The sequence below is a fragment of the Manacus candei genome, unplaced genomic scaffold (assembly GCF_025592945.1).
Source record: "Manacus candei isolate 608988 ecotype Guabito, Panama unplaced genomic scaffold, ASM2559294v1 h1tg000049l, whole genome shotgun sequence".
In the NCBI taxonomy this organism is placed as follows: domain Eukaryota; kingdom Metazoa; phylum Chordata; class Aves; order Passeriformes; family Pipridae; genus Manacus; species Manacus candei.
The window spans coordinates 29,869,735-29,941,340 of NW_026138097.1; the positions used below are offsets into that span (position 1 = coordinate 29,869,735).

Sequence of the window (71,606 nt, forward strand, 5' to 3'; positions counted from 1 at the left end):
CAGAGCTGTGCTGAATGAAAGTACAAGTTCAACTCCAGCACAGCTGCAAGAGTGCTCAGGCTCCAAGTGGCAGAAATATCCCCTGCCATGGCATGGTTTGTGTTGCATGTCCGATCTGGCTTTCTCTGTTCATGTTGTGATGTCCCTGACTCTGGCTGTGGTGTCTCTGCAGCACTCAGCAATGGCCGACAGCTCAGCTGCGACTGCAGCAGTGTCAGGGACAGTGGCACCGACCATGCTGCATGAGCTCCTGGAGATCACTGCTCAGAGCCTGGTGCGCGCTGAGGTGACTGAGCACTATGAGGTTATTCGGGAGCTGGGCAGGGGCAAGTATGGCCATGTGATGCTAGTGACCCACAGGCAGAGAGGTAAGGAAATGACTGCGCCCCGCGAACTACTGTGCTTTGTCTCCTCTCTGCTCATGAGGGCGCGGGGTAGGCTCTGACTCCTTAGGGCCAGGCACCAGGCATGGTGGGGGGATCCCCAGGGAGACCAGCAGGACAAGGACCTCCCCACAGCCAGAAACCATCCAATTACACCCAGCCAGGGAGCAGGCGATGCCTGGTGGCAGCCTAGAAGGTCAGGCAGGTTATGGTGATGAGGCAGGTCCAAGATCAAGCTGGGAAGTCAATGCACAAGTCAGGATCAGTAGAGTTCACAGCTAGGCACCAGCGTGGATGTGATATGGCTGGAAACCAGCAGTCCCACCACAGAGTTCAGGCAGGGAGTGAAGCCCCAAGACTCAGCTGAAGTGGTGCCCTAAGGCCCATGGACAGAGGGTGTGAATGAAGGTCCTGGGTTGGCCATCTGAGTGCCCACAGGGCCCTAACACTGCTCTTCCCCAGTAGTCTCAGCTCAGACTTATGGGCCCAGATACCCTGAATGTCCCTTGCTCTGCCCAGTGCTCCTGTGCATGCCCTGACTGGCTCAAAACTCACACCAGTGGTAATGCCTGCTCCCAAACCTGGTGTCCACAGGGTATACTCACACATAGCTTTGGTCCAGAGCCATCCCTGTGGCTGTGAGTACCTGGACTGATGGCTGCTCAGTGGCCTCTCTGTCTTGTCTTGGTGTGAGTGATTTTCAGAGGAGCCTAACCCACTCTTCTCATTCCCAGGGACTCTAATGGCTCTCAAGCTGCTACCCAAAGCCAGTACCAAGCTGCACACCTTCCTGTATGAGTATTGTGTGGCACTCTCCCTCGCCACCCACCCTGCCATCATCAGCATGTTTGGAATTGCCATTGAGTCCAGCCAGTACTATGGCTTCCTCTATGAACCAGCACTGCACAAAGACCTCATCTCTATCATCAAGCCCCGTGTGAGTGTTGCCACAAGGCTGTGAGGACTGGGGCTGCATGTTTGGCTAGTGTGCAGACTGGCTGGCTCAGAGGGAGGGAGATAAAGGCAATGGGCTATGGGTCTCTCTGGGGTCTGCAGCAGTGAAGCAGCCTTGGGATTGGAAGATGAGAAAGGTAAAGGTCTGTCCCAGTGAAGAGCATGATGGTGAGGGCCCAGCCGGCAGGGCTGCCAAGGTGCCTGACATTTGCCATACTGCCTGTGTCTCTCCCTGTGCAGGATGGGATCCCTGAACCGGCCGCAAAGCACTGTGCCAAGCAGCTGGTGAGCGCACTGGAGTTCATCCACAGCCGGGGGCTGGTGTACCGTGACATCAAGCCTGAAAATGTGCTGCTTTTTGATCCCGACTGTCGGCTCATCAAACTGACTGACTTTGGCCTCACGCGGCCCAGGGGTACCAAGCTCAAGCTGGTGGCGGGGGTGATCCCTTACACCGCCCCCGAGCTGAGCAACACCACTGATGCCCAGGGGGTGCCCATTGACAGCAGCATGGATGCCTGGGCCCTCGGTGTGTTGCTTTTCTGCCTGCTGACCGGATACTTCCCCTGGGAACAGAGCCTGCCAGACGACCCTTTCTTTGAGGACTTCATGCTGTGGCAGGAGACAGGCCTAGAGAAGGACGTTCCCCACCACTGGAAGCGGCTGACAGCCGAGGCTGCCCTAATGCTGCGGAGCCTGCTAGCACTAGATCCTGCCAAGCGTGGCCCTGTCAGCAGGGTGCTGTGCTACATTGACTGCCCTTGGAGGCTGGAGGATGGGCACAGTGAGGAAACCGCTGTGAAGTCCAAGAGCCAGCTCCCCGTGTGGCAGGAGTGAAGGAGGGTCTCACCCTGCAAGGGACTTCGTGGTTTGGGGCACCTCGGTCGCTTGGACGTGAGAGGCCGTGGTGACCCAGAGCAACTTCTCTGCAGCATTGTTGCTGCTGCCACAGAGTCAAACTCCTTCCCTAGCTGATGGTCCTCACCCCATGACTCAGTGCTGCCCAGTGCCACCTCCTTGTGCTCCCTTAGGACTTGAAAACATCTCCTTTCTCTTGGAAATGTGTGAGGCATCCTCTCATTTCCTGGCCACAGGAACTCCAGGGAGTTTTCTAGGCTGCAGCACCTGCCTTGTCTCAAAATAGAGCAAAGTATGTACTTTTGTGTTCTGTATGTGGCTCTTTTTCTCTCATAAAAATGCCTGTTGGGACCCACTTGCTATCGGGGAGCAGGGAGCATGACAGAGAATGCAGCTATCTCAGGACAAACTGCTCAAGGCAGGGGCCATCCCTGAATGCTACCTGGGTCTCCACCAGGATCCTTGAAAGTTGGCTTCAGGCTGGTGGGGTGGAGGTGCTGTGGAGCCCCCAGCATGTGGCTGTGGATGGTAGCTGGGAAATGGTTATGACATTCAGGTTATCTGACGTGAGCCCTAGTACGTCTCCTGCCTTGTACTGCCTTCAGGTCCTAAGACAATGTCCTTCATGGTCTTTTAGATGCCTGGTTACCCCTCTAGAAGACTTTTCTTCTCCCGTTTCCTATCACTACTTCAACCTTTCCCCAGACACACACCTCTCCTAATGTCTTCTTCGGTTCACATTTTAATTCTGGAAAGGAGTAGCAAGGAGAGAATTAGGGGTTAGTACCCTTCTTACTTTTCTACTTCTCTCCAGTCCCCAGGATTATGTTGTTGGTAATCCCTTCCAGCACTTAATCTGGTCCTTTTGCTGGAAACACCCCTGGCTAGGTTTCCAATCTCAGGGGCTTCATAACTTCTAAAAATGCAGTGTTCCAGCACTACACTTTCTAGCATCCCAGATTTTCTTTCATCTCAGGCCTCTTCTTGCACACACTCCTTCTGTGTTTTGCCAACCTCCAGCTCTTTTTTTCCAGCTTCTTCTCATCCACTGGCATTTTGTCATTACTTAACTTCCCAATTAACATTCCATTTCCACTACCTGTCACCTGGTGAACACTTTTTGCTCATTCCTTTCTCAGCAACATCACCTCTGTACTAGTATTTTGTACTATTCCTGCTCCCTACATCACTTATGCCTTGTGCCTTCCTTCCCACTCCCCAACTTACCTTACCAACCAACAGAATGCTCACTGTGTTCAAGATACAAAGTCTACTTCTTCTTACTTCCATCTCTTAGAATCTTTCATTACCCTGAATCATAAAAAATGCTGCTCAACTCTGGCCTGCTGAGATTCGGCTTTAATTATTCTTTGATTACTGTAGTAATAGCAGAGGAATGTTAAGGTGCCAACACAGTTCCTGTATTTAAAGTGGAGGAACCCTTAGACCAATGGATCTATAAGCCAGGTATCTGGCAACTATCCAGTTAAAAATAATGGAAAATCTGATACAGATGCTAGAGAATTATAGCAGTAATGTGGCTTTTTGGAATGCGACACTCAGCGTTCAATTTTATAATAAATTTGTGTTTGATAAACTAAATTCATAGGGTTATGGTACACAGTTTTTGTAAAACCTGACCTATTGATATAAAGAAAATTATGATATGCTGTATTGATTCAGAAAATGCATTGTGCAAGGTACATAGAACATAGATTAAGTGGATTGAGAACTTTCAGTGGATAGAAGAAATAATTGTCAATTTGGAATGCTCTTTGGGTATTTTGATTGTTTTCTGCAGGGATCAGTTGTTGAATGAAAACCATTTAACATTTTCAACCATGATTTTAAGGAAAATAAAAGCCACTGCAGGTAAAACCCTTCAGATGACACAAAAAATGAATAGGATGATAAACAGGAGAAGGAACAGGCCACTCAAAGAGATCTGGATTACTTGGTAAGTTGGGTATATTCAAACAAAATACATTTTCTTGCAGACAGGAGAAACACATTCAAGAGTTCTCCTCGTGTTGTGCTGTCAAAACGTCTACTGGGCTCCTTGCACAGCTAAAGAGGGGCAGACAGCCAGGGTGGTCGAATCTCCAGCAAAGGCAGCTAACTAGAGTCATGTTGGCCTAAATGTGAGCATGGGAAGCAGGAATGAGTGATCAGTATTTGATATCTCATGGGGAGATCCCAGGGAAAGCTGGAAAATTGGAGACAGCTCAGAAAAGAACCCTGATGGGGCTGTGGTATAAGGCTGTAAGAAAGTCTTAAAGAAGGTAACAAGCTAAACTATCTAAAATAGGAAGACTGGATGGGGAATTGGTTATGGTATAGAATACTGAGAAGAAAATACCACCTAATAATGACCTATTTTAATCTGAGAAAGGTCCAAGAGCACCCATGAGGGTGAAGCCAAACACATTCAAGTAAGCCTCAACGCTGCAGCAGTGAGGGTTCTTGTCTAGTGAAGGAAACCATCATATGAAGAGAGGCTGAGAGAGCTGGGGAGTGTTCAGCCTGGAGACGAGAAGGGTCAGGGTGGATCTTACACTTTTGTATACTTCCAGGCACTAGTATAAACTGGGAGAGGAGTGGCTGGAGAGCAGCCCTGCAGGAAGGGACCTGTGGGGGCTGGTCAGCAGCAGCTCAGTGTGAGTTGAACCCAAACCCCATCCTGGGGTGCATCATATACTCCATCACCAACCAGTCAAGAGAGGGGATTATCCTGCTGCATTCAGTATTGGTGCAGCCTCACCTGGAGTGCTGGGTGCAGTACTAGGCCCTACAATTAAGGAAGGATTTGAAGGTCCTTAAATTTGCCCAGAAGAAGGTGATGAAATTGGTGACAGAGCTGGAAGGAATGTCCTGTGAGGAGCAGCTGAGGACTTTGGCTTGCCCAGTTTGGAAGAAAGGAGGCTGAAATGTGACCTCGTTGTTTCTCATAGCTTCCTATAACTCAGCCAGAGTCTTTGCAGTTGTACTGGATGACAGGATAAGAGGCAATGTGCACATACTGAAACACAGATAATTCCATTTAAACATAAGAAAAACAGCTTTATGGTGATGGTGGCCAAACTTTGTAACACTGGTTGTGTATGTCGGTCTTTAGAGATGTTCAAAAGATGATTGGACAAGGCTATGTCTCTGTTTTGAGCAGGAGATCAGTGTAGGCAATCTCCAGAGGTCCTGTGTGGTGTAAGCCACACTTGGATTCTGCAACATTTTTCATCTTGAGGACACTCTATGTTGTAGCTGGAGATGTTTAGGGCTCCCAGATGTCTCTGCTTTGGAAGTTCTCAGCGTGGTCAGCAGAACTGGGCACAGGATGAGAAACTGGCTTGACAAGGAAGGATTAGTAAGACTTCAGGGTTTAATCCAAATTAAAGTGAACATGAGCTGATGGAACACTGACTTCTTTGGGAAAACAGATCAAATTGCCAAATGCCACTAGGACCAGGGCTGTTTTTTTGCAGGACCCAATTATGACAATGGGGATCAGGGATTCAATGCTGCCTGACAAAGTCAGTGCGGCAGAGGTTAATGGCAGTGAGGAGGGGCAATGACCAGGATTGTTTCTCTGTCTCCTTTGTCACAGAGCCTTCAGACTTTGTGTGATGCGTAGTGAAGTGATGAAATCAGCACTGTGACTGCATCATGCATGTGATGGTGGTGCAGGAAGGGCTACAATGAGGCAAGCACAGATTTGAGCACAGTGGCGAAAAGCCCTACCCTGAGCCAAGTCCCTAGCCTGGGCTCCTTTTCTCAGTAGCTTGATCATAATTACAGCTGGATTTCTTAAATCAATCGAAAAACAGACCTGGCAAAGACTATCCCCAGGGGGTCTGAAAAAGGATCTGCTTGTCCCCATCACTCCCAGAGCAGCTGTTGGGAGAGGATGAATGGAACAGAGCTGTGTGCAAACATGCTGGCCCTTTGCACGCGCAGCCGCTGGCTGTGGGAGGGCTGGCCAGGAGCCCAACACCATAAAGGGCAACACTTCAGCTAATGTAGGCACAAGGTATGGGGTGGATCTGGTGTCATGCCCAAAGAGGCATCAAGCGGCTCCAAAGAGGGGAAGATGCAGTACTTCACTCCTCTCTGGGATGGAATGAAGAAATAAATTGGGTAATTACAGAGCTCACTCCACGATGTGAGTTCTGGCTGCAGTGACTCCAAGAAGTGTGAATCCAGGCCCTAGTGCCTTGGTGCCTGCAGCACACTGTACATGCAGCCTGAGAGTGCGGATCCCATAGCTTGGGATGGGATGTGTGGTCTGTCTTTCCAGATCCCCTTGTGCACTTCACTTCAGATTCTGCTCTGTCTTCTGCACTGTGCAGTCCACATGGCTTCTCAATAGTTGCACTCAGCAGTGGCCTGAGGACTGTGGTGCAGATCAGAGACTGCATGGTGTAGGGAAGCACTTTGGTATTGAAGGGGCAGGGCAATGGATTGAGCCTGGGTCTGTTAACTGGACAGATACCTTAATTGTCCCTCTTCTCCCAGATAGGAAGTGTTGGTAGGAAGAAGGGAAAGTGGAAGCTGTTTTCTGGACAGTGATGTGAAAATTCAGACAGATGCCACAAGTTGTGATAATGGTTAAACAGTGCCCCAGCTGAGTCATCTCAGAATTAAAATATTGATTGTTAAAGATAACCTGTAGGCAAATTATTTGGGCTAACCACAGGTCAGCAGTGTCCTCTACATATAGACTGTGTTGTGATGCTGGCTGGACTCAGGACATAAAACTGAGGATAAGACGAAGTTGGATAATGGGGTTGGTGTCATCTCCTCTTTCTACAGGAAGTGGAAAGTCACTCTATTGGACACTGACCCAGTGACCAAAGGCAGGGCAGAGGCCCAGCCTTCAGGACTTCACCAGTAAGGCTTCCAGTGTAATTTCTAGAAGCTTGCAGTATATAACCTTCCTTCTGCCTTGTCAGCTCCATGTTATTTCCATCCCTTCCCACTTAAGACCACTTAAGTATCATTACTAGGACTGTGACTGCAGTTTTTGAGGAAGAGTAGTATTCCACAGCATTCCCCGGTAGCCTTGTCTCCTGAACAAGACCACATACTGATCATCCTGTGTGGCCCTGTCCACTCTGCACTCAGATGTCAGGTCTCAAGACTGCAAAAGAGTTGAGCACCAGTTACCAAAAATGAATGGTGGAAAGCATCTCAGGCCAGACAGTATGATAGGGCAGATGCAGGACTGCATGATGCCTGTGCCTGCCTCTTCCCACACTACTTGTTCTTGAGTTTTGACTTTCACTTCAAAGACAAAGCAGGCCAGAGCTTTGATAAAAAAACATAAAATATGACGCTGTTCTGAGCAACTCACCTTCCATCCTGAGCACAGGGATGGAAAGAGAAAATAGCTGGGGAATAAAGATGGTGGGAATTTGTTACCTTTCATTCTTACTCATGTAGGGACACATAGCCAACAACTGCAACTCAGCTGATGTCTTCTAGAGCTGCCTGTAGCCAAGAAACCCTGAGAAGTCATAAAATGCCATTGTCATTCCAAAGAGATGCAGCATTGAAAGCAAGTGGATCAGAAGATACTTGGTCCCTGACGGGGAAGCGTGAAATGGCTCATGGAGTTTCAGGTGTTAGGCTTTTTTTACCTCTATCCTGCATCCCTGGGTGAAGATGTATAAACCAGAGGGAAATACCTTGGACAGAGAGATGAAATGAACTACCTTGGCATTTTCCACATCTTGTATCTTGGGTTCCGCAGTACTTTGCTACCCATACTATAATTTTAGTTCACCTTATACTGTACTGGGCTATCTGTGTCGGTGCTGACCACAAGAAGAGAATTGACCACTGCTAAATTCCTTAACGTCTAGTATCAGTCCATATCCTAAACTTCCCTGCTTAGGATCCACTGAGGTCTGACGGCCAGCCACACCAGCCAGTAGTCTGGTCTTGCCCATATATAGGTCTGTTGCTGTGGGTGCACTTGTTTTTTTTCCCCTGGGCTGACAGGCAGCTGGGCATGCTCATGCCCCGGGCCTTGGCTCAACTTTGTGCAAGAGAGGGAGGAAGGGGGATTTGGCCTGACCCAGGGTGGTGACAGAAGGTAGTCATGGTTGTCACACAGACTAATTACACTTCTAACCTCTTTGCTGTTTACAAGCTGCCCCCCCACCAAGGACTCGTGTCTCTGTCTGGCTCCTGTCTCAGGGTGGAATCACAAAAGGCTCCAGCTCCCACTCTTGACCTTCTGTGTGCTAACTCTGAGTGCAGCTTCCACCTGAGCTTTGCTGACATATTTCTTAGGGGGTAGTGAGAGAGATGATCTATAACTATACAGATTTATTTAAGTGAGGTGCTTAGGAGGCAATTTATCTTAGAGTGATAAAACAGTAATTTTTTTAGTTTGTATCTGACATCTAGTTATATAGAGCTGGTTTCAGGCAAAGCAGTTATATTACCATGATTAGATGCTGTGGCAATGGATTTGCCATATGTAGGATGGAAGAAGTCCTGTCAGAGATGGACTAGTGAAGAAAAAGAAGAAAACTGCTCAAATGTTATAGAAACAGAAGTTTTCAATGTGGTTTAAACAGATTTTAAAATGGCTTTTGCTTTTTCTGCAAAGTCATTGCTCCGTGTTCCCGACACCCCCTGTGAGGGACTTGTCTCCCATACAGGAGTGGTCCTAGGAAGATGTCCTGAGGTGTTTCTCATTGGTCCTTGTTAACCCCTTCCTATTGGCTGTTAACCTTTTACCTGATTGGTTTTTTCTGTGCCCCTGAACTTGTAATTGGTTCCCCTTTGACCCTCCTAAAAGCCTTATAAACCCCTATCCCCACAATAAACTTCCTCTTTCGTCCGTCCCTCCCTGGTGGTCTGTGTGGCTCCTTACGGAGTTCCCAGGCCACGTGGCAGGGGCAGGGGGGAAGAGCATTCACCTCCAGGTGATGGGCTGGATCCCAGGGCCTGAAGGTCTCCCCCTCCCACTAATCCGTCGAGATGCTGTGCAGATGGTCTGCAAAATGCCATTTGAACAGTCCCCTGTCCTTGTGCTGCCCTGTGCCTTGCTCAGCTGGTTACCTTCACTTCCACTGGTGGAGTAGGAGATGAAAACAGAGCAAGGACAGAAATGTGTGGACGCTGGTTGACATCTGCTGCATCTGCTCTCTTCAAAGCCAGGTAGGGAAAAAGTGACAGCTTTCACATTCCCTGTTCTGCCATTAACAGTTGGTACAGCTGACACTTTTCCTTGAGATATTATTTCATCTTCCCCTTCAGGACAGTAAATCTTGAAGAGATAGACAAATGTAGAGCTAACTCATAATTGTCTTCCCCAGGGGCATCCTGGGCAGGCTTAACTCCTGACAATTCCTTCAGCAGAGCCTCTCTCTGCTTTACCCCGCACTCCTCTCTGCAGCTGCTGCATAACTTCTGGCCGCTCAGCCCTCTTGGAATGAACCAAAACACATTTAATTGCTCGTACCTTTGTGATGGGATAAGCCCTTTGTCACCTACAGGTCAGTTCCCTGAGGTGTGGGTGTGCTTACCAGTCAAAACCCCTGAAACTAAGCAAGATGAGCATATGGTAGACCTCCATACCTTTGAACTGGTCAATACAGATTGACTACAGGAGTTTCATAATACACCAGATTTATGTGATGATCTGACTACAGACAGACACAAGCCTGTTCTAGTCCAGGACTCATAGCATTGTTGCATACAGCCATCCACATATCACCAAGGTATGACAGTAGTAGTTGTGCTATGCTCAAAGGTACAGATTGCCCCAGGTGAGTGGTAAGAGCTGCTGCATATAAATGAGGCTTTGGTAACATTACAGTGTTCATGATGCTATGGACTAACATCCCTTATGCGGAAGAAAGGAACCTACCAGAGACTTCTTTCCTCCTTAGGCTCTGAGGAACTTTCAAGGATTTTCCTTCTGTGGTACTTTTTCTCTTCTCTCTCTTTCTTGCTCTTTGCTCAATCTTTCTCAGTCCTTTAGCCCTGTTTTTGCATCACTTGTCTATCCACTATCTCACCTTAATGAGATCATCCTGCCGTAAAAGAAGTATCCCTCAATACAAAACTCTGTAAGACTTCATGCTCTCAAGAAACAATACAGGGTGCTCAGTGCTGCTTTCTTCCATCTGGCAAAGGTGCTATTCATTTGGATCAGTTAATTTCCTTACACCACTGATCTGGGAGGCTGTAGCAAGAAGCAGCATGCACTTGTGTCATCAGGTTCCCCTCTCTCATACTCATACTGTTCCTAGTTCTTCAGAGAAGACTGCAGTGCCTTTATCCCAACAAGACTGTTTATCACTCAGCTGGAAACATAAGAGAACACTTGCACAAAGAGCAGCTGCTGTTTGGGTACTGCTGGTAGCAGGGTAGAAGGGGACTTCAACAGGCAGGTTGGGCAGCTTCTATTCCCAGTGCTGGAGGAGGTTAGGGCAGAGGGAAGGTGAACCTCCTGGTGATTCTCTGCATGTCTTTGAAGGGGGCCATTGTCAGTCTCTGAGTTTACTGTTGCTGGGCTGCCCCAGGAACTGCTGAACTGATTGGTCTCTTCTGTACTGCTTCCTAATGGAAATATGGGGATGAAGTGGGAGCCATGATAGGCAGTGATTCTGCTCTACCCCTGAGCAGCCTGCCACCCTCCCACTGATTCCTGGCTGCACAAAGGCATGTCAGGAATTGGATAGGGCTGGCAGAGACCTGGCTGTAATAGGATGCCCCTGTCCTTTCCTTTCTTTCCATGACAGAAGAGAGATGAGTTTATGGCATGTGGTATTGGGGGCTGCCAAGTGGCACTGGCCAAAGGAATGATGGGACCTCAAGAAGGGAACTTGCTACCCACCACCAAAAATCAGTTTGGTTCAATAAGTGGAAACCTCACTGATGAGAAGTTTGGACACAAAACAAAGTCTTGAGTTGTAACTCAGCTCATCCAGCAGGCTGGGCCTGGGAACAGTACTCAGTAATCCTGACTTCAGGTCTCCTTAACCAGTAGACATATCACTGTTCTGCCAGAGTGCAAAGAATTGCAAGTCCTGACTCTGACTTCTCATTTTCCTTTCCACTCCTTCCCTTCTTACCTCATGTTAGGGAAAGCAGGGACAATAATGCCTGTATGGGCCCAGGTCCTGTCTCCTGTGTTCCCAGTTTTTGACTTGGCTACTCCTTCTGCCAAGCTCTGATACAAATTTTGTTGTTCTTCAGTGGCTCATGGGACTATTTTCATCTTGCTAGCAGAGGATGGCTGGGTAGCACCCACATGTTAGAATAATCCAGGGGAGAGTAGCAGGTCAGGACCAATGCTCAGGTTGGATTAAATTGGATTTCACATCTCTGCTTCTAAACATTCAGTTTGTTCTTAAGGCTGGAGGAAAATGGCACGGGGAATCTGCTATTTTCCCATTAGCAATCCTAATTGGATGATGGTAAAGGAAAAGAAAGAGAAATGAAAAACTCTTTGCTAGAGGTGAGGAACCTTTCCTTACCAAGAGCAAAACCAGATCATTTCCAATGCAGGGTCACTTAGGATGGATAGTGTTAAGCTCTTTTTTCCTGACTCCTTCCTTTATTCTGGGGTCTCATGAGATGCTGGAAGAATTTCCATGCTATTCACAAGGCTGTTGCTTTGCAAATCTCCCTCATTAGCCTTAGATTCATTGTCTTTGTAATTCTAACATGTATTTATTTACTTCAGAAATAAATCTGCTCACCATTTCATTGGCAGATCATTTTATTGTAATTAAGAACCAAAGACTACTATGTATCAACCTGCAGACAAGGAAAGAGCTCACGTAGACACACTACTTAGATTAAAGGACTAAAACTCACCTCTCTATATAGCTTGTCAGGCAAGCACTATCACACCAGTCATATCTAGGCAGTCACTAAAGCAGATAATTTCTTCCTTGGGTCCTGGGGCTGAAAAGAAGCATTTGAGAATGGAAAATCAGCCAATGCATGTCTTCAGGCAGACTTCTCAGCCTCAGAGATGAGTCATTTATTGATTGTCTTCACACACACACTTATTCTTTCCTTATAGTATTGTATGATTAGGAAATAGCTGAGAATAGTTCCTGAGAAAGGGCTTTGTAACCTTCTTGAACCATCTCACCTTTCCAGGCCTATAGCTTCACTTTGGGATTTATTTATGTTAGTACCAGAGAGGATATGTATATGTTTTCTGTAGGTGAGTAAATCAAACACTAGATAAATTTAACATGCTTAGATTAGGGGCTGGTAAACTCTGGTAAGTATGTAAACTGGGATACGCGTAAATGATTTCAAAAGTTTCACAGAGTATTCTGAGTTATTTCCAGCACACCCTCTCTGTATTTCTCCTCCATGATGGAGCACAGCCTGTGTGTGCACTGTTACTAGTCACTCAGGTCCTGACTTTCACAGAAATCCTGGCACATCAGAGCAGAAGCCAACAGGACCAGGTCTCTGTTGTGGACAATCAGGACATCAGAGGCACTGAATTACCTTCTCTGTGTGCTCAACAATACCTCTGATATCTCATTTGTGGCACTACTTAAACCCTAATAGTAGCTAGCCCGTCTTCCTTTAATGACCTGGAGCAGAGCCTACAGCTCAGGTTTGGAGGTAAGGATTATAATCCCATACTCACTGTCACTGGTGTGTTGTCCTATCCCCATTCTGATTTATCTGCAGAGTAATTTTTTGAAGCAAAGTGGGATCTGGTTTTTGCATTACCTTAAAGAGACTGTTTCACTATAGGTATTCTCATTGCTACATCTTAGTCCCTTGGATGCTCACACTGCTGTGTTGCAGTAGCTGAAGCTTCCAGTGCTGGGAGCGTGCCAAGGATTCAAACACCCATACCCACAATAATCCCTGCCTCAGGAATCCAGATTTGCCTGGGACTTAGTAACATGACCTGTTTTCCACCAGCTCTAAACTACTCCCTCCAGAACTAAGTTTCATCTTCTCCCATGCTTAGTTTCAGCCAAGGAATGAAATCACTTCTGAACAGCCACTGAACTTTGTTGGCTCTGTTAGCTTTTGCACTTCTACTCGAAAACATTCAGTGCCCAGTTTTGGAATAGGTATATTTTCTGTTCTCTACTCTTCCTAAACAATCAGAAGCTGGAGGTTACATAGTTTTTATATTAGCAAAAGAGAAGAAATTGCTGAAAACTTTGTCAAGGAAGAGAAGGCAAGGCTGTGCTCATCTGTCCACCTTGTGGACACTTGCATGATCCTAGCATGAAATAGCAAGAGAGAGAGAGCTTGACCCAGATCCTGAGGAGTCAGAAATGGAGCTTCCATGGGATTTGTAGCAGTAGCTTTTCTTAGGGAGTGAGTCAACATAGCTAAAAAGCAAGGCAGCATGGCAAGTATTAAGAGGATGTACCATTGCAATGTTGTACCAAAGTTACTCAGCTAAGGATGTTTCCTAAGTGGATTTTCAGTCATTTCAGTCACTCTTTCTTCCCCAGCATTGCCATACATTACCTTCTGTCCCTCTGTGCTCATTGCCTGTCACTAGCACTTGCACTCACTTAACCTTAACTATTAGTGCTGCCCATAAATCAAATGCAGTGCTGGAAACTTGCCTTTCCTGGCTTTTGGCCTTCTTTCAATCACAACAGACGTGTTAATGAGAAGACCTCATATCTAAGCGTCTAGTCAAGGCACTTGGAAAATGCCAGCCAGCACAGTAGCTGGATGTGAAAACAAGAAACCCGCTAACGTCAGCTCAGAGCAAGACTCATATTCAAAGAGCAGCAGAGACCACCTGGGACAAGCATGTGAAGAGGTGGCTCAGTGGTCCTTGGAGAAGTGTTATGTTCACTGGAAGACCCAGATGAGTGTGGGGACTATCAGCTCCTGCCAGCGGGTTGCGGGTACACACACCTGGCAGCAGGCAGCTGAGGAGTCAGTGGTGTACACGTGGGAGAAAGGTCAGGAGATTGTACAGGGCTTTTCACTTGAGAGTTGGATGATGAGGATGGTCAGTGAGTGATGAATATGAGCAGCTGGTAGAGAATTTCACCACGAGACAGTTCAGTTAGAGGGTGGGAACTCAGCAATTTTTGTATTGGGCAGGGTTTTTTAATGATACTCTGAGAACTAGGTGTCATAAGGCACGTAAATCAAAGCAGCTTCTTGAAACTGAGATAGTCTGAGGCCCTGATACCCTGAGATCTGAGCAGCTGAGATGACACTAGATAGTCCCCTGAGTACATGGGCTCTGTTTGTGCCAGCAGTGAAACCACTCCTTCCTGATCTGGAGTGAAAAAATAAATGACATTTTTTAGGAATCAGCTTAGTTACTTAGGGGTTTTCACATGGTTTAAAAAGGTATTATACTTTATTAGAAATCACAAAATCTTTAAATTCAAAACAGAGTTTTAAATATTTGTGTTAATTTCAATTTAAATGTGAATTCAAGGAAATCTTTTCAAGACTGTTCATTTGATATCCAACTAATAAAAATATTTAGAGAAGGAAAGCAATGCTGCTTTAGTGTCATCTCTGTAAATTTTATTGAGCTAAAGTTTTTTGCTTATCGAACTGATACAATATTGACCCAAACATAAAACAATTTTATTTATTTTCTGCCAGAACTTAGGGCATAGGAAGAATATACTCTTCCTGTAACTTTGGATTGTGTTCCAAGAAAAGAAGTACATTTAAAGGCCTTTTTAAAAGTCTTAGACAACTACATAATTTTGACAAATGCTTTATGAGAATCAGAATCTATCTACCAGTCCACCAGCGTTAGCCAGTTACTCCTTGTTCTTTACCTCAGCCAGTTTTATCTATATAGCACAAAGTTTGAAGAGCTTGCCTCAACATAGTTATACTTCCTAAATGTTTATACTTACTAAACATCTCGTCTTATCTAATATCCTGTCCCTTAAAAATTAGTTATAAGAACAGGTCAAGTATATGGTGACAACGATGCCCAGTTTTCAGCAGATTTTGACTTAGGAGGAGCCTGCAGATAAATGGAGACCTCAAATGTAGTGGTCCTTGATAGATTTTTCTCCCCCATGGATTTGAGAATGAAACTAAACATTGGAGTGTAGGGAAGGCAATATATAGTCCTTGGCAGTGCAGCCAGTTCACGGAGAGAAGGAAGAAAGAAATCTGCCATCATTTGGATGGAAGCAAAGAAGAAGTGAAGCATCAGTTAAGTAGAATAGGAATCCCTGAGACATGACCACAGTTCAAATGAGTAACTGAGCAGTGAGGAGTTAATGCTTTGCTCTGCCTCAAACACCAGTGAACATTGCAGCTGACAATTAGAACAGGATGTGCCTGGAAGTACTGATGTAGGAGAGCACCCTTCTGGAGCCAACTTCTCTGTTCTGGTCCATGAAGACTGCACAACACAGGACAGCACAAGCGCAGAAGTGGGGTCAAGGAGTGGGCAAGACCAGTAGAGGGGGATCAAGACCACCAAAAGACCCTCAAAGACTCCCAGCTGGTTTCCAGAAAGGTCCAGAAGAATGGACTGCTCATGCTCACTCACTTACACAAAGAGTAAGAAACCCCATCCCAGGGCAGGGAAAAATTACGTATTAGAAGGTGCCTCCACAAAGCTTGGGTGGCTTCCTCAGGACTCTGGACATCTGTCGTCTGGATTGGCTGATGGTCTTCTTTCTTCTCTTTTATGATCTCTCTTTCACTCTCCTCTTCTTCCCTCTTTCCTTTTAGTCTTTTGTTTGTCTTATTATTAGAAAGTAGGGGCAAAACATTTATCAATTTCCATGCTGAGTGTGTTTTGCTAATAAAACTTTGTGAGCTTTCTTCTCTGGATCCTCTTGGCTTTTGCTATTCTTTTTTGACCATATACATCTATGAATCTTGGGTGCTCCCTTCTTTGTAGGAGTGGGACACAACAGTCACCAAGTCTAGCATCGTAGTTCACTCATAGCATTTTAAAGTTCCTCATTGCTGCTCCCTCCTTAAACACTGCACCGGGATAATTCAAAATGAAGCTGAAGCAGTTGTGATCTTTTCTTGTTGGCAGAAAACACTGTATCCCATTATGGGCCCTACTGCAAACATAAAAAGAGTTAGAATACACACTAAGTGTTTATAATCCTGTGTTCACAGCTGCTTGACTTTTTTGAGAGAGCAAGAGAGCTTATAGTAGTACCCCATCCCAGAGAGCTGATGTCTTCAGCAAAGTGATAGCATTACTCATACTGATATCTGTTTTCTAATTCTAATATTTTGTTCTTCTTTACCTGACTAAAGTTCCAAGTGCCCACCATTCACTATAATCAAGTGCTGATTTCCTTGATTCCCCAGCTTTCCTTTGCTCACTCCACTTCTGCTTTCCTAGATCTTGCTTTTACACTGCAGGAGAGCTGCCTGTGCCAAAGAGTAAGGACTCCTTCAATGGCCTCCTGACATTCTCTTTCCAGACAACTTCTAGTCACTTTTCTCTTCCAGAGCTCCTCAACATCACTGCACCCAAGCAAGAAAAGCAGAGCAGGTCCAGCTGCAGTAACCAGGGTCAGAGAAAAGTCAAGATCATCAGGCAAGTCTGACTTGACAAGGCAAGGCTAAGGACAAGCCAGGAAGTCAATCCAGCATCAGTATCAGCAAGGCACAAGCATAGCTGAGACAGTTCAGCCAAGGAGCAAGGGCATGGGCTGAGCTTAAATGCAGCTCTGGAGCAAAAGTGGGAGAGCTTTTCCCCAGCTCTCTTTCACTCCCAGCATTTTCCCCAGAAGTCTGATTAAGGTGACAAGTAGCCAATCCCCTGGTGTGGGAAGCCAGGGGAGCACACTCAGGCCCTGACAGCAGTGTCCCATGTTCAACGAGCACTCAGGCACCAGAGAGCTGGCAGGGACCAGTGCCTGTGCTGCTGCTGTTCAGCACTGCAAGGCAGGAGCCTCACCACAACACAACACAACTACTGGTCCCAAATAGCTCAGGTAGGAATCTCATGAGGATGCAGATTCTAGTGCATGTACATTAGGCAGGAATCACAGAGTCTGTGTTACAGAGAATGTACTAAAGGTTTACTCCATAGTCATTTGAGTTTAGCAAACTGTCTCTCTCGTATCACAGAGATGAGTTGTTTACAAACCAAACACTGTCAGTCCGTTTAATTAGCTCTTTAGCATGGTGAGAACATGCCATGTTCCCTGGCAGAGAGTTCCTGGGAAAACCTCCAAGATGTGAAATGGAGAGGGAGAACATACAAGGCTAGTGTCCCAGACCCAAACCTCACAACTGAATCATCCCTCTTTGGATGATGGTGAACTGAGCCCAGAGAATGTAATAACCATCTTCATGGCCAATGTAACAGTAATTTTTAGCAGTGCAAGGGACACTCATGCCATCTTGCCACAGAGGGGAACTTCCATGGTGCCCTCTTTTCTGTACAGATGTAGCATAAAAACATATAGCCCTGACACGTTCTGGAGCTGCCCAGCTTAGTTTAGGTAGGTCTGGGTCTAGGTATCCTGATATTCAGGTGTCTTGATATTAGCAAGATAGCTAGCAGAGTGTTAGCAAGACTGCTTGACTTGCTCCACTAAAGACTCCATTTGCAAGCTTGTCAGATTGGATCATTCAGACAGGAACTGCTCACATTATGAGGCATCTTTCCCCATGAAGTGTGCAGAAATGGTCAAACAGCAGGTTTTTTTCCTAAACAAAGGAAAAATGTGTTAGTTATAAGAAGTGGCTGTAGAGAAACAACAATTTTGTTTCACAGGTCTGCTTAACCCTATTCCTGAAAAAAAAAAATCCACTCAAACCCGGTTTCTCTGAATCACTGTGGCATGCTCGAAGTCAGAAGTTCAGCTCTAAGCTCAGAAGCATGGCCCTGAGCTCAGAACCACTGCACCCCATAGCTGCTGCAGGCTGGGTGTGAGCAGGAGGGATGGAGAGGAATCTACATGCTGTGCTGTGCACTGTGCTCTTGGCAGCCTTGCCTTGTGTGCTCGCACAGACAAGCACTGAGTCAGCATAGAGATGCGAGAGATCAGAGGAGGAAAGGAGCCAAAGCTTGGGAACACAACAAGAGAGAATAAGAAATGAGGCTGGTAACATAGAGGCAGGGCTTGGTGAGGGTCCTAGGAAGATGTGAAAACTTGGATGTGAGCGAGGACACAGGGCCAGTCATGAAATTAGCTCAAGTCACTGAGCCCTGGAGGGGAATTCAGAAAGATTCAGATCTTGCTGACATATATGTGCCATGTCAGCGATACTGGGAAAGACCAGCTGGCTGCCTCACCTCGCTTTTAAAAAACCTGGATACAGTTTGCTACGGCAGTGATAGGCATATGTTGCCCTCCTGTGGTGAACCTCGCATTTTCCCTGGAGTAAGGAAGTAGTATTTGAAGGGACTGGGGCCCGCAGCTCCAAACACACCACTAGACTAGGCTTTTATTTCCCAATGGTTACAAACGCACCATTATTAATTTGAACATTGACAGTGTTCGTCTCCCACAACCTTGTCGTTATTTAGATACATTTACTGTTTTGTTTGACCAGACTCGCACACAAAGTCCCAACACAGGTATTCCCATTGTTCTGTCAAAACACAAATTTAATTACTCCTGCCACAAAAGTGTACCAGTTTGAGCTGCACTGGTTTCATTAATTTGGTTTAATACTTTCAGTTGCGTGTTGCGTGCTGTGTTGAAAGCCATTTGTCCTGCAATTGCCTCCATGCAGCCATGACTGACAGTGCTAAATGCTATATATGTTGAACTACAAACCTCTGAAAAATTAACCACTTAAATTTCTTACAATTTTGTCAAAGTTCCATTACCAAGCTTCAGACTTCCCATACTAAGATCTATTTAAATGTTAAAAAATATTTATATACAGAGCACAAAATGTTTATTTCCGTAAGTAAGATCAGCAAAGCCACAATTTCAGTTTTCAAAATAAATTGTCCTGTGTTCCTAGAGGCTTCTGAATTAAGCAGTGATTACAGTTAAAATCTGCCCTGGGAAGAAAAAGAAAACCACCCAAGCCCAACATACTACCACCAAGTTCTGACCAGGTCTCAGCTCACACTTTCTTATAGACTACCAGCTCATCCTGCTGATGATCTGTCCAACGCTATAGTCAGCTCCCAGTTGCTGTCAGCCAACCCTAGGTACCATCTGGAGAGCACATCTGCAGAACTTTCCTCCTGGCCACTTGCAGCAGTGCCTGCATGGACCTCTCCCTCCTGTGCCTGCTCTACATCTTCCACTCAGGACATCCAAAAGTGGTGTGCAGTACTGTCCATTTCTTCCTGGCATCTCAGAGGAGTCACAATATCTAAGCCATGCCAAAGGAAAAGTAACTGAAAAAGTTGATAGGTGAAACCGAAATAATTTAGTAATGGGATTCACCCATGTGGACAGACAGGTGTGCTGGCCTTGGGTGTGATGAAATTAATTTTCTTCACATAGCTGGTATGGGGCTGTGCTTTAAGACTTGTGACCAAAACACTGTTGAAACCAATATATTTGCTATTGTTGAACGTTGTCCCTGACCCATGGGAAAGAGGCTGGGGGTGTGCAAGAGGCTGAGAGGAGGCACAACCAGGCAGATGACCTGAATTAGCCCCAGGTGACCTGAATTAGCCCCAGGGATAGCGCATGCCAAAGCTCCCCAAGTCACTGTTACGTGTGATAGAGCTGTTTTCCTGGAGATGGATGAACACCTGCCTAACCCTGGGAACTGGTGAATGAATTCCTTATTTTGCTTTGCTTTGCCTGGCTTTTACTTTCCCTATTAAACTTGTCTTTATGTCAACTCATGAGTTTTCTCACTTTTACTCTGATTTTCTCCCTCACTGCATCAGGGAAGAAGTGATTGAGTGATTCCGTGAGGCTTAGATGCCAGCTTGGGTTAAACCACAACTACAGGGGACAGGAGGTGTAAGAAAAAACTAGTAAAATGGGAATAACTGTTTTCTCACTTCCTCTCTATCACATGTACAACTTCACTGAGTTGAAAGGCGTACATCAGTACAACTACATTACTCCCTTTTAAGTTCTGGCTACACCTGGTGTTTTTTTGTGTTAGTGAACAAAGAGATGGCTCTACATGAGCTCAGGTATTGATGGGTTTTTAGATTCACACTTACAACCCTGAACTGATTCAGAATGCCAGAGTTCAGCAGCAGTAAAACTGAATAACTGTTGCTGTCCAGTGAACTGCATATAAATGAAGCTAAGTTGGGAAAAGGTAAAAGAGTAACAAGGAAACATCCACTACTCACTGACAATAAAGCTTTGCATGATTTTCCTCAAACAGTTCTAGGAATATAACCAGTCCCACAACAACTAAACTTGCTGTTTCTACCCTTCTCCCTCTATCAACACTCATTGCTTGGCACAAGTGAGGTATAGTCACAGCAAAAAACATAGAATCAGACCTGCTAGAAAACAGTAACCAGGAAAAAGTTTCCTTTGTCCTACACTACACTGAAAATTTAAAACTATGCATGTGAAATGTAATACAAGTAATGCTGAATTGATATTTACAATACTTCCCTTGCTTTTGAAATATGCAAAAAAATTTGTACATTAGGTTCTGGTCTACCACTTGTTTCTTGCTGATAGTAAGGTACCTTGCTTGTGAAACTAACAATTTTACTCTACCATTCTAAGATCATACAGGGGAACTTTGAAGTACACGCTCTCAATTGTGGTATTATAGAAATAGTTCTGGGGAAAAAAAACTTAGGTGGATGTGTTTACTCCTGAAAAAAAACCTCCTCACACATAAATCAGGAACAGGGTACCAAAAAGAGAAAAAAAAATAGAAGCAACTGGAATCATGAAATACAGTTCCCTTAAATCTTCAGATTGAACCTTCATACTTGATATACTTAACATATGAGAATTACTGGAGGCTAAAATAATTAGTTAGTAAATAAATAATGAAATGAAAATTTATTTTAATAATTTCTGCTTGCTTCACTGAAGAGTGACAGACCTCTTAAAATGAGACTGTGGGCTTTGCTCATAAGCAGCTAACAGTTAGCTGCAGGAGCAATGGAAAAGGACCCATGGAATTTTACTGCTGCATTATTTATGTTTTTTCCCTATACATTCAGTGTTTTCTATGAATATTCACACTTGTCTAAGAAAAGATGCACCAATACTTCTGAAAGAAGTCTTGAAATCACCAGTGCTAAATTGTGTTTTATTTCCAACAATTAGCCATTACAGTATGTGAAACAAAAAGCGTCCAAAATAAATAGCTGAAGATGAAGCATCAGTATACTACTGTCTTCGCTACTGTTGTGGCCCCTTAATGTTTCTTGCTTTTCAACCTTCATTCTTCAGATTCTCCAGGCCTACGGATATCATCAATCTTCAGGATCATTCTAACAACCTGAGTCGCCAGAGAAATCTGCTGTTTCTTACCAATCAAGGTTTCTATAACATGCTGCTGTTTCATATCTGCCAAAGGAAAGCAGAAGAATTAGACACTCTCCTCAAGTCTAGATATTATATTTAACCTGAAGTAGTAATTTCCATGCAATTTTATAGAACGTTCTGAAATTATTACTCTTGGCCACTGTAGTTTATAAACACCATTTGTACAAGTTTTACATCTGGGTTCTTACCAAAGATCTTGGGACATTAAGATCCAACTCTTTTCCCAACTAGCTCTTCCTTAACTGTAACTTTTCACCATTCTGCATTACTTTTTGAAAAGCACAGTTTCTATACAGATATACTGAAAGCACCTTAAAGGCTGAGCAACTACTAAAAAAATGCAAGTTCAAATGCTATAAAACAGAAACACCTAATCAAAGAAAGGTTATGAATTGACAAATTCTGCACTTTACCCTGTTCTTTTGAAAAGTGTACATCCAGAAGAAAGTAAGTTTTTATACACTGGCTCCTTAGTCTTCACATGCTTGTTACAGGTCTATATATGCAGACCTACTGGTGTGAGCAACACTATACGTAAATATTTTCAGCCTTTTGTTTACCTCACAGTTATTTGCAGAGCTGCAGTGTAAACTGGATCACTAAAACTACGGTATTTAAAACACAGCCAGCTCGTCTCATTATGAGAGTAGCTTCTTTTTTTCCTGTGCCACAATGTCAGCACACATCTTCAACTAATCTTGCCACCAAATAAAGGTTTTCAAGCAATATATATTTTCTTCCTGGTAGACATGTATGTATCTCTCCACCTGCATTCCCATTTATTATGACAAGGTGCAAGAGTCTGAATAACTGAAACTGTTTAAAAAAAACACAGTAAGCATTTTGAGCTTTTGAGAAAGAAAAGCTTATAAGCTACTCCTTCTCCACACTGCAGTTCTTACCATTTGTTCCTTTCTGCAAACAATCAATGCCGAGGGCTGGATTATTTTCTTTCACTTGCCTAGCCCGCACTTCGGTCATAGTCTGTATTGGATTCATACCACTATTCTCCGAGAGTGCCATGGGAATTACCTCCAGGGCATCTGCAAAAGCTCTCACAGCATACTGCTCCAAAGATGGGCACTAGAGGAAAAGAAATTTGAATTCAGAAGCTATTAATGCCAATGTTAGTAAAAGCAGATTTTTTATACTAGCTATAAAATATATACGCACAACATGCAGATTTTATTGGGAATAAATTAACTGAGCTAATACCTCTGGATGATAACTACTTGCAAATTAAAAAAAAAAAAATTAAACTGCTCTTATCATAAAAGGAAAAATAGTATTAGTAATGACTTTTTACAGAGAAGGGAAGGAAAACTTTTAATGCTGGTTATCAGTGAATGTCAAAAAGTTCCACAACATGCATGTTTTGGAAGATCTCTGATATTTTTCTGGAATCTCTAAAGGCAGACTTAATCCCTCATAAATTAAAGACAGTTTTAACTATTCCTTTCTCACCTTATCTGCTGCTTCACTGACTGCCAAGGCACAAGAAATTTCAGCTGCACCACCACCATACACAATACGATTATCACGAACGAGATTCCGGATTACACACAGTGCATCATGAAGAGAACGCTTTGCTTCTTCAATGATCTGGAATTATAAAAAGCATGTACTTTACAATATACACATCTCAAGGCTATGAAGAGGTATTTCCTAATACAGAAATGAAAACTGGAAATAAACTGTAGGATCTTCTCATGGCTCTAATGCAGCTCTACTGCTGCTATATTACTTCAAAATACAGAATGTTAGACATCCAGTGACAAAGAAAGAATAAAAATATATGTATCATTTCAGTGTTATTTGTTAAATCTGTAATTAAGAAGGATAAAAACTTGCGTAGTAGGGTTTTTAATCTGCTATATTTACAAGACACAAAACACCAAGATTTAAATGCCAACATTTTTTTCAACTGCAGTTTCTGTCATCTCCCAACTTCAACAGACGTAGGAGGATTTAACATATATTTAACACATTATATATTTAACAACATACATTTAACAAACATATTTAACAAATAAATATACTGGGCTGAGACAGATGTTCATTCAGCTTGTGAAAGAACTGCATCTCAGTTTGCATCAATGTTGATTCAGAATTTGCCACCAGGACAAGTATGTCAGCATCGAGACAGAATTTGTCAATCCAGCTGTCCAGCTCTGTGGTTACAGAGGAGGAACATAACAAGTTATGCTAACCTTTATAGCAGTATGTTTGCTTCCTTAAAGAACTTTACAGGATATGTTCTTTTTTCCTAAGTTTTTTCACTCAAAGTAGGACTTGACCTACAGTAAATAGAATTTAGTGCTAATAGTACAACCAAATCCCAGGTTAAGTACATAAGCATTTAAAATGGTCTCGTTCTGGGAGGGTGGGGGGTGTAGGGTGTGTTTTGGCTTGGGTTTTTTATTTTTCATTTTTTTAACTGGACTAAATCAGAAGTGTTACAACTAGGTCTACAATAAAACCTAATCTTTCAAAGATGCTAGTATTTACTCATAAAAGTGACCCATGAGAAAAAAAACAGAGAATCCACAGGTAAAATTATTTCTATATTTATGAACTATACGGTCTAATAGAGAGAGAGCAAAGTTTTTATTTAAAAACACAGAATATGAATCTAATAAGTGACTTCTGACACACGGCCATGACTGCCTACAACCCTTTATACCTTCTATTTGTCCACACTGCAAAGAAAACGTAGACAAAATCAAGAGGAGTTTATTAACATGCTTTAGAAAGAAACTACACATTCTGCAACTTATGTATCAAACATTTGTAACAAACCAAGCATCTCACCATTTTGTTTCCTCCTCTGATGAAAATGGTCACAGCTCTGGAATTCTGACACTGTTCAATGAGAAGCATTCTGTCCTTTGTTGTTCCAAAGGAGATCTCTCGGACAACACCCGCAAACCCCAGTTTCTCTGGTGTGAGTTCACAGAAGCGAGGAACAATGCGTCCTCCAGTCGCAATGGCGATTAACTGAAGTTAAACAACCATCAGTTAAGATTTTTCCATTGTGTTTTTCATAACATAAAAATAGTGAAAAAGAATCTGTCAAATGCCTACTACAAAAGCTTATCTTCCCACCACTTGAAAGTATTTCAGGCGATGCTTTGTTTCTGCAAACTGCAAGACCGAAGCAGAAACGTTCCTAGACATCTAAAGTCATATACATAAACTCCAATTATAAACCATAATCCCATTTGCTGTATGTTCCTCCATAGATCCCCAATGATTTTTCTCCAATAGCCACCCATGCACACAATTATGCAATTCTTCCCAGAAAGCCTGAACTTTTAGCTGGTACAGCCTATTATTTAACAAATGTTTGACAACTGGTACAAAGCCTAATTTTACTTACTTCTATTTCAGGTCCACCAACCCAACGAACAGCAGGCAGCTCATTCTGGAGCAGCAAGTGATTTGCCTCATCATCAAAACCCCACTGGCAAATAGCAAGGTTTGCACCAGTGTCTTTTATCTGAAAGCAACAAAAATCATTAATCTTCTGATCAGAACTAACACAGAAATGAAAAACAATCTCTTTGTGGTTTTAATTCTCGTAATTTTCTCAAAATAGAATTCTGAAGAAGAACCCTCTGGCATACATAGAGATCAAAATATATTTTAAACCAATGTGGTATCTCTTTCTTACATAAACTTAAATTTTTATTCATAGCACTACAATTGCTTGTATGTTGCCTCCTATAAGTAGGCATTTCCAGGAATAAGTCAATGCATTATGCTATTTTGCATAAAGGCTACAAAAGACAAAGAAAACAGAAATAATCCTAAAGACTACCTGCTTCACCATCTCTTCAAACTTCTCTTTTTCATATTTCTGCAGTGCCTTGTAGTCATCCACAGATGTGACATCAAGCTTATGTTTGGTTTTAGGCTTAGGTGGTTCGAATGGACAAGTAAGGATTGCAATTTTAACATCTTTTAGCTCCTGTGCAATTAAAAAAAACCCAAAAAGTTGAGTTTCGACCTCATTAGCACCTCATTCTTATATTTGCAAAACTTACACACATATCTTTATAAACGTGGGCATAGGAGGAAATGCGAAGACCATCTAACTTATTCTCAAGTGGAACAAATGATAACTAAATAATTCTGCCAGTAATTTCTGTAACCCTCTTAGAATAAATTAGACACTGTTTAAGCCCTTAACAATCTTTAACAGTGGTGTCTTTTTATAGTTTAAAGTTTAAAAACCAGAAAAAAATTCAATGAAACTGTTATTCGCCCTATCCACAGTGACAACTGAGAATACTAATAATTTTTATAGCAACATTTCAAGTACTACGTGACTGATATTTTTCACTAGTCTTCCTTTTTTTACAGAATAAACAGTGTCAACAGCTAGAAAAATAGTTACGAATAACAGAAATTTTTAATTGCCTCCATTTTTCTTGCAGTACACTGCCCACTGCCTAAAGACTTGGAGACCTTATCTATATTAAATATAATACAAAGACAGTTTTTGGGGTGTTCCAAACAGCACAACATGGAAACTCAAAGATTAAGAAACACTTCTTGATATTAACTTTCATTAAGCATATTAAGCCTATCACACACTATGGATGATTATTTCTGCTTTAATGTAGAACTCTGCAATTGTCCTCACTTAGTAGGACAGCAATTCCTCCCCTTGCCATAATCTCTCAATATTATTGTAAATTCTAAACTTCCAACACGAAGAATTTCACACTGCTCTCCCCTTCCTCTGTTGATACATGCATAAAAAGCCAAGCCAAACCACAAGGTTGTTTAAATATTAAACAAATGCCAGGATAGCATGTGAAGACAATCTTATTTAAGCCATTACACGTGACAGACACACACAGGGACATCACTTACTTTAGGCATCTGTGGATGACTGAAATCTTTATCCACAATCACTCCTTTAACCAACTGTGTATCTTCCAGTCTACCTCCCACTTTGCCTTGTACCTTGATCAGCTCAAAATCAACATCTTTACGTTCCATGTCTGCTACTGTCAGTACGGCGTTCACGGCAATTTCTGCCATTTGTCTGTGACAACGGTTAACTCTGCGTTTAAAAAAAAATACAATTAAGTTGCGTTACATTTCTTCAATTTGGGAAAAAAAAAAGTGATTCTATCAATCTCAAACAGCAGAAAGTATCACTATAGCTAGAAACTTTTGCACTCTACATTAGAAGTAAGGGTCCTGTCTGCTTGTTCACAGAAATAAAAGGTGCTGGATATGGCAGAAAACAGAACACACAACAGGGTTGGTGTAAACAGCCTTTGTGGACATAGTCTCGATACAGTGAGGAGCACTAACTACCAATAAGCATTCAAAGGACAGAAACCACTGTTGAGACAGCCCTGCAAAGGAAGCCCTTCCAATGTCTGAACTACACACAGAATCCATAAAGGAAAATAAACTTATGGAACTATTCTGAGGTAAGATTTTTTTAGGAGAAAAAACCCCACAACAAACGAAACCTCTGAAACATTACACATAATTATTTTTATGAGATTTACATTCCTCTTGGAATTTGCTGTGATGTAGAAATCTGGAACTAACAGGTTAGAATGAAGCTAATTCTCCGCTGTTTAACTTTATGGAATTGACCATTTAGAGACAAAGGATTCACAACATGAGTCCACTGAGAAATTAGCCAAAATGAAACATAAGAGGGCCTTCAGCAGCACTTCAACAACGCAAACAATTTAATAATTCATCAAAACAACAGGATTTCTCCTTTCCACTCAAAGAGTTTTCAAGGGAAGCTTAAATATTCTGAAGTTTTTGCGACTTACACTTTAGAGCCCAGAGTCGTCTTTGCTGTCTGGATCAGAGGCTCAATGTTCTGTGGATCAACTGGAAAGCTGTCACTGATTTTGTCTAGATGCTCAATAGCAATGCGGGCTGCCTGCTCATAACCATCTGCTATTCTGATGGGGTGAATACCTCGATCTAGTAATTGCTCAGCCTGTTCCAATAATGCTCCAGCCAGAACTACAAAAAAAAAAAATTAAAGTAAGTTTCACTCTTGATTGGACCATCATTTTTAATACATTATCAACACATTAAAAAGCATGGTTTCTCATTTTTTCTGTAATATTATAGGAGTTCAAGGTTTCCTAAATAACAAAGTAACTCTAAGCAACCTCCTACTTGCTATGTTTAGAAAGAAAACACCATTAATGTTAAGACCAAAATGAAGCACAGGCACCAAGGCAGGACAGGTAGAAGATTATGGAAGAAAACTATGCAGAAAAATGTTTAAAGTACAAAGAGGGCTCTCAGTATTACCTTAAAATACTTAGAAAAGACACAAAAGTGTCTTTCTGATTTAAGCATTTCTAAGACAAGAACCTAAAAGGACACTGCAGCAATACTCTAAAGAAGTGCTACAGAAAAGCTACTGTTACTTCACACAAAATTTCTCAAAATAGCTGAAGAAACTTGATTTTAAAGCTGGAAAATCTTAGTTAAATTTAAAATACTTTCTTACCAACAACTCCAGTAGTTCCATCCCCAATTTCATCATCTTGAGATTTAGCCAGCTCCACCATAAGTTTGGCTATCTGGTGATCCACATCCATCATATTCAGGATGGTAGCACCATCGTTTGTCACAGTCACCTCACCATCCTTGTCCACCATCATTTTATCCAAGCCTAAAAATACACGTTCAAAGCATGAAGGAAAACCCAGAAAATCCTTCAAAACAATTACTAAGAGAGAACCAGTAGAAGTGTTTCATTATTACCATTGGGCCCCAGGGATGTTCTCAGAGTACTTGCTACAGCCTTTGCTGCCATTATGTGAGACTAAAAAAACAAAGGAAAAAGAAGATAAATCATTACCATGCATTCTGAAATCACAACAATAAGCTAAGAAAGATACAGTAACGCAAATACTGTAATTCAGCTGAGAACAACCAATTATGACTGAAAAAAAGACATCAATATATGTGTACTATCTTTATGCCAGAAACATTTCCTATGGCTTTTCTTGCATTGCTTGTGCTGGCTCTGCTAAAGCATGCAAAGGCAGAGCAGCCAAAGCGACAGCATCCATGTTTAAAGCAAGGCAGCAACAGGAGCAGGCAACTCTACAAGGAGAAGTCAGTGCAATTTTACTCATCATAGAATCAACATATTATGGTTTGGGTTGGAAAAGACCTTGAAGATCAACCAGTTCCAACCCCCTGCCAGGGGCAGGGACACCTTCCACTCAGGTGGATGCCCATCCAACCTGGCCTTGGACGCTGCCAGGGATGTGGTACCCACAGGCCTCCCTGGACAACCTCTGCCAATGCTTACTCCGCTTTTCCCTCGCTATTTGTATCACCCGCACTCTCACACGGTGCCGACTCTCTCAGCCCCGGCCTTCCCGCAGCGGCCGCGCCGGGCGGGGGGCGGCGGTCCCAGGGAGGGGCTGCGGGAGCCGCGGGGAGGGGCGTGCTGCACCACCTGCGGGGTTACGGCCCCAAAAGCCCGCAACTCCGGGGCGGATTCACTGCACGGTGATCGCACGGATGCTGTGCCGCGGATTCCCGGCCCCGAGGGCGATGTCTTTCCTCTCCCTCCATCCCTCCCACGCTTGCGGGCCTACACTGGGCTCCATCCGCCCTGCGCCATCCGCGGGGCTGCCGGAGAGCAGGGCACCGCCTTACCACAGGAGGCTCTGTCCTCCTGCCCCTCTCAGCAGCACATCACAGCACAGCACGGCATGGCATGGCATGGCGCGGCGCGGCCCACCCAGAGTAGGCCCACGGGCGAACCAGCGGCCCTGGCGGCCGCCCCGCCTCGCTCACCTTGAGCGCCTCGAGCCCCATCAGGCGCGTCTTGCGCTCCTGGTCCTTGAGGATGAGGAAGGGGCGCCCATACTCGTCAAACGCCAGAGTCCCCATGGCCGACATGGTTCCCACCCGTGCTACTGCCGCCGCCGCTCGCGCGCTCCTCCCGGAAGCCGCCGCGCCCGCCGTGACGCCGCGCACGGCCCTGCGCCTGCGTAGCCGGCGCCAGCGGGACATATTTCGCGGGCGGAACCTTTGTGGCGCCCCCAGCGGACCCTTCTGGAAGCGTCCGGCGCGGGGGGAGGCGGCATCCCCCAGTTCGCGGGGCGGGGAGGGAGGATCTCCTCCATGGGGGTGGAATATGGGCGCTGAGCGCGGCAGTAGCGGACCGCATTGGGTGGCGTGAATGCGGCGGAGTGAAGATAGACACACGACGAAAAAAGTGTACGCGGCACTTCTCTCCGGAGCGCCTTCAGAAAGGTTTCTGTCCCCCACCCCGCATAGCGAAGTGGTACTGCCCTTCCCTATAAATCCCGTGGGACAAGGGTGACTGTGGGTTGGTTTGTGTGTGTTTGTTCGTGCTTGCGGTGTCCAGCGCCGTCCCCTGGAAAAAAGTTTCTCCTGGGAGGAAGAACAAGAGCTCCTCCGGGACGTTTCCCTGGGCGCAGGCTCCCGGGCGGGCGGTCCCTGGCAGGGACGTCCCTGCCTGCGCCGCCCTTGAGCTGTTCCGAGATGCTCCCGGGTGGGGGGGGCTGTGGGCTTACATGGACACTGCGCTCCTGCCCCGAAACAGTGTAACCGCGTCCCTCGGCCTCTCAGCAACTGTAGCATGTCCCTAGGGTCTGGGAATCAGCTAAAGGAATATAAGGGAGGGGGTTGTTTGGTTGGGGTTTTTTGGTTTTGTTTTGCTTTGTTTCGAATGTCCTCTCTATTTGATATAACACACTGCTTTATCTCAAGTAAGCGTTTAATAAAGCTCTTAGTGAAAATACTCTTTGTCATCCCCCAGGTGCGATGTCCGAGGCGGTAGCGAAGAAGAGCCCGGCGCAGGATGGTGAGGGCAGCTCCAGGAGGAGCAGCTGGGGGCTGCTGGTCACGGCTGGGGTCGGTGGGACTCTGGTGGCCCTCTATGCTGTGGTCACCCCCTTTGTGACCCCAGCCCTGAGGAAGGTGTGCCTGCCCTTTGTTCCTGCAACTGCCACTCAGGTCCAGAATGTGCTGAAAATGTTGGAAAATAGAAGTGGCCCCCTAGTTGACATTGGTAGCGGGGATGGCCGCATTGTAAGTTATGGGCATTGCCTTCTTTTCATACCGTGTCTCAAAAAAGTACCAAATTCTGTAGCTGTGGCTGCCGTTTTCTCATACTTACGAATGTTTTGTCTTTGGCATCCAGTGTTTTTGTTTGAGTCTTATGCAAAGGATCAAAGTTGAGAAAGTTTAGGTGAGTGATAAATACTTTTTGCTCCAGTCTTGCAGCTTGACCAAGGCAGCATACAAAATGATAGCCTGGTCGTGGTGACTGGAGGGAATTGCACTGCATTCACATGAACAGATGCCATGAAAATATTGGTGCTGTGATTCCACATAGGTGTATAGCTGCAGCAAGTGACGCTGTGAGATTAAATAGCGCTGTGCTTTTGGAGCTGCAGTTCAAGCTTAATGTATAAAGGTGACAAGAGAAAAGGAGAATGAGAAATGACTGATAGATTACAAGAATAAAAATTCATAGTTCATCAGAAGTTTCCGGATTAAAACTTGTCAGTAACCTTTTAAATTATGTCTTAAACCTTTATTCTAGAAACTGGTGTCTTTTTGTATTTTTTTTTTTTAAATATAGATCGAGAGATTACTTTCAGACTCTTGCTGTTAGTATGTCATTTTGGCTTTGATTCAGAGGTTGCTCAAGTTCCTACCCCTCACTGCTTTTCAAATAAGTGGCCTAATTTTGAACATTTTTCCTTGTGTGTTTCACTGTTCTCTCCATGGTCAATTTTGGTACTGTTTAATTCCAAGATAGTGTTGTGAATGTGTTTAATTAAACTTTTATGTAAGTCATACGTGTACTACAAGGTCACAGTTTTGCCATATGAATGTTTACAAATTCATTTTGTTTGTCTGAATATACTAATTTCAATTGGATTAGTCATAATAGTAAAATGCAGTTTTGAGTTTCTGCTCACTATACTACACTATACTCTTGGGCATCTAAACCTGAGTGACTTACACAAGTGCTTTCTTTTGATTTATATTTTAAATAAAACTCTGTGCTACTGTTTAGATGAATAGACTTTTATGTTTCTAAGTGAAAATTTGTTTTCTTTCTTGCAGGTGATAGCAGCTGCAAAAAAGGGATTCAAAGCTGTTGGTTATGAATTAAATCCCTGGCTAGTTTGGTACTCCAGATACAGAGCCTGGAGAGATGGAGTACATCAGAATACCAAATTTTATATTTCAGACTTATGGAAGGTAGGTAGTGAAGTATGTAAGAAGGAATCTGCTATGACTGAGAGATTTTCATAGTTTGGAAATATTTTCCTGAAGGAACTGGAATGCTGACTGGCAACAAGGTGCTATACTGGGCTTTGAGCAAAGTACTTGTGCTGGGAGTCAAGTTTCTATGGGCTTACTGTGCTGCTCTGCTGGTTCTGTGCTTTGTTAATGTGCTGCCCTTTATCCATAAAGGCTCCTGGAGCAGGCCTGTGGCTGGTGAATTACGTGGGGCTTTTTTTGTGGGTTTGGAATTTTTTTTTATTTTTTTTTTTCAGAGAGGAACATAGGAAAACTCCATGGCACTGACTGGAAGAACCCAGGCACTAGAATGCCTGGTATGTTTTTATAACTAGCTAACATTTAACAAAAACTTAAACTACACATGATTTTAACATTTACAGAAGCTATGAAAAAACTCCAAACTTAGATATAAATAAAATCATGTAGGTATTTTCTAAATTAATTCTTCCTGTGCTACTAGGATTGGTGCCATGTTCTTGGCCAGACAGTAGAATTTTTTACTGTTCAGCAATATAAAGTTTTCTTTATGTGGAAATTTATGTGATGAAAAGTTGACATGGGATCTCCTTTCATATTTTTGGTCTAAATGCCTACTGGAAGAAGTGCAGCTAGAGGGGTGGGGAGAAAAGAATGGTGAGAACGTCTCCAAATATAAATGCCATTTTCATTAAGACTCGTTCTCAATTTTTATTTTAGGTTTCTTTTTCCCATTATACAAATATTGTTGTTTTTGGCGTACCTCAGATGGTAAGTTTACTATTTTTACACTGTTTAATTATTTTAATACCAAGGCATTCAGTGATAGTACATTTATCTGCAAAATGAACCAACCTGTAGCAGGTCACAGGTAGTCAGTAACAATCACAGAATGATAGAATGTTAAGGGGTTGGAAGAGACCTTGAAGATCATCTAGTCCCATCCTCCCTGCCATGGGGAGGGGCACCTCCCACTAGGTTGCTCAAGGCTTCATCCAACCTGGCCTCGAACAGGGCACCCCCAGCTTCCCTGGGCAACCTGTTCCAAGGTCTCACCACTCTCACAGGAAAGAATTTCTTTCTACTATTTAACCTAAATGTCCCCTCTTTCAATTTGCACTCATTCCTCTTTGTCCTATCACTTCAGTTCCTGCCTAAGAGTCCCTCTCCAGCTTCCCTATAGGCCCCCTTCAGACACTGGGAGGTTGCTATGATGTCTCTACACAACCGTCTCTTCTCCAAGCTGAACAGCCATAACTTTCTCAGCCTGTCTTTGTAGGGGAGATGCTCCAGTCCTTTTATCAATTTCATGGCCTTCCTTTGGACTTGCTCCAACAGTTCCACATCCTTATGTTGGGAGCACCAGAACTGTACACAGTACTCCAGATAGGGTCTCACCACAGCAGAGAGACAGAATCATATCCTTCAACCTGCTGGCCATGCTGCTTTTGTTGCAGCCCGGGATTCTGTTTGGCTTTATGGGCTGGGAGTGCCAGCTCATGTTGAGTTTTTTGTCAACCATCACCCCCAAGTCTTTCTCTGCTGGGCTGTTCCCGATCACTTCTCTACCCAACATGTAGGTGTGTCTGGGTTTTCTGTGACCTGCGTGTAGGGCCTTGCACTTTGGTTTGTTGAATTTCACGAGGTTTGCATCAGCCCACCTCTCAAGCCTGTCAAGGTCCCTCTGGGTGACATCCTTTCCCTCCAGCATGTCAACTGCAGCATACAGCTTGGTGTTGTCACTGAACTTGCTGAGGGTGTGCTTGATCCCAAATAATAATATTTTGCTATTTCATTGTTGCTTCTTAATGTCCATGATAAAGCCTGGTAAAACTTGTGACAGTATGCAGACTGAAGCTCTGAAAATACATCTGGTTTTGAGAAGAATTTTCTGTCCATTCGTTTGGAATCAAATGAAAACTGCTGTGCTAAAGTTGCTTGGAGGGAAGCCAATAAATTGGTTCTTGGAAATTTCAGTTTTGCATTCTGAAAAAAGGAGTTTGCAGGGAGAAGATGAAGTAGGAAATTCACTACAACTGATTTTTGGGAGCCTTGTTAGAGGAGAGTATTAAACTTTGCTTATGTTCTCCAAAAACCAGATCACCTCAAGTAGGCCAGCAGCTGATATATATTGAAATGACCCCTTGTCCACGTGTGGATTGTGAGGGTTTGGGAAGGTACACAAATACTTCAAGTAGCTCTCTAGCCTATGTTCAGTGTGTCCCTGGGGAAAATGCATTCTTTAAAACTGGTGAAGAAATTGAGTTACATGGACTGCTTTAGTGCTCTCCTGCTTGAGTTCCAGCAGGGGGCAGTACAAACGTTTGGATTTGCAGTCAGGAATTCTGCCGTGGCACCGAGGGGGAAAAGTATGGGTGAAGAAAGCAGCTTTGGTGAATTAGAAATTAACAAATGCCCTGGGAAAACGTGGGTAATCCCAGCAGAAATACTGACTTAACTTTAAATGTACTAAAGTGGGATAAATTAGTAGCAGCTGTGATAGAAAGAGTAACTGTAGGGCTCAGGAAAACCTGTAAATCCTAGGCTAAATTCTTTCAGTAGAAATACTGTCATAAATGCAACAGATGCAAGCATACAAACCTGTGTTTCCTGAGCATTCATTTGTTTATGATCCCCTTTAAATTTACTTCAGTCACAGCCCTCTGGAGTGACTGAATTAAGTTTTTTAGAAGCCTTAATACATTTTTTTCTTTTTTTTTACCAAGGACAATAGATTTCTTTAGCTTTTTTAATAATGCTGGTCTGATTTGATGCTGCCACACAGTGCTTTTGTTTCATATGCAAGACTAGCTTACAAAACTTGGATTTATTGATCTTCAGGGAAGACTAAGATCTCTCTTATTCTTGCAAGCATCTGGGGGAAGGTGCATTTGCTTGAGTCATTGTAGAGAGAGAGAGACTTTTACTTGTTCAGGTTGGATGATGGAATTCTTACCAGGTGTTCATGTTCACAGCTTTTGTGTATTTAACTGATTATATACTGTTCAAAAGGTTTACTGAACTATCTATCCCAGCCTTTGCCTGACATAATATACATAAAATACAGTATGATTTAACACCTAAAATAGCTGATTTAGATTTAAAACTATAGATTTAGCTTAAAAAGTATTTTGAGTGGTTCAAGGATGCAATTCTTCCTGTTTGAACTATTAATGATGTTTTCTAATTTAAGGGAACATAGATATGCAGTTTCACTAATTTTCATAATAACTCATTAAAAATTAGGCCATGTCTCTATTTGTAATTTCTGTAACAAATTAGACCTTCTTCTACTGCTGTCTCCCCTTAGTTTTAGGTACCATAGTGGGCTTATTTTTCTAGTTTGTTCAAGGTGAGGTAGCAAAAATGTTTAAAAGCATTTACAGTATGGATGAAATCAGAGCATAGAATGCTTAAAAATATTTGGAGGCAACTCTTTGATATATTGGGTCTATGACTATAATAATGTTCCTAAAATATTCTCTTGTAAGCTTAAATGCAACTATAACAGGATATTACATCAAAGGCACACCCCACATGTATGTGACAGCGTAAGTTTACCTGCACCATTTGGAAAAACATTTTTTTCAGTCAGTCTTGTTTTCTAATAATGTTCTGGTTTTTTGTTTTTGTTTGTTTTGGTTTGTTTGTTTGTTGTTTTTTGTTTTGGTTTGGTTTTTGTTTCTTTTTTTTTCATTTTTGTGAAATTTTTATATATTTTATGTCTTAAGGTGAGCTACATTTGTAAATAATTACTATCCTTTTAACCTTTTGCTATCTAAATGTTGCATCATTATATCAAAGTAAATAGAGTTTTACACATAATAGAAGTAGCCTGTGGAGTTTGCTGTTGTAATTACTCATTCAGATACATACAGTATATAAGAATAAAAGGAACTCCAAATGGATGTGTACTGCTGATCTGCTTAATCGTGCCAATGCCATCAAAATTTCCGAAGGACAAAAATGGCTAAATCTGTTAAATTTCTCTTTTTTTTTTTTCTTTTTTTTTCATCCAGAACCTAATCACTATCTGAGATGAGAAAGAAATATCTTTGTATTCTAGGTGTGTTAATTCATTTCTCACTTAATTCATAGCAAAATTTACGAGGAGAGCATCTGACTGGGAAGGGTGTTGCTCTGTTCTAGAAAAGTAGTGGTATTTCCCTTGACTTTCGTATCCTCTCAGTTTCTGGGAATGGAGAAAAGCTAGACCATAGGTGTTCAACCAAGGAGAGTTACATAGTGGTATGTAGCAACATCCTGTTCTCTAGATTGGAGAGAGATCAGTTTGGTGGATGGACTACTCAATGGATAAGGATTTGACTGGATGACTCTGTCCAGTGGATAATGGTCAGTGGCTCAATGTCCAGATGGAGATCGATCACAAGTGCTATTCCTCAGGGGTCTGCCAGTCCTGCTTAACAACTTCATTAATGACACAAATGGTGGGATTGAGTGCACCCTCAGAAAAATTTGCAGATGACACCAAGCTGAGTTGTGCAGTTAACGTGCCTGAAGAATGGGAGGCCATCCAGAAGGACCTGGACAAGAGGTGGGCCCATGGGAACATCATGCAGTTCAACAAGACCAAGTGCAAGGTGCTGCACCTGGGCCGGGGCAACACTGGTATCAATACATGCTGGGGGATGAACAGACTGAGAGCAGCCCTGCTGAGAAGGACTTGGGGGTGCTGGTGGATAAAAAATATGAACATGAGCCGGCAATGTACACTTGCAGCCCAGAAAGCCAATTGTATCCTGGGCTGCATCCAAAGCAGTGTGGGCATCAGGTCAAGGGAGGGGATTCTGCCCCTCTGCTCTGCTCTGGTGAGACCCCATCTGGTGTACTGCATCTAGCTCTGGGGTCCTCAGTACAAGACAGATATGGATCTGTTGGAGCAGGTTCAGAGGAAGGCTACAAGCATGATCAGAGGGTGTAGCATCGAGGGCTGGAGCTCCTCTCCTATAAAGACAAGTTGAGAGAGTTGGGATTGTTCAGCTTGGAGAAGACTTGACTCTGGGGAGACCTTGTTGCAGCCTTTCAGTACTTAAAGTACTTAGAAGAGATGGGGACAGACTTTTTAGTAGGACCTATAGTGGCAAAAAAAGGGGTAATGGTTTTAAACTAAAAGAGGGTGGATTCAGACTAGATGTAAGAAAATTTTTATGATGGTGGAACACTGGCACAGGTTGCCTAGAGAGGTGGTAGATGCCCCATCACTGTAAATACGCAGTCATGCTGGATGGGGCTCTGAGCAACCTGATCTAGTTGAAGATGTCCCAGCCTGTGGCAGGGGGGTTGAACTAGACGACCTTTAAAGGTCCCTTCCAATCCAAACTATTCTATGATTCTACATTCTGTTTCATGCAGTGCTGCTGCAGGGACTTGCACGTGTTAACAGGCTGTGGATTCATCAAAGCTCAATTTCAATAGCATTTCACATACCAGCACTTCTCCATACAGTGACAGCAGAATGTTTGCTTTTAGTTGTTGTCTGTGTGATGTTTTGGGTGTCCTAGTATCTGTCTTCGGGTTAGACTGTAAATTATGAGCACTGGTGACATTTGAGTTCCACACAATAGCTCATGAACCTAGGGGTGTCAGAAATAGCATAAATTCAGAGAGCCGAGCTTTCATTCTCTACAGAGGAGAATCCCACTGAAGGGAATCATGAATTGGAACATGCAAAGTCTTTTCTTTGTCTTTTTTTTTAATTTAAGGGATAAGTTTTTGATTTAATTTTTAGAACTTAGATGTCACCAATTGGGCACAATAGCCATTTTCTAGTTTTAGATATTCTTTGTCAAGGTATCAAAGCCAAAATATATATCATACTTTTGTAAGAGTTTAAAAAAAATCCTCAAACCTTGGACTTCTCTTGAACACTTGAATTAGATTCTAAAGAGAATTTTTTTTTTTTTTACTGCTTCTGAAAGCTTTTTATTATTACTCAACAGATGCCACAGTTGGAGAAGAAGCTGGAAGAAGAACTTGAATGTAATGCCAGAATCATTGCCTGTCGCTTTCCTTTCCCCTGCTGGATTCCAGATCATACTACTGGAGAGGGAATAGACACTGTGTGGGCCTATGATTTGAAACATTATAGAAGATGTGAAACAAAATACTTGGAAATTACACCAGAGAGAGGATCCTAAACAACTAATTTGTTTTTTATACCGAAATTTTTAACTTTGACTTTACCTGTTGAAGATAAGATAGAGCCCCAGCATATGGAGATATATATATTCACTTAAAGAACTGAAGTGCACTGGTTATCTGAAAGCAAACAAAGGTTACTGAAAGATGTAGTTAAATGGCTTAATGCAGTGTCCTGGTTTAACTCCATCTGGCTATGAAGTACCACACAGGTGTTTGCCCCAGTTCTCACACTCCCCCCTTGTCATGGGAAGGAAAATTGGGGAAAAGATTATACCGTGGGTTGAGATAACAATAGTTTAATAATTGAAATAAATTTAATAATATTAAAATTTGCAATGAAAAGAGAGACAGAAAAAGACAGGAGTAAAACCCAAGAAAGATGAGTGATCCACAATACCATTACTCACCCCTCATTGACTGATGCCCATCCCATCCCAGAGCAGTAATTGGCCCTTCCTTGCCAACTCCCCCCAGTTTATATACTGGGCATGATGGCATGGAATATCCCTTTGGCTAGTTTGGATTGGCTATTCTGGCCATGCACCCTCCCAGCTTCTTGAACGCCTCCTTGTTGTCAGGGCATGGGAAACTGAAAAGTCCTTGGCTTGGGGCAGATGCTGCTCATCATCAACTAAAACACCAATGTTACCAGCATTGTTTTCATCCTAAATTCTAAGCACAGCATTCTACCAGCTACTAGGAAGAAAATTAATTCTATCCCAGATGAAACATGACATGTAGCTAGTAAAAATTATGAGAAAGTTTTACAGAAGTCAAAAGCTTTAATATGGAAAATGGGATAAAAACCATAGACCACTACTGTTAGGGGGAATTTCTATGTGAATAAAATGTTCAAATTGGTGAACTTAATATATTTATTCTTTCTGATGCTACATAGCATTTGGTGTTGGTGTTGGAAGCAGTGTGCAAGTGGCTTCTCAAATGAGCTGTAGTTCCCAAATGTCTTCATTATATGGCAAGTAGGCATAATACTGCATACACAAAACTGATCCAGGTAGACTATGATGGTGATACCAATTGTTCACACCTGAGCCTTGAATGTCTACCTTTAATAGTTGAGTATGATAAAAGAAGCAAATATAAGTTTATTCATTAACATAAGTACAGCCTCTCATTATATTACTGAATTTTAATTTCACTTGTTATGTGAAAACAAACTGCAGAAGTATGCTCTTACTGAACTTTTATTGGTATAAGCCTTTGCAGATGGCCATAATTTTTCCTAACCCCTCTGCTTCAGGAAGGGGTTTCAGAAGTCATTTACTTATCAGCGAAGTGTCAACATTTCTGTGTGCTCAAACTTTGGATAAAGGTATGGATGAGAGTTGCTTACTTGAATGTTTGAAGGCTGTCTATGATTCCAGAGCTAGTTCTTCCGGCTAGCTTGGCTAAATCTAATTGAACATCATTTAATTTATGATGGGAGATGAGACGGAAGGTTTTGAATCAGACTCCTTTTCCCTTCTACTTTTCTATACCATCTGATGAGATCTCAGAAACCCATGGTATCACTGCATGGCTTTTCCTTCTAAGAGAAGTAAGTTCTCCGTGTCCTTTTGCCGATGCTGGTTTGCAGTGGGGCACTGTCACTGCACTGGCATTTTCCTTTTCTACCATGGTTACAGCACTTTTCTGTTTTATAAAACATTATCTGCTTACTTGTTCTTTTTTCTGGTTCCTAAGTAAAGTTTTACTGTTTTCACCCAGTAACAATTGGTTAAAGCCTCTCTTGGCCCCAGTTAACATATAGCCTGTTCGTTAAGCAGTGACTATGTAAGTTTGTCAGACCTTTGCATATATGATAACCATAGAATGAAGTTAAACAAGCTAGGCAATTGTCACCTGACTTCAAGGCAGTCGTTATCACAACTAAAATTATTTCAGACCAAGAGAAGTGCTGAGACTGTATAATTTCAGATAAATACAAAGTCTGTGACATTTTATTATGTGTCAGGAGAGCAAATTTGCTGGACAATAGTATCTGGCTTGAAGAGAAGTTGTGTGCTATTTGGGATGCATAGCCTACAATGATACCAATACCCAGGCTTTTTGGTTTTGGTTGAGGGGAGAGGAAGGAGAATTTAAAATTCAAATCTACATTGAGGACTTGAAATGGAGCAGTGGCATGGTTTTGTCCTGATAAGGTATACGAAACAGGGAAAAAAAGGGGCAAATGTATCTGGAGTCTGCAAAGGAGAGGTAATTTCAGCCTCGCGTGGCAAAGCACAAGTGTAAATGTGGGGACTGTGTACTGAAGTACATTGGTTTCTGGTAAGCAGGCTTTTACAGCCTTTCACTGCAATGTTACATAAAGCATCTTGTAAAACTACACTATATTCTTTCTGTCATGATCTAAATGTTATGATTATTACACAGTGACAGCACAGTGGCTTATCTAAAATGGATGAATTTAATATCCCAAGGCTATAAAACTGGAACCTTAGACAAAGGAAATCTGAAATTATTTCTATTGGAAAAAGACCACACAAAGTGTAAATTAGCTAATTAAGCAGGGTCCTTCCTCAAATGATTATAAAGGAGAAGAGGACGCAACAGATTTTGATCAATTGAGTTGTGACCCATCTGCAGTGCAGTGCTTTGACCCAAGTTTCTGCAGTGCTGTTCACTACAGTTATTTTGTAGGGAATGAAGCAGCTGTTTGCTTTTTCTTCTGTGTTTGACTATATATTTTTCTATTGCCTTAATGTTTACCTGTTAACAGGTAAAAATTAATTTCTCATTTCTACCTGTGGTAATGGTTTTGGGATGTGCACTTCTTAATTGCCACCTACTGCTCCAGAAATACTTGTTAAGAGGGCGAAATAGAATTAATGATGTGATGGTCTGAGCTTTAGGAGAACTAAGTCCTGCCATCAAGGCAAGGAGGAATTTTTAAATGTTTTAATGTAAAGCAGAGGCCTGTTTCTTCCTCTGACCACTTACATTTGGGGGCCTACATTGAAATAGCAGTGATCTGAAAGTTTGGAATTCCTTACAATGTAAGGAAATGTGCTGTATTTCTTGGCTTAGGTGTGAAATGGAAAGCAAATTGCTCTAATTTACACAGGAGAACTGGGAAATCATTTTCTCATCATATTGCCTTCAATTTTTCCATCACTTTCTATGTTCTCCATTTGGATTGCAAGATTAAATACTTAACTGTGACTTCAGTTATCACTGTATGGATTATTATGTTGATACATTTCCAATTGCTAAGGTAATGTATTATGATTTTGTTGATATGCTACTTCAGAGTACAAATTTGTTTCTTCTGAAAACCAGGAAAGAGAACTGCCCTTATCGAATTACACTGTAGGTCTGAAGCCAAAAAGAGGAAATCTTCAAGCTACACATGCTGTTCAATACCAAAGTAATTCAGATACACAGAAAAAAACATAGTTTATTTTTGTTTGTATCTTCTAGTAGAATCACTTGCCTTTCGGGAGTTACATGTTTTATTCTCTTCTTGCCCTGCCAGATCTGAGCAAAAAAAGTTGTTACATTATTGAATAATTCTTTCCTGAAATACTGTAGAATTTTATTTTTTTGCAAATAATACAGGTCAGACTTTCTTTTTTTTTTTTTTTGTTCTTCCCTCTCCTCTCTCCTCTTTTTCTTTTCTTCTTATATTGAGACACATTATGTCCCTAGAGGTTTTGTGATGCAAGATAAATTGTACCAATGCAGCATCTGAGTGCTGCAATTCTAATTTTTTAGTTTCCCATTTCCATTTTGCATAAATTGGCTTTCTAGGAAAAAGGAGAGGGTTATGGCTACAAGAGAGCCATCTGATAGGCAGCTTGCTCGTTATACTGCATGGTCACTACAGCCACACAGCAATGTCAACAAAGCCTGTCCGGTTTTGTTTGGGAAATATACGCATATCATGTGACTTTTAGGCATTTCTGTATCACTGGGTGTATAGAAGTACTTGGCTTATCCTCTGGTCTGAGTATATTCTGTCAGTTAATCTAATACTGCTCCAATCCTCTGAGCTGCTGGTTTACTTCTGAGTCATGAGTTGTAGCCAGGTAAGAAGATACAGAATCCACTTTCAAATAAAGCACCACATTTCACAAATCAGTTGAATGAGTATGCTCTGTGGAAAAAAGTTTCAAAGCCCAGGCTTTGGGGAAGTCTTTTACCTTCCATGAAGGACAGACACCTTTCAGAACGCAATAGAGATCTGAATTCTGCATATTTTTTAAAAAAACTACTTGAGCTTTGCTTTTCTCAAGTGTGTGTTCTTCAAAATTTTTAGCACCTTAATACCATTCTAAGATCTGTAAGGGAAGTGAGCAGGGGCAACATTCTGGTTATCTTTCATATTTTGAACTGTGGGAGGAAAGGAGGAAAGGGATCTTATGGACCAAGTATGGCAGTTTTGTCTGTTTCAAAGGCAGTTTGACAGACTTGCCCATCATCTGTGCATACTTCTCATTGAACAGGAAAATCCATACTAAGAATAGGATGTGATGAGAATTCACTTAGACATGGATTCATGTCTGATACCATTACACTTGGACAAACTATTGATAGATTTCTTCATAGTTCTATAGTTTCGTTTTCCATGGTTTACAAATACTGAAGCATTTTTTCAAAAAAGGACATGAATCCTTCCAAGTAATGGTTCAGTTTTAGGTTGTCCTGTGCAGGGCTAGGAGTTGGACTTCAATGACCCTTGTTGGTTGCTTCCAATTCAGGATATTCTATGATTCTATGGTTGAAGAGGGCAGCCTAATATCAGATTTAATGCCAGTAAATTCTGCTTTGACTGATTTATTTTTCTTTTACATTTGACAAGATTGCAGTTCTCTAGGTTTAAAATGTAGACCCAACTTGTGTTCCAGAAGTAATATAAGTCTCTTCTAGAAGATTTCTTGAATTCTTGGTAAGACAGTGTGGCAACTATGTCTAACTTAAAAATTACCCTTGAGTGAGATTACTGAACATATTAATTCTGAAGCTTTTTGCTTTGCATGATAATCTTTCTTTTCACCCTTGTATGTTTTACTGAGGGAGACTTAGATAAGAATAACTACAATTTTTTCCCATTTTATTTCTGAATTCTGCCTCTTTATTTGTTTGCTTTTATTTTTTCATATTGTCTTTTTACAATTTGACTGTTTGACTTTCAGATCTTCTAATTTCCTTTTATTTTTTCCTTTTAATTAGGGTTTTTTGGGGGTGACTGGTTTTTTTTTGGTGTTGTTTTTTTCCCCAGCAACTTTCAGGAAGACTAAATATGTTATGGAATGTTCTTTTTCTCTCTAATGTTTTAACATGCATTTGACTAACCTTCTTGATTTATTTAGCAGTCTGTATGCTGACATAGCATGACTTTTGTTTCCAGTGGATGAAAGAAAAACACATCCACCCCAATGGTATTTAGATTGAAAAATAGCTTTGGTCTACAACAATTCTGGTTATTTAGGAGTTTTAAGTACCTAATTTCACTTTTTTATTATATTTCACCACTTGGCAAATGAATACAGGCTTTTTATCCCTTCAGTAGTTCTTTGAATTTGTGTTATTTGTTCAGGTGGGACTTTTGCTGACTTCTTTTTCTTAGTATAATATTGGGTTTTCTATTAGGGGCTTTGGTTGGAATGTCAGATGGATGTTTTTTCTGCAAGTTGATGTATAGACTGTATAATCACTGTGATGCAATCCAGTGAACTGCTAACATTGGTAAAAATGAAATAAAACCTGCTTACCAGTAAATGCACAGGGATATTTTTCAGCTTACTGTATATGTGTGGTTTTTAAAAGTAAATTAGGTTTTTGAAGGCCATATAAAACTTGTGGCACAAAGAGGTCTTTGCAAGGTCAGAAGAAGTAAATTACTGGCTTTCAACCTGAGGTTTGTGGCTACCTTCTGAGGAATCCACAAAAAGTAATTTAAAAAGCACATCTACTATCAGTAGGTTTATATTTGCTGCCCATGGTTGTATTCTTCCACTGGAAAATTTTAATGTGTCAGAAACGGTCATTTGAAAATCTCTGAACTAAAAATATGGGTTTACATAAGATATTAGCTAAATGAAAATGAGTTTTTCAAAGTGAGGAGTTTTTGGTTTTTTTCCTTTTCTGTTGTTCCTTGCCTGGATTGTTGATCTTTGAACCCCTGCAATGTACAAATGCATGAGCCTCTGTGTCTTTTCTGGTAAGCATGTAACTTCCTATTTTACTATGTGAGAGCAGTTGCATGGTTTTGCACATTCCCATTGCATTCTAATAATTCTATCTTTTTAGGTACTCTATGATATATATCACAGGTAATTTATGATATATACCCTGCTATAATGGTCTACTTAATTTTTTATTAGGAGCTGCTTAAACATTAAATTTACATCTTCAAAACACCTGATGAAGGCTGTCTAAAAAGCCAAGAGAATTTGTGAAACTCTTTAAAGATGTAATGTCTGTAGCTGTCCATGCCAGAACTCAGATTCAGAGAGACATAAACACCTCTCTCTTGCATATGCCTTCTTGATTTTTTTTTGATTGAAAATGGAAGTCTGAAGAGGAGACACGAAATAAATTATAAAAACTTGAGAAATAATGAAAGTTCTGGGAGAGAAAAATGTGAATGGTGAGGGATATAGCCAAAATCTAAGGGGCCTACTCTGTCACTATCACTCCAGCCTATAAGGTTTGATGATCTTTTTTTTTTTTTGATTTCCCTAAGATTATGCAGCTCTTCTTGAGCATATACTTCTTTTTCTCTCTTTCCTATTGTTTTTTCAAGTTCATCAGAGTGTACACGAATCGAAATAATTTATATGTCCAAGTGGGCCATTCTCTAAACTGTGTACAGTGACCTTCATCATCTGTGTTCATGTGTATTTTATTGCTGCTTCCTTCTTTTCAGTACGCAGAAACCAGATTTATACTCTGAATATCTTTATGCTCAATCTGTAAATCAGCTTTGTGGGTGTGATCAATACCAATTAAGTTTATTTGCAAACACAGATGTTGCACTGAAGTAATTCTAAAAAGAGTTTGAGCAGGAATGAAAAAATTAATGGTCATCATGGGAAAATACAAATGTTACTTAGTGATGGTAAATCTAAATTTAAATCTAAAATACTGATGTTATTTAGTGTTATTTAGGGATGGTAGAGTCTCCTGCCATTGAGGTACTTCTAATTTTAGTGGGCAGTGTGATGTGTCAGTCAAAGTCAGGGAATGGAAGACTAGTACCAAAGCAGCACTATGCGTCATGCTTTAAAAGAAGCTAATTTTCTAACACTATCTTCAGAGGCTGCCTTCTGGTTTTATCTAAATTATTAAGTACAGTTATTTTTCTGATGAAGAGTATGATGGTAGGAAAGTATTATTGGCTGAGCTTATAAAACTACTGAGCCTCTTGAAGTGTTTGTCCTATAGAGAAATAATTCATGTAATTTCTTTACCCTTTCCTCCCCCATACAAAAAACCCCCCAACCCTCTGGAGTGTCAACATTACAGAATTAAAATGGAAACTACATTTATCACCTTTAGAAATTAAACATTGGGAAACAGCTTCTAATATGAAAAAGTTGCTTCAGCAGCTGGGTCTTATTTACCAGAGAGCATGAAGTATAATGTAGGTCAGATCCAGACTGACTTAAAAAATGGTTTAAGTTACTTAGAAGAAGTTAATATTTCTTTTGAGTCTCCTGGACATACACTCTGAATTAAGTTGTTTGATTATTCTAATAGAAACACTGATCAAATAGCACTCTTCCCAGGATTATTTGTCTACTGCATGAAAACGAAGTAGTCTAAGTGCTTTCCATGCACAGGAAACCGGGATGCTGGATCTGTCATGAGGTTTTGTCTATAGCTGTTTTCTGTTTTCTTCATGTTTGTCTGTATTTTGGAAGACTGTGAACATCAGATGATTGGAATGGGGACATTTTTCCTCTTGGGTGATACCTGTAGGCGTAAGGGCAAAGGACAAATTAGATGTTGAAGCATACCTTTGATCCCTTTCAGGATATCTGATCAATAGTGATTCTTCGTATAGTATTGTTTTAGGCTGGCTTTGGTAAAATTTTCATTTCCACAGGCACAAAACTAGATGTTGCTTGTCACTCATTTGTCTCTCTATTCTGTTGTATGCCTGAAGAATCTATGTTGGCAATACAAGTCTCTTTCCGTTTCTATGCAAAATACACAGGAGCTGTTTTATTGGCCTTGAGAACTTCTATTACCCTGGTGAGACAGTGTTGCCTTCCTGGTGCTGGATATGCAGGTCATTCACTGTCTCAGCTTGTGAGTATCAGGGTTGTGAATGTGAATCAGCTTTCTTGTTAGGGTGTCCAAGCAGCACTGAACCCAGGATACTGGAGCTCAAGTTCTACAGCAGATAACCCAATCAAAAGTGCTGAGCTTCAGTTTCCCTTTATTGTTAGATCCTCCCTGATCACTACATGCACCCCACACCCCTACAAAATAAACAACCCCCATCTCAACCTCATCCCTCAAAATATATTCTTTGGCTTTCAGCTGCTAGTCCAAATGGCCACGTTACTTTCCAGCTTTGTCTAGGCCATAGGCCTAGTGGGGCCTGTTTGCCTTATATTTTGGTGAAAGTAGGGTCAGTTTTAGCTTCAGCTGTCTCAAAGGTCTGACTAAGAAATCTTTATAGTCTCTGAAGGCACTGAAATGAGTGGGCTCTGGGTGCTGAAGACTTCCTGAAGCTCACTGTCGTAGCATGATGGAACAAAGCATTAATGTTTTTCACAGGCTTTTATAAAGACTGCTTTAGTGCTGCTGAATTTGATCTCTCCCCTAGTTTTGGAACTCTGCAAAGCAAGGTTAAATTCACTCCAGTTTTCTCTCTGCCTAATAGTAGTAGAATATTGTTCTTTAATTTTACATTGCGGTTTGTTTCTGGGACGGCCCATTCCCTTCAGTGGAGGGAAAGGCTTAATACAGAGGTTCTTCCTCTCCAGCACAAACTTAAGACCAAAGCTCTTTCACTGAGGGGCTTCCCTTCCTCTCTGGAAAGTCTCTAATAGCACAAAGATCCTGTACCAGTAGAGGTGAGAAGGCTTTCTCTGAAATTGCTGTTGCTGATACATTTGTATCAGATGCCATTTGTCAGGACCACAACTAGGACTAAGAACATCTTGATTTTCAACAAAGACTTTGTACAATTACCTGTGACTTAAGATCAGTTCAAGGGGTTTGATGCTGGGTCTAGTATGGAGGCTTGGAGTAGCAGGACTTTCTCAGTCTGCTTGCCTTTTTGGGAAATATCAAAAACCAAAGGTTGGTCCTTACAGTAGCATAATTTCTTTTATATCTCAGTAAAAATATCACAATGTATTAATATAATGAAAATATAGGAATAATCTTCTCATAACAATACTCTGGCAATAGACTAAGCTGAATGTTACTGAACAGAGATTTCTAGACTGGAGAAGGAGACACAAGTCTGTTCTCCCTTCAGTAAGTATGTGTTGTGCCTATTAACTTTAGGGAATTTGTTTGCGTGTCTTTAAAAAGAAATAAAAGTACACATAGAAGACGGCAGTTTGGAATGCTAGTTATTAGTTTGCATTCAGCCCTGCAGTAAAATGCAATGTTTATACAATAGTATTCATTTTCAAACTGCTACTGAACAGTAAATCTAGCAACACTTTTGTAGGGTTGACTGGCATTATCTTCAACCTTTACAATTGCAAAAACTAGCAAAGAGCTAATTTGTTCAAGACCACAAAGTAATCAGTGGTAATGCTGTGATTAAAATGAAGTCTGCAACTGCATGCCTGTGTCTACAGCTGGAAGAATGTGTTTTCTAAATGACTACTCCTCAGGGTGGCAGTACCTGTGTACTTTCACAACTGATGGAGCCAAAGATAGAAAGGGTAAATGCAATGTAGTGCTTTCTTACTGCTTACAACTGTAAGAAACCACTGCGGTGGTTGTACCTGTCAGATTTATTATTTTGGTTTTCTTTCTTTGGTCTTACCATTTTATTAGCTCCTAACATATTTGATGTCTCATGCTTACTGCTTTTAACTGCATGTGGATCCCTCTCATTTGGTTATACATGCTACTTAATAGTAAAACTCATTATTTCTATTGAAGTGTACAACTTTACATTGTCTACTACCATCTGGGCCTATTTTTGTGTGAGGGTTCACTGTTTTCATGCTTTCCATTTTCTTGTGACAGAGAAACTCCATCTTTGAACAACTTAAGTATGTTTTTATGGGAGTATTAAATATAAATCAGCTTCAATCCAGCATAGGTATTGTGACTTCCTTATCTTATTGTTTTACTTGCCTTATAATTTTTTTTTCCTTTGTGAGTGGGCTGTGTCTTAATTCCCTGAGTACACTTCACTAAACATAAATGAAACTTAATTTTTATGAAGTCATCAGACTGATCTGTCATAGCCTATATTAGTAAGCCTACATGTTCCTATTTCTCATTTTTATTTCTATATTTGTTCATGGGTACCAATAAGATGATCTGAGAGAAGAACTATTTTCTTTAGCCTTAATAACTTTATCCTTCATCAAAATGGCATGTGGAACTGAATGAAAAAGCTCTCTGTTGGTATGACATGTCAACAGCTCTTGCCTTTATAACTTTCTGTCCTGACAATCTCAGACTCATTTTTCTCTGACATAAGCACTGGCTTTAAGTAAAGTTACTGTCTTGATCTTCAGAAGTGATCTGCTTAACCAGCTCAAAAACAGCAATGATGGATGTTATATTAGTCTACTTACAAAACAGGCTGCTGAAATCATGTGTGAACTCTTGCTAGATTATTTTCTGTGTCTGATTTTTCTAAAATATGAGGCAACAACTTGACATATTTTCTAAATATGAACAAACCTAAGACAAAATACTTTTTCTGCCTTATGCAGGAAAATACATAGTGAGCAATATATGAACAAATACACTACCTCCACCATGGCAATCAAAGAGCTTATCTATTAGTTAAGTAAACATAGTCAAAGCAATAGTGCAGTAAACAACATTGCTGATTTCTGCATCTGATCACTGAATCATGAAAAGATACCACAAAATCAGACCAGTCTTGACAAAAAAAAAAAAAAAAAGAAAAAAACCTATTCAGAATGGGTATACAGAAAAGGCTGCTTGAGATTCTTTTCTACATAGTAACATGAATTATTAGGTTGGGTTTCCCTCCCCCCAGTTGAAAGGTTAGTGAGAGCCCTTCCCCAGCTCCAAGGCTTGAAAGACTTTCCTTTGTATCACCTTATGCAGAATACTACTTTGGTTCAATATGTTAACATATGTAATTAATACTATTAGAATTACATAAAATAAGAAAAGGGGACAGGGAGAGCAGTAGTTACTGCCAATTAGGTAGTGTTATCCAGCTGCAGTAACTCCTGAATGTTCAGCCCGCACTACTACTGTCATGCCACGTTGGTACAGTGAGAGCAGTAAGATTAAGTAAAAATCAATACACTTTTTAAGCCAATGGCCAAGAATGGAATGGGAAATACAAAAAGGCCAACTGAACTGAAAAACACTAAATCTTCTCTGAAGAGCAAGAAACCTCTATGCTAGCTGCTTTCAAAATGTTTATTGACAAGAGATAGGGAAGAAATGTGTATCTCTTAATTTAAATTGCTTTCCTTGTTAGGGAATTGTTACACTATCTATACATATCTATATCTATATGCGTTGAGGAGTATGGATTATGCTGATAAAAACTATTTTTAAAAAAGTGTCTCCTACAGTTCGTATTAAAAATTAAAGTGCTTGACAGCTGAAAGTCCCAGTTCAGTGCATGTCCAGCAAGTGAGGAGAACCTGGATGCTCACACAGGGGTTTTCACATGGTCATCTGCCTCTTCTGGAAGGATTAAGTTCTTTTAATTGCTTTCTCCAGGTATTTTTCTGAAACAAACTGGGTAAGTGCATGCCACCAGGCCAAATCCAAACATGACGTGTAGTTACAAATACTACTGGATGGGAAGAGGAGGTGCAGCCTACTCTTAAATGTGTACTGCAGAGGTGGCAATGTCAGTCAGTTCAGAGCCTATTTCTTGCTATTGGCAAGACACTGATAGTTGGCAGTGTTCATGTGACTTACAAAGTAGAATTAACTTTCTATCTCCTGAAATAAATCTACATGGAGGGAGTCAAGATATTAATTAGTTTTTCCTAGTGATAAATCCTGCTGAAGTGTCATTGATCTGACCCTACTACTCTTTCATATCTGCTGGCCTTTAGCTGATTGAACAATTCTTTGTCGTTTGGCCCAAGGAAATTGAAGCTGACATCAATACTGAAGTTGCAGACAACTTTCGCGGGTGTGGATTGATATGATCATATGTAGCTATGCTGATTCCTACTGAGCTACTGTGAATTCCTCGAATTACTCTGACAGAATTTAATGAAATTGTAACAGATTGTGAGTCCCACGTCTCGGTATCTAGTACTGAAGGACAGCTTTGGCAGTAAGATCCTAACCAACAATGAAGCAATTTCTCTGCCACCAGTCATAAACTAAGCAGCAACTCTTTTAAACTCCGCTCACTTCTTATGTCACCTGTGTTCCCCATATTTTCAGCAAATCAGGGCTTTCTCTGCATTGTCATGGTATGGAAGTGATATGGAAACTTCTCTGTCCTAGGGAGGCTTTGCTCCAGCATTTCCCTACTGAGGATCTGCTGCCTACTCCACCGTACTTCTTCATCTGAAGTAAACTTCTCTGTTACCATCCAGGAGCAACTCTGGCAGTCACAGTTGCACCACCTGAGCTGGGACTGAGGCCCCTTCTCAGCTACATGCCCCACATTCATGCAATCAGACCATGTTTCCTCATTGGTCCAACCCCAGCTTTCCCGTAGCAGAGTCTCAGATATCCAGATCCTTAAAATAATTTCATCATGGTGCAACAACTAAGTAACAGGTCAAGCTGGTGCCTCCAAGGAGGGACCCCAAATGAAGGACACCCTGGATTTTTACACCCTCACAGTCTAAGCACAGGAAAGTCTGGGGCCTGTTGGCTCCCTCTTTGTCTCTGAGTGTCCAGTCCCCTGGCTGGGCCATAGGTCCCTGTGCCTTTTGTTGTGCAAAGGGTCAGCAGGTCATGGCCTCTTGCCTTGGGCTGCTGCCCCCCAGAGCTCAACCTGCAGCTCCCACTGCAGCTGCACACTGAGCTACCTGCACTACACATGTTCCTCAATACTTCACCCAAATGGAGTGCAAAGAATGCAGGAAAAGGCCACTGCCAACACTGGGCATGGTTCTACCTGCTCCACCCAGCTCCCAAGTTTCAATGACACTGTTGATGATGAGGACAAACCTCTTCATTTTCTGCCTGTAAACACTTCAGGTAACACTAAGGCTGTGTTTTCTGTCATGGTAAATCTTTTTTTTGGACTTAAATGAGAGGCAGATACAGCTCTGACTACCAGTTATGTGATATATGTAAACTGAAAAGGATATCTTGATTTACGGTATGCGTAAACTAGTTGATATAAAAACTTAAATATGGAACATAATTAACAATTTATTAACAAGCCATCATTTGTGGTGTGTTTTATTTTATAGTCTCTTGCAATGCATAACTCAGTAAAGCATTCTGTTGTAGCATGGTGAAAACGTGAAATACCATGTTCATATACTTATTGTAGTCCACTATATTTTAAATATGTAGAGTTTTTTCTTTTCTTTTTGAAATATTTTATTTTTTTAATATGCTTTGGGATGACAGAAACTAAAACCTGACAAAATTTTAACTACCACAGTGCTACAACCAAAAATATAATGTGTGGTAATTAATCAAAAATCTTTGTTAGTTCATTTTAAGAATTATTTGAGATATTATAAAATATCTAACTAGTCTTTTTTAAGACAAGAGAGTGATATATTTTACTTGAGAATGCTTGGTCAGTAGATGGAACTAGGGTGCCTGTTTTGTTATTTACAGAAGTTTGAATCTTACATTCACACCAAGAAGGTGAATAAGGTATTTCATATCTGATGTAATTTGCTTGAAAACTTTTAACAGTCAGTCATCAATTCCTTTCCACAAATTCAATTCAAAATCTGTGATTGAATGACACTCAAAATCATGTTACTTTGTGAAGATGGATGTTATTTGAAAATTAATAAATCCAGATGCTAAAGAGAAGAGAGTTTGACATGTAAATTGAAAGAATGGGAAGTGTGTTAAGATTTTAAATTGCAATTATTATCACAATGAAGTGACTTTGTAAAGCAAACAGAATTTCAAGCACAGTAAATTTGCTAGTCACATCAAGGTAAATGATAAGAAAACGAGAATTGAGTAATACCAACAATGTTATAATTTGAAAGTAAATCTTGCAGCTCAGTTCCTGTGTGCTGTAGTGCTTGCTTTTTGTTATTAAGCATTCCTATATAAATCTGTTTGTAGCATATTTATTTTCATGTAATTTGCTCATCCTGACAAAGACTTTCTCATTGAATGTTTGAACATCATGAGAAAGCAATGATGATTTGTTTAAATAATTGTATTTTTCCTGTAATTATTGTATCTTTCCTGTAGTTGGAAGGCTTTCAAGAACTTACTCTTTTTCTTTATATAGGAAATTAGTAAGTTTAAATGTATTTCTAAAATCGGAAGTATTCAAGCAGTTTATCACCTCATGTTTTAGTCTTCTGGTAAACAGCTTTTTACAAAAATGAGTTGTTGAGTAAACCGTTGCCTTCACTGTAATGATTTGAGGTCATGTATGCATATGCTTGCAAAAAGTTGATTTCAATCAGTCCTTAACTTGCCTGCTTAGCTTCATTTTTAGTAGTTGATTTTTCATAAAACAGTGCCATCACATAGACATTTCACAAAATCATAACTTACTGCATTCAAATCTGTCGCATAACAAAGAGTTTTTGCTTTGATCTTGGTGCAGGGAAACAAAGGATTTTTATTTCTTAAGAGCAAGTTCAGCAAAGAGATTTTGCTGTCTAATGTTAAGTTGTCATGCAGGCACAACAATTGGAGAGAGCTTTTGATTTTCTTACTGCAGGAAAATCAATGGATGCAATTTAAAAAAAGGTGAAGTTTAAGTATCAGTTTCTGCATGAGATTTCTTTGAATTTTTGTTTAGCTACATTTTCTACTTTATCAAAAACTATATTCAGTCCTAAAAAAGTGAATGGACAGTAACCATAAAAAATACAGATGACATTGTCATGAGGGGAAAAATAAGAACTTTTAAGCTTTTTCCCTGATGTGATGGAAGTTTATAACAATATCTTCTAAATAATGCAAATTTTATAAGAGTGGATGTTGTATTCTTAATATGCTTGAGGATAATCTTTGGTATAATCAGCAATTAAGGTTTTTATTAGTATTTTGGAGATATGATCTTAGTGAGAGATGTCTTCTGTTTTCAGAAAAATGGGTTTCAAAAGACAGTTGTCTCTACATTATGTTCTACACTTTCACGCAATCATCAGAAAATTTGAAACAAGTTTAATTTTTGAGTGGAAAAATGCGTATAAGTAGAGAGATAACTGCGTTAGGTTATTGGAAAAGTGAATAGAGGTCATTATCTGAACTTGGTAATCTGTCAATAATGTGTATGAATATTGAGTTTGTGTTTAGTTTATTTTAAAAGTTGAAGATAAAAGTTTACTTTATGTTACTTCAGGCAGGTGAATTCACTTTAAAAAAGCTATTAAAAGTATTCAGATGATTACTAAGATAGTGCTATATCTGGCAATTTGTAGTCTCGGAGAAGAATAGTGAGTTATTAATTTAAAAAATATAATTACTATTCATGTGTCACAAATTTAATTATGTAAGTATGGGTAAAATTATACTGAAGTTCTTAAGTTGATTATTTTTTAAAGGCTGAAATTTCACCTATGGGAAGGGCAAACACTATTTGCATATTTTTTGCCTTTTATTTGTTCAAAACTTGTCTTAGAAATAGATCTATAAAATCCCAATTTTTTCTTATGCATTCATAAATTTTTTACTCGGACTTCTGTCAGGACAGTTGGCAGTTCTTTGGACATTGTAAACTTTAGAAGTACTTGCAGAAAACAGTGGAAAACACAAAGGGTTGTTGAAGGTTAAGTTTCCTCTTCAATAGTTGTAAGCGTCAAAGGGGATTTTACAATAGCTGTAAACCCTTCAAGATACCTTCTGACTGCTGTAAAAAAGTCTGGATAATGAATATCCAACATGAATTACAGGTATTTCTTTGGCAACAGTTGGTTTGCAATATGTTTGTAGTGTGAGTTCTGTCAATGTCCTCTGTAGAAGTCTCTTTGGTCATTTTAAAATCTGCTCCTAAGTTTCTGCTGCGTTCTCTTTAATACCATTGTGTTACCAACAGATGGAATATGTGGGGAGTGTGAAGCCTGTGGCACGCAGATTAGAAAAAAGGAGCACCTTAGGATATGGGGCCTAAGTGTAGCATTAAATGTCCTGTTGTTTATATTTTGACAAGTATCTTCCCACATTGATTATGACATATGTTAAATGTTCTATTTTGCTTAATCTCACATACCACCATGAGCTATATGCTTTGTCAAGGACTTAGAGAATCTGGAAGTATTCCTCACCTTCTATTGAGAGCTGTATTCGATCTGCTTTGAGGGGATGAGAGTACCCCAGCTCCTGTTGACATCAATCGAAACTGAAAATCAATGCCCAGGCTTAAATAGGACATATTTTACAAATTTTAAATGACCATTGGAACTACTTTCAGGGTTAAGTAGTCAAGGGGGAAGAACTGCCTTACCAGACAAATATTCAAGCTCAATAGAAACATTGGTATCTGAAAAAAAAATTCATTTATGAAAGCAAAACCTATTACCTCAATTTAAGATCATTCTATGAAATGTACAGAAGATAAACTCTGATCTCCTACCAGGAAACTCTGATGATAGAAATCTTTACATAGTTCACGTATGTACAGCTTCTGTTTAATTACTTTGATTTATTTCCCCTTAAGATGGATTTTCTAACCACCACTTCACTCATGTTTTGTTACATTCCCGATAATAGGAATTCAACTGCAAAGTTTTTGCCCTTCCATTCTTAAATGTTTCTTCATTGTTTGGCTGAAATCAGGACACTTGGTTTTCCTCCTTTTCAGAGTTTGCTTTTTATTAAGAAACCTCTGGCTCTGCCAGTCAGTAACTGAGTCTCTTGTGACATAGCTGTGCATCTTGGGACAGTGGGACAGCTACAACTGGGCCAGGAAGAATCTGAGGCTGTGGCCATTTGCCAGGTTTTGAATTCGTTGATATGACTGTGAGCTATGTCCAGCAATGAATTTGAGTGAACCAATGCAAAAGATTGCCAAATGCCTTTATATAGATATTATTTATTTTTTTAGTTTCATTACTCTTTTGTATGTAGACTTCTGTTAGGACAAATGATTCAGATTTTAGCAGAAGCTTTAGGTCAGCTCAGCTCACATTTTTTTTCTGAAGATTGTTGTGGGGATGGGAAAGGTTCTTGAAATGCTTTGCAGCTGAAAGTTGTGCTGTCAAAATGTTAAGTAAGATTTTCCTTTTAAATGTTCCAGAATGTTCTAGATGAGTTTTCTTTGTTAGAGGTCTGCAGAAAGATTTACTAGTGGTGGTTATCATGAAACAGAACAGATGGACTCAGCTCTTGGAACCACTGTTAACTGTTTAGGACCAGGGAATGACAGGATCTTGCTGGTATCATTGACTCTTGTAGCATATCTATTTCATGGTAATTAATACAATACTTTCCGTTTAGTTTCCTGTCAGTGCAGTTCTATTGCCTGAAGCTTCATTTACCTTGCTACTCAATGTGGAGAGCAGCTGTAGCTCAGCCCTCAGCTTTCTTCCAGGACTTTTTCTGATCACTGTGAGTTTGTGGGACAGGAAGGGGATTGCAAAAACATCAGTATTCCTGAGCTGGTGAAAAAGGGTAAATTTTCATTTGAGGAGGAAACTCATTTGCCTGATTTAGCTTCCTTATTTCCCCTATTCTTGTTTTGCTTGCAACTAGCATTCAACTGGAAAGCAAAGGGACTTGTCAGTTTCTTTGTGCTTTGCCTTTCCTAGAACGCTTTTTAATCCTGCTAGTTCTTTTCACTATATTTCTGGTTTCCTGTAATTTCTGTTCCTACTTGTTTCTGTGTTCTTTGCTTAGATTCTGAATTTGGGTCTTCCAAAATCACAGAATCACAGAATATGCCAAGATGGAAGGGACACACAAGGATCATCGAGTCCAACCCCCAGCCCTGCACAGGACCATACCCAAGAGTCACACCATGTGCCTGAGAGTATCATCCAAATGCTTCTTGAACTCTATCAGGCTTGGTGCTGTTACCACTTCCTGGGGACCTTGTTCCAGTGCACAACCACCCTCTGGGTGAAGAATCTTTCTCTAACATCTAACCTAAACCTCCCCTGACACAACTTCAGGCCATCCCCTCAAGTCCTGTCACTGGTCACCAAAGAGAAAGATCAACATTTGCCCCTCCTCTTCCCCTCATGGGTAAGTTGTATACTACAATGAGGTGTCTCCTCAGTCTCCTCTTCTCCAGGCTGAACAGACCAAGTGACCTGAGCCGCTCCTCATAGGGCTACCCCTCAAGGCCCTTCACCATCTTTGTTGCCCTCCTTTGGACTCTCTCTATTAGCTTAATATCTTTCTTATACTGTGGTGCCCAAAACTGCACACAATATTCCAGGTGAGGCCATCCCAGTGGCAGAACAGAGTGGGACAATCCCCTCCCTTGACCGGCTGGCGATGCTTTGCCTGATGCCCCCCAGGACATGGTTGGCCCTCCTGGCTGCCAGGACACTGCTGACTCATATTCAACCCATATTGCCATCGACCAGGACCCCCAGGTCCCTTTCCACAGCACTGTTTTCCAACATCTCATTCCCCAGTCTGTACCAACATCCAGGGTTGCCCCATTCCAGGTGCAGAATCCAGCACTTTCTCTTATTGAACTTCATATAGTTGGTGATTGCCCAGCCCTCTGATTTGTTGAAGTCTCTCTGTAGGGCCTCCCTGCCTTTGAGGGAGTCAACAGCTCCTCCCAGTTTTGTATCATCTGCAAACTTGCCTGGCAATCCTTCCAGTCCTGTGTCCAAGTAATTTATGAAGATATTGAAGAGCACAGGGGCTAAGATGGGGCACAATAGAACCCCACTAGTGACAGGTCTGATGTTACCCCATTCACTGCAATGCCTTGGTTTCTCCAAAATATTGACATTTTCATCTAAAAATCTCTCTTGAATATTCCTTCTGCTTTCTCTTACACCTACTATGTATCAGCAGAGACCATTAAATGGTTCCCCAGGTGTTTGTAGAGCTCATTTCTTCATCAACTTTATTTGCTTCAAGGAAGATTATTACACTAGTAGGAATTTGGCTTCTAAGTTCCTGTACATTTCAAAAATCATGTCTGTGACACCCACGCTTGCAAGCCAAATCAGGAGCTGTCATCATGTGACACCACGAACTAATTTCTGAGGAGCATAACATGTTGGCATTGCTGGTATAAACTATAATGTTAGGTGACAAGAATGTCTTTTATAATTTGGAAATGTCTAAATTCCACAAAAGATTATGTTTGGTTTGAGGTTCATCACATGTGGTTTCAGCCTGGTGTCATCTCTTTTAAAATTTCACAAAAATTCATTCATCTTTCTTTTATCTAAATAGTTGCATGAATGTGGATTGATGGGAAGAGGTAGAAAAGACATGCCTCAATTTTTTATGCATAGGGAATTAAAAACCAGATTTGTTTGAAAAAGTTAAAAGGTTTATGTTTAAGTAGGGAAATATCAGTTCTTTGTATCATCGCATTGTATTCTGTGAAGACAATGTCTTTTGGTAATGCCTAATAGCTCTTATGCAGTAATATATTGTTGGTATAATACAAAAATAGTTTTCCAATTAGATCAATGCATAGAATCTTAGCATATTTTTGCATTTAAAAAATTATATATCTATTATTTGAACAATGCACTACCTTCCAGATTTTCCATACTTCTTCCATTTCTAAAGATACCGCTCTAAGCTAGGTCATATAAATTTATCAAGCCAATCTTGTGCTGAATAATCACTCTGCCTATTTGAATAAGATGTTTCTTTGAACTATCTTTCTGTTCTATGTCCCTATATTGAATTGAACCTAATGTGTAGAGGGTTAAGCCAAACAAGGCATATACTTAATTACATTTGCCACAACAGTCTCGATGAAGAACATAACCTTTGTGCTGTGCATCACGTTGTGTCAGCTGATAGATCAGAAGAATAAATATCAAACCACTATGCAGGTATCAGAATGCAAGCCAGTAGCTGTAATGAATGTGTTTTCTGGCATCTGCTGATTATTTTAGCTTGTAATAGTAGATTTGATTTGCTTGTAGTTCACAACTGTAGTTAACTTCATAAAAAGGAAGTTGTTGTACAAGGCAGTCTGAAAGTACTGAAGACTGAAGAAAATGTAATTTCTAAAAATCCCCCATGAGAATTTTCCAAATCACAGTAAAACCCCATGGACAGATAATGAACTTTTGATACTGTCTCTGTGGGGAGATTAATGAATGTGATGATAATATACACTATTTCACCTTCAAGTTCTTAGAAACCTCTGTTGCTCAAGCCATTGAAATTCACCAACAGCCTTGAGATGGGTAAAGTGCTTTCTGTAATAAGCACAGCAAAATAAGGAAATCTTATTTTTAAAAAAACTAAAAAACTTTTTTTATTTCAGTAATATTTGTCCAACCTAAAACTTGTGTCAATTAAAGATAAATTACAATTCAAACCTTTAAGTTAATTATTAGATGTAAATAGTACAACTATTACTAGTGGTTCACTAGTACCAATATTAGTGGGAGTTATATAGCTTTGTATTATGGGTTTTTTGCTTACTTGTCTAAAGAGTTCAGCTTTCAACTTGTCATGAATATTTGTGTTTACAGCCCATAATTACAATTTAGGAAGTGTGGGGAAAAAAATGCAGCTTCAGTGTTACGCGGTTTGGGATCTTGTAATCTCAAGGTCAGTTAAGGCTTTTGACACACTTTTCTTTCCTCTTGGAAATGAACACAGAGATGTTTTATGACATTAGGGTACTCTGAACTCAATTTCCTATTCTGTAAAGTTTTAAGTGCACTCACTTGCCTGTTCTGCTGTTGGCTAACATAACAAATGGATGTGTTAGTTGTTTGTGCTGAATTATCAGCCATAAATTTGATAGCACTGAATAGCACTGCTGGAGCTGTAAAATTAGCAGTGGAGTACCAAGTTAACATTAAAGTCTGTGCTGAGATGATCATGGCTATTCAAATCTTGCACCACCCCCACTAGCCAACATCTCTTCAAGCTGAAGAAGTTACCATTTCATTTTAAATGATCAGTGCCACATTTGCAAGGTTTTTTGTGCAACCATTAAACTCAGCATCCTTCAGAGTGCCACTCACAAAGGGACAAACACATGACCAGTCTACTACTAGTTGGTGTCAGTGGTGATTCTGTGTGTCTGCTGATTTACTTTCAGAAAGCTGTTGCATGACTTCATAGAGATCAATATATTACTATTGTTGGTCTCTACTCAGTTGTGTTGAATTTTAAAATATCTCATACACAGATAAATATTCTCACAGCTGAAACACTATTCCATTCTAATTATTGTCTTGAATACAAGTATTAAAAAGAAATAATATTTTGTGCAGTAAGGGAACAGAATGTTTGATAATGTTAGATGTGAAACTTAACATGGCCCAATATTCCCTGTAAAGTGGAGATCTTGGATATTGTTAGTTTAGTCAGTAAAATGCTTCCTTTGCTTTTGAGTTATCTCAAGGTTCTTATGAAATATCTGGAGAGACCATTACACTGATGAGCAATTCAGGGTACTTGTTAACATGATGACATGAAAAGTGGAGAATATGGTGGAAAGCAAAGATCAAGGTCTATATAAACCCTCCTAAGTTTTACTTTATTAACTGCTTCAATTTTTTTCTGGTAGAGACAAACAAACAAAAGACCCCAACTTGTATCTGGACATGTTTTATTGCAGCATTAGCCTTACCTTCCAGCTATGGGGAGATAAACACAATTCCATGCTGAAGGTGGAAAACTAGCCTGTGCATTAAAGCAGATATGACCAATTTTCCTGAGTCTGTACTCTGTAAAACAGAATCTCTGAGTATCTGAGAAAGCTAAAGAGAACTTAGGACGTGGTTCCTGGGCAGAAAATAGGACTGACTTCCCCAGTTCTCCACTTCACATGTTGCAGCCAAGTAGTTTATTTGTGTTTGATCATTGGTTTCTTGTGTAATTGGAAATGCACTAGAAATTTCTTTCATTCCTTTTTTTTTTTTTTTTTGAAATTTCCCCTTCTCTTTTCATATAAGTAGTGGCAAGAGTTCTATATTGAAGGTCTTTTTCAACTGCATAATTAATTCTTTCTCTTGAGGTTTGAGTAGAAAATGGATATAAAGCTTAATTCTTCTGTGTGGAAGTTGGCAAAGACTGTGCATTTATACAGATATTTTAAAATGTGATGATAGTTTATATGGCTTATGTTGGTCTAGGTTTATATTAAGAATCCTGTCACATGTTCTCAAACAAATTTCCATGCCTGACATTTTGTTTTCAGCAGAGGCTAGACATCTAAGGCACTGAGATCCAAGTCCTGTTAACCATATGACTTCTGCTAATGCTCCTCTTGATTCTGTCATTAACCGTGCATTTCCTTATCTAGGTTTGTCTGTAAAACATAGAGATATAAGAAAAGATATTTGAAATATGATAATATGCAAATTATAGTTATGAGGAAAGTTATTTTGAGATGTTATCCACTCATATTCTAGAAAATCTGATTTTTTGCCTGTTTACCAAAGTGTGATATTTTATTTGGATAACACGTCAAATAAACTTTGGATTTATTTATTTTTTAAACAGAACAATAAGCATACTTTTAGGATATGTATTTTTTTTCCTTAAAAGCCTGGGAAAATGTTCTTACATTTCTTACAACATGAGAGTACATTTTGACCTTTCCTGAAGCATTAATTCTCCCAGAGAAAACATCAGATATATTTTGATGAAATGTATTTCTTCTAAATATGTACAATGTAAAAATAACAATAGCTTAGAGTATTATTTATATAAACTCATTTTTTTGCATTTTATATTTACCTGCATGGACATGTTTATAAATATCCAGAAATACTGCTGACGGGGAATGAGTTACAAGGGATTTGTTCCTCTATCTGTAGTTGAAGAATTCTAGAATTAATAAGAGAGGTTGAGAATTAATAAGAGAATTTGAAAATGGCATTGATTTATTGATCCTTGACTGAAATCTCCACTCCCCAAATAAGAAAACCATTGGGATTTTATTACTTTAGGATCAAGGTCTCATTATTGTCTGAATTCAAAAGCCTGAATCAAACCACACCCATATGAATGTGATTCATTTGCTCATTGCATGTTACCAGTGGGTTTCATGTTAACAGAAAGCCCCTTTTGTTGACTGGGAAACACAGAAATCTATTATACTATGAAAAAGGATAATGAGATAGGAGAAACCTCTTTCTTGCCAAAGCCAACATCAAAATCTTGAAGAAACTTCTAATGGGGAAAGGATTTAGAGTGTTACACTGCATTTTTATTTGCTTGCTGAATTGAATATTTAGAGAAGGAACAATTCACTCTGCAGGAATTTTCTTTGAATGTCTCCGTTCCATTTGGGGTCTGAGTTCCAATTCTAACTGCAGTTTTTCTTTTCCTATTATACTCAATTACTGCTTTGATAACAAATGTTAGTTTGGTTAATTTGTGAATTATTGCTGGGATGGAATTTTGGGTTGAGATGTGTTAATAAAACTGCATGGGGAAAAAAACCATTTTCCCTCCTCCTTCCTCCCTTCTGGTTTTGCAAAAAGTTTTGAAAAGCTGACTAAACTCCTCTGAAACTGCAGGTGAGACTTCCTTCCCAGAGACTTCCTTCGCAAAAAGGAGATCCAAGAGAAGCCTACATCTTTTCTATCAGGCTGCTTAATCCAATTTTTAAGAGGTGATTTCACACCTGAATAAAATATAAGAATCTGCTGGAGACTGCAGGATAAAGTTAAGAGAGGAATGGTAAAGAAAGAGATATGTGAATCTAATCTATACTGGCTTTACTAGCAAAGTCTGTAGATGCAGTTCATCCTTGCCAGAAAATACTTTTTCCACATTGCTCAAATAACTCAGCTACTTGTCTAAATACACCATCGAAAAGTATCTGCCTGGACTGAGAAGCAGGGGGATTTAGGGGTGCTCCTCTTCCTTTCCAACTTCTTTGGGTCCAGGTGTTTGGTTTTCTTCATTTATAACTTGGAGGAGTGAGGAAAGAAAGGGTCAGATTATAGTACTTGAGTCTCAGCTTGACATGGAATTAAGGATATAGCAATTGCATTCATAGTATAGTCATAATCTGTATTTGCCTCCAGGACTTTTACTGACATATAAATATTTGAGTACTTTCATACCGGTGTTATGCCAAAGACTTTCACCAGTACAGTAAACAGTTTTAAGTCCTGAGCATGAAGGTAGATAACTTAGGTGTTGTTGGTAGGTGAAAAAGAGCAACATTAGAAAAGTATATTTGGAACAATAACTAAATAATCTAACACTGCCATATGTTATTTAACAATCAATAAATCCTTTCACCAGAAATAAATCCCAAAAACTCAACAAATGCACATTTTTTTTTCACAGTTTGTTCCTAAGTGAGAACCATATTTGTGTCCATATAGTAAAAGATGGCAACAAAGAACAACTAAGTTGTAGGATCTAAAATGGTGGGTTTTTGTGGGAAACCCCCAAACAAACAAACAAAAAATCAAACTCACAGAAAAGCTTGCATGCAGGCACACCTTTCTTTAAACAGTATATAATCATGACCTGATTACCAAAATGTCACGCGCTTCATTTAAAATCAGGAATTTTCAACTGGATGGTTTTCAACTGTCTTCCATAGCTGTTATTGCCACATAACTTTCTTAATGTGCTGTTTCCACATGCTTACCTATGCAGGGAGAAACTTTAGTGAACCTGAGAGAAACTTTGCTAAGTATGGGAAACTGAGAGTGTAGGTCAGAAAACGTCTATTTGAATAATAAAAACATGTCTGAGATGTGCGCTTTCTTGACTGAGTGTATTTTATTCTTACATGATACTTCTACAGTGAAAGAAAAAAAAAGAGAAATGAGATAAGGCATTGTTCATTCAGGACATTAATTTACAAATATCTTGGGAGTTTTCCCTGAACAGGTTGTGTGAATGCTCCTAATCTTGTACGACTTCATTTTATCCTGGAGAATCTCTTGGAAAGTCAGAAGTAATTCTTTAATTTCTCCTCTTTTCTTCAGTGTTCAGTCACTGTAGTTTGAGCTTTTACCAAAGTGGATGAAAGGTTTATATTCTTTACGATGCGCTCTGCAGCTGCTTAAGGCATGATCGACTTAACAAAAAAAAGTAAGAGCTAGATTTCAAACTGTTTAGTTTGTAAGAAAGAAGGAAGAGTAGCTCACAGCTGAGCACTGAGTTTTCTGTAGCAAGCAAGCAGATTTAGAGTCCTTTATCAGGATGATCTCAGGAATGCCTACCCCTGCAGCACACCATTTTTTTTCCCTGTGCATGTTAATTCCTTTGCTCCCTGCCATGTCTTTCTGGATTATTCGTGCTTAATCTGAACATGAAGACAACATTTCTCTAGAAAACCATAAACAAACTAAATATGTTTGTGAGTTTTGGCTACTGGAATATCTAACATTTTTAATTTTAAATGGGTACATTGCGATTTGTCTTTTTTTAACTCACAGGATTTGTGTTTAGGAAGCCAGACTTTCATAGCCTTAGTTTTATCAGGGTAAGTGCATCTGTCTTGTTGAAAAATACTTTCATCTTGAGATTTAAAAACTTTGCTGTATTTCAGCACATTACTGTCATGGCACTAGATCCAACTCCTCCTCCTTTTAAGTGCTTTTATCGTAGTTGTCACTGGCAACAGAAACCAAGTTTTTTGATAAGTCCTTCCAACACTACTGTGTGGTAAGTAGCTGGAATGGGCATATGATTTGGAAATGAGTAACTCAAGAAAATGTGATAAATGAACTGATGATCTCTAAATCTTTTTTGGCAAACATACAAGTTTTAATTGAGATTGGATGAGCAGGAGCACATAAAATGTGAGTTACTGTGAAAGTTCAATCTGAACTTGAAGCTGAACTCAGTTAGTTTCTAATATTCCAAAAATATTTCTCATTTTTGTGCCCTTTTATATTTTTTTCCTTTATATTTTATATAAAGCTTGCTGAGCTTTAGGACAGCAGAAGGGCAGTGTAAGTGCTCAAAAACTAGGAAATATAGAAATTTAAATTAGTTCAACATTAGGATAATGTTGAAGTACAAACCTTAAAGTGTTCAGCAAACAGGAGTGCAGTTTCTGCACTGATGGTTATTTTAAATGGCTATAATAGAAAAAAAAAAAAGGAACATAACACCTCCATACCTCATTTGGTGCCTTATTTAATGAATGATTTAAATTTTCTCCTGAAGAGGCAATTTCTTACACTAAGTTTCCTACTGTACTATGAGTTTCACAAGTATCACAGAGATGCAGTGAAAAGAATATGCTGAGAGGAACTAATCTATCTTCATATTACAGAGAAGGAAATGAGGTACAAAGCAATTTAAACCTAAAATTGTCACATTCTCTAATTCTAAAGGCTTTTTTAAATGCACAGTGTGCTTGGAATTATTAATTTCTTTTTATTATGATAATAGACTTCCCAATGTCTTTGGATGTACCTTTTTGCATGATCAACATGAATCTCATGAATCTCAGCAAATGGATGCACAGAATATTCAGTGATCAGCTATGAGAAGTTTAGATTGCTTAAGACTGAGAGCTCCAGGATAGAGGAGGTAAAGATCAAGTTCAGTCAGGTCTCCCAGGAAGGCATTGAACTGCCTTAACTATGTGACCATCCTTCTGTGTCCTGCAGTCCCGGTACTCATTTGATGCAGACATTTCTAAGTCTTGTAATCAAGGGTGTAGGCATCCCACAAACAGAAGACTACTGCAGTTTGTGACTCCCAGGAGAGGAGTCTTTCCATCTTTTGCATGGAAGAAGTCAGACTTCCTCTATAGTGAGGGGGAGGCGCAGAAAAACTGAATGATACCTCATTAGAGTTTCATGCAAGAGTGGGAAGCGCAGAAGCTGTAAGAGAAGCATGGAATTGAAGAGATGCAGCATGGAAATAGGCTAAAGTTTGGTAATATTTCATATTGAAGTTAAAATGAATGTTTCAACTAGCAGCCCACTTATTGTTTAGCCTGTCTTCTTCTAATCTTATCTCTCAAAAGCAGCTAAGCATTTTTAGTTTTGTTCTACGTTGATGTGAAGTGCATTGTCAAAGGTCATGAAGTGAACCTAGGTGTCCTGAGTTAGTCCAGAGTTCTGTCTGATGGAGCACAGTTGGGAGCCACATACAGTAGATTAGTTGCCTATCTACTAAACAGTATTTGGCCTGGTTTCCAAAGTCTCTGATGACGCTTAGTTGTAAAAGCCTTGCTGCAGCCCAGTAATGCTGTGCTCTTATTCCAGGCTTAATTATTTTTGCCCAAAATAAACTCAGGGAGGAAAAAACTCCAGGGCAACTTAATCTGGAGGTAAGGTAAGGGAAGGTTTTAATGATGCCTCTCAGGCATCGGGGTACAAGTCATGCGTGCGCTGCCCCCGATCCAGTGTTACAATTTTATGATAATATCCATCCAATCCCTGATTTATCCACCCCCTGCCCTTTGCCCCATTCCACCCCCAACCTGCCCCTCGCAAATTGAGTCTGGGGTCATTTTGGGACTCTTCTTTCATCATCTTCCTCTTTTTCAGGGCACACTGTCCTTGGAGCTTGTCCAAAGTTCTGGGTGATATCTGGTGGTCCAGGCCAGGGACCAGATGTTCTTAAACAAAACGAAGGCCTACCTTGAAAAGAAGATTAAATATGCTACTAGAATTTAAGGGGACTTGATATGGGGAATATGAAATGGGGTAAGAGAATTGGGTGTATATGGAACTACTGTGCTAAAGGATGAGGGAATAAATGCAGCTGCTTCTATTATCTACATAACTACTTCTAAAACATACAAATTAAAAATAAAAAATCAAAAATCTAAAAAAAACCCCTTGAGGCAACATTATCAATTTGATATAATGCTAGTAAATGACTGAAAACTTCTAAAAAATTAGAGTTTTTACTGCATAATGCACTCTGCTTTCTATGTTAGCTAATTTAGAGCAAATTATAAAACAGACACTTATTTGGTGTATAAGGACAGTTACAGATCACAATTAATGTACTGTCTCATACATGCCTTTTGAGTAACAATAAACTTGAGAGCGTGTAATCATTAAGGAGGTACATTCTGTTCAAAACTCAGATGAAGAGACAGATTAGCATTGTCACTTCCTTGATTAGTACTCTCATTTGTTTGACTTTCAACACTGAAATGCAATAAATGAGGTGATGCAAAGAGAATAGTGCATTGTAGTAGCTGTCTTTGCAGTGTCTGACTTTATGCAGTCATACTGGGATGCTATAATAGCCAAGAAATTCTGCAGTGTAATTCAAATGTTATAAATTGGTATGAGTTCATTGTTTCTTCTTATTGCCAGGCTTTTCAAAATGAATGCTAAAACACTTTGGCAAGAATTTTCACAGTAATTGGTGTATTGTGTTTCTGTTTAAGTGTAGTTTACTGAAGTATTCCTCTAAAGAAAACAACTTCAGTCTTTTCTGGTGTGTACGTGAATTTATTGAAGTGCAATAGAGAGAAAAAATCCTGTCAGCCAAGTCTATCTGAATGCTGTGGTATGCTGTGAGTTTGCAATATATCTGTCCGGAAAAAAAGACTCTCCTTTATTTTGCATTTTCAATATACTTAATTCCACATGTAACGCCTAAATGAACAGCCTTTAAAATAATGCCTGAATTCTCATTGTGGCACTAAGGAAAGGTCTGATGTTTCCAGCTGGAAAAGTCTGGAGTTTCCAGCCAGAAAGCTCAAGAAATTTTTGGAGTGAGTTCCTGCATATTAGGAAGACCTAGACTTGTAGAGAAAATTGACACCTATATTTCTGTTGCTTTGAATTCTTTATCAGTGAGCAGAAACATAGAAAAACTCAAAATGAGTAATTTTTAACTACCAGTTTTATATGGGTAAATATTTGCTTACTCACTCGCATAAGAATCTTCTCATATGAAAAAACAAACGAGCAGAGGCTGGACATGGATGAAAGATCAAGCCTTTGCACACCTCATGGGGGAGCAGCCACAACAGGTGAGCAGAAGTAGCGGGTCCAGGGTGGACCTGGATGGAAAGGGAACTTCTGCTCTGAATGTCTAAGGGAAGAAGGACCTGGCAGCCTGGGTATCTGGGGTGTCTGTGGAGGATTCCACCACAGTTATGTTCTGATGTGTCCTCTGCTGGCTTCCCTACCTGGACCTGCTGCTTCTGCTGAGCTACCACCTGGCACACTCCTGTCATGGCTTTCTTTGGTGCCACAATGAGAATTTCTTCATCCCTGTATAAGACTCAAATACGTGATAAGATCCTATTTCAGCAGGAGAGTGTTTCTGAAAGTGTAAGAGTTGCCATCATTTCCAATTATCTTTTCACTAGCACTTTCATCTGTGAGGTCTTCTGGTTTTGTTTTTTGCCAAGAGGATTCTTATCTTCCCACTATTCTGCAGTCTTTAATATTGCTTCTAAGTCTACAAAGCTAATAGAAAATTTATAACAGAGCAGGACATGGTTGATTTTAATTCCAGTCCCAGTTGTTCTGTCCAGAATCTATTGTTTTCTCACCAGGAAAATTACTTGCATAGTAGTTTAGTACTGGTTTAATGTAGCAGTGTAACAGATTTCCTCCTTTTACCTCTCCCCCACCCCATTTTGTTTTCTTTCCTTGATTTCTTTTATCTGATCTTGTTTAGCTGTCTACTCTTCTACTTTTAATATTAAGAAGGGCTATTTTGAAACAGGAATCCATAACATGCCAAAACAGTTACTTGTAATTTGTAATTTAAGTAGAATTTATTCCATTCCTCTATGTCAACTATGAGTGACTCTATCATACATGTGTAATTGAATGTAACTTGATCAGAAGAGTAATATATTAAATTTGCATTCCTCCTAGGTTTTCAAAAGAGATCACAGCAGTAGTAAAATTGCAGTTCCAAAAGTTAAATGGAATAGTTATTAATCCATTTTGTGTATTTTAATATAGAGGCAAATTAAACATCCTCAGTTACAGTTTTGCTTTCATTTTCATTAGGTGTTATATGAGATCTCTTGTTAACCAAATGTAATTTTTTTCTGTCTTATTTGAAATAGCTCCTTGCAAGTCTTCTGTGTTTGTGGCAGAGATTATTTCTTATGACTTTAATTTACAGCTTTTAAAAATAATTAGTCTGCAACAGATGTTACATTGTTGCTTCTTCAGGTAGTATGATAAATTAAATTTTGTACCTAGATTGTCATATATCTATTTGTGAAATTAAAGCTGTTTCAGAGACATATGTAAAGTTCAATTTTTTCTGACCGGTCTTTTAATCAAACCTAAGCATTCTCTCTCTGTACCCAATTTGTACAATTGTCTATAAGCAGGACAGATTAAAAAATCGAAATGTTCATAGCATAATGTGAAATCCTTTTACTATTTTCATTCTTGTCATTAATATATTGTGTTTTCATTCCTTCCTGAACAAACTCTTACTTTTCCAGAAGTACTTACACTACTTGTACAATGACATGAGGGTGGTTCTGTTAAAAAATCGTGATCTTTCTGATTGTGGTTTCACGAGAGGAATGAATTTTACTGGCCACTCCAATGTCAAATTTCTGTTGTATTTTGTCTGTATTTTATCTATCAAGGAGTATTGGAATGATATGATGTTGAGAACTAATTTTTATAACAATTGATTAAGAATTCCATCCTAGATTAACACACTGCAGACATAAATCTTACACTTAATACGACTGTGAGTTAGATTTAGGCTGAGTTAGAGGGAGGAGGTGCTCCAGGCACTGAAGCAGAGATTCCCCTGCAGACCCTGGTGTAGACTGTGGTGAGGCAGACTGTCCCCCTGCACTCCATTGAGGTCCATGGGGGAGCATAGATCCACCTGCAGCCTGTGGAGGACCCCATGGCAGAGCAGGTGGATGCCCAAAGGAGGCTGTGGCCCTGTGGGGGGCAAGCTGAAGCAGGCTCCTGGAAGGACCTGTGGAAGCAATGGAGAGAGGAGACTATGATGGAGAAGGTTTGCTGGCAGGACTTGTGACCCTGCGCAGGACCCACGCTGGAGCAACCCCTTCCTGAAGAACTGCACTTCAAAGGGACCCACACCAGAGCAGTTGCTGAAGAACTACAGCCTGCGGGAAGGACCCACACTGGAAAAGTTCATAGAGGATTGTCTCCCATGGGAGCTAGGGAAGAGTGTAAGGAGTCCTCCCGCTAAGGAGGAAAGAGTGGCAGAGACAATGTGTGATGAACTGACCGCAGCCCCCATTCCTTATCTCCCAACGCCAATAGGTGGGGGGAGCTAGAGAATTCGAGAGTGAAGTTGAGCCTGGGAAGAAGAGAGGAGTGGGGGGGAAGAAAGTTGTTTTTAGAATTTGGGGTTTATTTTTATTATCCTAATCTGATTTGATTGGTGATAAATGAAACCAGTTTTCCCAAGCTGAGTCTGTTTTGCCCATCATAGCAACTGGTGAGTGATCTTTCCTACCCTTATCTCAGCCCATGAGCCTTTTGTTATATTTTCTCTCTGTCCAGCTGAGGAGGAGAGTGACGGAGCCACATTGCTGGGTATGTGATGTCCGGTCAGGGTCAATCTCCTTCAAATAGGGAGGCACTTACCATTCTCAGAAGCTGGCAATTGTATTTCTCTACATGGTTCTAACAAGAAATTATCTTGAATTTATTCTGAGTGTTCCTGTGCAATTCTATATTCTTTATTTCTGAATTATAAAAGTAAACACCAGTAAATTTAAAAGTGAAATGAAGCACACACTGTTGAAAACAGGCAGAGTACTAGTATATTTTAGCAAAAGATCACAGTACAGAAATGCAGCATTGTGACTAAAATGTAAATCTACCAATTCTAGCTTTATCTCAAGTGTATGTTTACTTCACATCTCAGTTGCTCAACTTTCTGATCGACTGACTGAAAGAAATGATGTATACAACATATTGATGTGCACTATGTTTTAGAAAAGTTCTATTAGTTCTGTTACTTGACTGAAGTTTAATTAAAACACTAGAAACTGGTATTTTAGAAATTGCAAAATAAACTTCTTAAAGATATCCTCAAATGGTAAGCTACATGATACAGATATTGAATCACAGATGGTTAAGAAAAGTTTTAATGGTATATGTTGTACATAACACAATATTAAACGGTGAACATTTTGCAGGGAAAGTCAAGTAATTTCCTCTGTGGGTTTTCTTTTTATTTTAAATTCTGAAAACTCTGCACCAGTTGCCCTTTTCATTGATTTATTGGACTACACTGTTGCTATCATTAACAAAGGACTTTGTTTTCTACACAGGCATTAGAAAGTTCAGCTTTTGTACAAAAGTTTAACTCTCTTGTCCTTTACCCTTTTAAATTTATCTTTCCTCAGTTATTCTTTCCCCACAGCTTTTAGGTGCCATATTGACTTTTAATGTACATACTGTCTTCACAAACTCAATGACACAGAAATATTTGATGTGATGGAACTCCACCCTCCTTCCCCTTTCCCTTTTTTTGTTTGTAATGCCGCATGAGACTTAGCCATACCTTACTATTGAAAAGACCTATCTGCAGCAATCCTTATATGAATATTTTTGAAGACGATGGACAGCTACCTTTCAGCACACACTGGAAAAAACTATTTTAATCAGTTTTCAGGGCACTGATTCTACAGCATTTCTCACCAGGTATCTTAGTTTTGCCATTTTAAGTGGTTTGAGAGTTTTTTTTTCCCTGTCTTCAATGTTTTGCGGTTTCCTTTTCCATCTTTTTCTGCCAGAGGCTGTGGGTCCACTGAACAGCACTGCCTTGTGGATGAAAGCAGATCTATGTGGAAAGTCCTTTATGAAGTATTGCTTCTGGTTGTGTTTTTGTGTCCTGCTATGAGCCTGATGGCTGCTCCTGAGAAGACCTAAATTTGACACTTCCTGAATATCTGGTTAAAGTGGATAGCTTGTCAGTGTTTTGAATTTTTTTAAGTGTATGAGATGTTAATCACAATTAGGATCTTCAATTTTTCTCTCCATTATTGTAGCCTCTCTAGTTTATTATTTTTTATTTTTTATTAAAGTGCCTTCTGCTGCCTTGCTTGCTCACTTTCAGAGGCAGAAACATCCAAGTAAGTCTGCTACAGAGGTATGCTGAACTCATCCCTCTTCCTTCCTCCCCCATGCTGTGCTCTTATCTGGAGCACAAGTAAAAAGAGCAGAAAGACCTGAGCAGTCTGGGGAGCCCACATAGCTGGTAGGTAGCAAAC

At 40.4% G+C, this 71,606-nt stretch overlaps 3 protein-coding genes across 5 annotated transcripts in view; 2 read left to right on the forward strand and 1 right to left on the reverse strand.

Annotated features, from left to right (window-relative positions):
- Nucleotides 1-2,398, forward strand: part of LOC127476278 (serine/threonine-protein kinase SBK2-like) — a 9,189-nt gene extending 6,791 nt beyond the window's left edge. The window contains exons 2-4 of the mRNA XM_051799032.1: nt 173-368; nt 1,118-1,320; nt 1,578-2,398. Of these exons, the coding sequence (XP_051654992.1) occupies nt 182-368; nt 1,118-1,320; nt 1,578-2,174 (987 nt within the window). The 5' untranslated portion in view covers nt 173-181 and the 3' untranslated portion in view covers nt 2,175-2,398. The remainder of the gene's footprint in view (nt 1-172; nt 369-1,117; nt 1,321-1,577) is intronic.
- An 18,931-nt stretch (nt 2,399-21,329) lies between these two features.
- Nucleotides 21,330-29,585, reverse strand: CCT5 (chaperonin containing TCP1 subunit 5). The gene is made up of 11 exons (XM_051799021.1): nt 29,408-29,585; nt 28,358-28,418; nt 28,101-28,265; nt 27,403-27,601; nt 26,471-26,663; nt 25,410-25,559; nt 24,969-25,088; nt 24,401-24,586; nt 23,054-23,191; nt 22,492-22,672; nt 21,330-21,610 (listed from the first exon to the last, which is right to left on the reverse strand). Exons 1-11 carry the CDS (start codon nt 29,510-29,512, stop codon nt 21,483-21,485), a joined length of 1,626 nt encoding a protein of 541 aa, XP_051654981.1. The 5' UTR covers nt 29,513-29,585; the 3' UTR covers nt 21,330-21,482.
- A 91-nt stretch (nt 29,586-29,676) lies between these two features.
- On the forward strand, nt 29,677-43,783 carry ATPSCKMT (ATP synthase c subunit lysine N-methyltransferase). 3 transcript variants are annotated; one of them, XM_051799050.1, is made up of 5 exons: nt 29,677-29,900; nt 30,399-30,670; nt 31,718-31,855; nt 32,597-32,647; nt 37,837-43,783. In XM_051799050.1, the coding sequence occupies exons 2-5, from the start codon at nt 30,404-30,406 to the stop codon at nt 38,032-38,034; spliced, it is 654 nt and encodes a 217-aa protein (XP_051655010.1). In that variant the 5' UTR covers nt 29,677-29,900; nt 30,399-30,403; the 3' UTR covers nt 38,035-43,783. The 3 variants fall into 3 exon arrangements, with proteins under 3 accessions (XP_051655010.1, XP_051655009.1, XP_051655011.1); XM_051799049.1 differs by having other exon boundaries at nt 29,677-29,869; XM_051799051.1 differs by having other exon boundaries at nt 29,677-29,833.
- Nucleotides 43,784-71,606: the final 27,823 nt, after the last annotated feature.

Excerpts from the sequence above, each read along its gene's own strand:
- CCT5 (XM_051799021.1), bottom strand. The coding sequence starts at position 29,512 with ATGTCGGCCATGGGGACTCTGGCGTTTGACGAGTATGGGCGCCCCTTC. Across the intron at positions 28,419-29,407 it reads TGGGGCTCGAGGCGCTCAAG|TCTCACATAATGGCAGCAAA; the intron begins GTGAGCGAGGCG and ends TTGTTTTTTTAG. Across the intron at positions 24,587-24,968 it reads TTGGTGGACCTGAAATAGAA|TTAATCGCCATTGCGACTGG; the intron begins GTAAGTAAAATT and ends GTTTAACTTCAG.
- ATPSCKMT (XM_051799050.1), top strand. The coding sequence starts at position 30,404 with ATGTCCGAGGCGGTAGCGAAGAAGAGCCCGGCGCAGGATGGTGAGGGC. Across the intron at positions 31,856-32,596 it reads ATATTTCAGACTTATGGAAG|GTTTCTTTTTCCCATTATAC; the intron begins GTAGGTAGTGAA and ends TTTTTATTTTAG. Across the intron at positions 32,648-37,836 it reads TTTTTGGCGTACCTCAGATG|ATGCCACAGTTGGAGAAGAA; the intron begins GTAAGTTTACTA and ends ATTACTCAACAG.